Genomic DNA, 67178 nt, shown 5'->3' with positions numbered 1-67178 from the left:
CATTCCCCTTCCTTGTTCAGCACAGTGCCCAGCATCTTAGCTCTCTTGCCAGCGCAGCCTACACTTTGGCCATGTTTGTGTGATGTGCATTTTCCTGAACAGTTGTATCCTGTCTCTGCTGACTGCCTTTTCATGGGCAGGGGATTGCTCTTTCAGAAGTCCTATGCTTTCACCTGCCTGGTGAGTTTCTATCCGTTTTTTCAGGCTTAGCTCTCATATTACCACTTCTTTAGTTCATCAGATATTTACTTGGCACCAGCATTGGGCACTAAATGGAAGGCTGAAATTACCTGATGCTGTCCACAGTTCACTAAGGAAGAAGAGACTTGAAAGTAGTGCAAAAAGATAACACTGACAGGTCCAGCCATGGTGACTCCTACTGCTAGGAGCCATAGCAAAAGTATTATGATTCATGGCACCTTTGGTTTAGGTGACTGCCAGCTAGCCATTGAGATGATATGATTATGTTAAGATTTACATTCATATGGAAATTGGACTCCTGCTGTTCACCTCGGCCTGCTATGGGACTCATGGACTCATGTTACGGAACTCCCGGAGAGTTCCCATTGGTTGGGGAAGGATAGTAGGAGGGAATTTCTGGGGGAGGTGGGGGGGAGGTCCGGTAGACGACACACGTGTGTGGACCAGCTTGCTAGCAGGGCGCACACACACGGGGCACTGGCGGCCTTTTTAAAAATAAAACTTTGTTCCTGCTTGAATGGCTTGTGATTCTGTGCCCAGCCGGGTTGCGGTCAGGAGCTGAGACAGGAGGATTGCAAGTTCAAGGCCAGCCTGGGCAACTTAGTGACTGTCTCAAAATAAAAAATAAAATGGGCTCAGTGGTAGAGTGCATCTGGGTTCAATCCCCAGTACCACACACCAACAAATCACTGATGATGGGTGGCAAGCAGGCCCCTGCAGGGGAGTTTACACAGGGACATTTAGAGCCAGGCATTCCTGGCAGAAGGAAAAGCAAAACCAGAGGGCAGGAATAGGAAGGGGCTTTGAGTGTTGGTGGGAGCAGCGTGGTAGAGGGGCCTGCTTCTTGGGGAAGATCCTGAGTTAAATGTGGAGATGAAATGTGGGGGCACTGAGGTGCAGCTCAGTGGTAGAGTCTGGCATGTGTGAGGCCCTGGTCCAATCTCTAATGAGGCCAAGTTCTTGGAGAAAGCTGGTCTAGAGATGGGCGGGGAACTGTTGACATATGGATGGTAGCCATGTGTCAGCATGAGTAGCCGTATGGTAGCATGGGGTGGACAAACGGGTGCATTGGCAGGTATGCCATGGGAGGAGAGGGCTGAGGATGGAGCCCCTTGGACTGTGGTGTTTAGAGGGATGCAGGAGCCGAGGCTCAGGGGACTCAGGGAGTTGCAAAAGAAAGAGAATGCCTCACTGGACCTATTTGTCAAGGTCTCTGCTCAGAGGATGGAGACCCTAACATTTGTTTCTGTTGTGTTCACCCTGAGGTTCTTTTCCTTCCCTCAGGGTAAGGAGTCTTCCTGCTGAGGTCCATCTGAGTTGGCCCTGATGCTCGTGGGCATGTTGTCTGAGGGAACTGCTGTGGTCAGGGCGGTCTTTGGGGGCCTCCCTCTCCTAAAACATCAGGTCTTAGAGGATGCAGGAAATAGGGAATCACAAGACATGTCTCTCCTCTCTGGGAACACCCAGAGACAGCTGACGGGATCAGAGCAGAGCTGGAGCTGTTGGGCTATGGCCGGTGGTGGGTAGGGCTTCCCTGGGCAGAATGGGCACAGACTGGGCCCTGGCTTCCTTGGCACTGGTGTTGTTTCTTGCAGCTGGACCAGATCTGTATTTCTTTTGACGAAGGCAAAACCACAATGAACTTCATCGAGGCTGCACTGCTGATCCAGGGCTCAGCCTGTGTCTACAGTAAGAAGGTGGGCCCTGCGGGGTTCTTTGGTGGCAAGTGTCCTGTGGTCAGTTTTCTTGCTGGGACAGGGAACAGTGCTCATCCTGTCTGTAACCTGCCCTGATAGCACCATAGGCCTCACCCCTGACTCATTCACATATTTTAATACCAAAGGATGATCTTGGGTTTAAAATGGTACATTGGACCTGAGGGTGTAGCTCAGGGTAGAGTGCTTGCTAAACATGCATGAAGCCCTGGGTTCAGTCTCTAGCAAAAAATAAACAAACTGTCACTACCAGAAAGAGAGGGTTGTGTGCGCTGTGGGTTCTGTCTTCCCTTGTGCACACTTGCAGCAGCACAGAGGTGGCGAGGGTACGCATGCACTCTGCTTCCCCTGCCTCTCACCTGAAAGTGCTTCATCATCAGCATTTCGAAAAACTCCAGCCCTCACCCTAGTGGTAAGAGCGTTCTATGGAGGAGACAGACAAGAAGCTAGGGGAATGATCTGTCAGGTAGCCCACTGTGGCTTGATTTCTGATGGGCTGTCAGAGGCCCACAGGCTTCTAGGATGGAGGAGCTGGCAGGAGCCTGTGGGCAAAAGAGTAGCAGATGCCTGTGCGAGGGGCCTGATTTGTGGGGCCTGCCAACCAGGGCTGTGTGGGGCACCCCTCGGGATGTGGTTGTGCCACTCATTGAGGCCATGCTTGCTGCTTGATGGAAAACAGAGACAGGAGAGAAGCACGCAGCCTTGGCTGTTGGGGTAATGCTGGTAAGACTACTAGTTTGACTTGAGAATTATTTTTGGTGGCAAAATTGGCAGGACTCATGCTGGAGGCTTGGAGATGATGGCCAGGCCTTGGAGTGGGAGGGCCGTGGGCTGTTGTGGGTGGTGCCTCCTTAACTTGTCCTTACTGCTGGCCTCTGGCTGCCAGGTGGAGTACCTCTACTCGCTGGTCTACCAGGCTCTCGATTTCATCTCTGGCAAGAGGTGAGTGGTAGAGGTGGAGCCGGGAGGCAGTGGCCAGCACTTCCACACTGCGGGTGCAGCTCAAGGCCCTGCAGCCCCCAGGACACCCATGAGGTGCTCTTCTCTCCCAGGCGAGCCAAGCAGCTGTCCTCAGCGCAGGAAGATGGGGCCAATGGGACCACCAGCTTGGAGGCCCCCCAGGAGGCAGAGGATGAGGTGAGTGGGATTGGTGACCCCTGCCCTGTGGCGTCTGAGCTGCACTCTATGCACTCTTGCTGTCTCCACAGTTCCTATCGCTGGACGACTTCCCTGACTCCCGTGCTAATGTAGATCTGAAGAACGACCAGGTGCCCAGTGTGAGTGCCTTGCTCTCTGGGTGGGGGGTTATCTGGAATGCTCTGTGTGGGTCCTTGCCTAAGAGCTCAAGGCATTCAGGGCCCACACTTGATGCTGGCCTTCATGCAGGAGCTACTTATTGTGCCTCTCTTGCCCATGGCCCTGGTGGCCCCTGATGAAGTGGAGAAGAACAGCAGCCCTCTGTACAGGTATGGGCCTGAGCCCAGCTTGGGGAGGGGGAGAGGCCTACCCAAGAAGGGCCTCTTTAGTGGGTGTGTTTTTGCCAACACAGCCACCAGGGTGAGGTCCTGGCCAGCCGGAAGGATTTCAGGATGAACACGTGCACCCCTCACCCCAGAGGGGCCTTCATGCTAGAGCCAATGGGCATGTGCCCCATAGAGCCTGTGGGCACGTGCCCCATACCAAGAAACCAGAAGGGTAAGGGCTTGGGTGTTGGGTGCTTGGTAGGAGGGAAGGAGTAGAGGGTCTTTCAGGGACTCCTGTTGGTTCCCCTGTTCCCACCAGTTCTGTTCTTGGGAGCTGCCTCCTCCCAGGCTCCTGCTCCACTGGGTGGCTTGGCTGAAGCTCATCCATTTCTCCCACCTTCACTGTGCCTCAGTGGCCAGCCAGTGAGGGACCAGCTAGTTTCAGTCCTGGGATATGACACCCACTCCTCTCCCCAGCCTGAGGCCTGGGGCGTGCTGGGCTCTGCCTGCTGCTGCCCCTGTAGAGGGGCTCATTGGGCATCAGGTAGGGACCTTATGAGGTGGAACATAGGGGGTGCTGACCTCTGTCTAACTCCTGCCTCCCAGATGCCAGGAGGGCCGAGGAGCAGCCAATGGACGTCTCGGGGTGCCGGAATCCTGTCACTGTGCTTGACTTCTCCCAGCAGCCAGGTGAGAGTAGATCTCCTTGGTGGACTGGCAGGGCTGAGGAAGGGACCAAGGAGGCAGGGATGTGGACAGGACCCCAAATGGGCTGCTCTCAGCTTCCCCAGCTTGCCGTGCCTGTCCCTGGCTCAGCAGCTTGTGAGGGGTGAGGTGTAGGGGGAGCAGGCACAGCCTTGGAGAGCTCGAGAGCCCCCGGCCTCATGGAGCCTCAGCAACTGCCCTTGGACTGCCTTCCTGGCCTTCACTGGACAGACATAGGTGGCAGCACATAAAGAGGAAGGTTTGCCAAGAAGATGAACTGATGGGTGTGGTGGCCATGCCTATAATCCCAGCTACTCAGGAGAGTGAGGCAGGAGGGTTGTAAGTTCAAAACCACCCTGACCCTGGGTTTAATCTCCAGAACCACAAAAAAGAAAAAAAAGAAACGAGCCAAACAAAGACACTAGTGTGACAGAGTGTAAGGCCTGCCCGATCCTCCATGTGCAGGGAGTGACGCTGAGCAGAGGGAGTGTCCTGTTAGGTTTACCTGGGCTTCCACCAAGGGCAGCCCTGTCTGCTCTCTGGGCTCCAGGATCCCCTGGGGCTGACAGATTTCTTGCTGCCTGCCCAGGCACCGCTCCAGAAGGCCTAGCGCCCAGCAGTGGAGGGGAGGAGGAGGAGGAGGAGGTGGCGGAGGCAGCGGCGGTAGTGGTTGACGCAGTAGAACTCCCAGAGGCCAGAGCCCCCAAGGCCACGGTGGAGCCTGAGGAGCCCAGGAGCCCCCACCAGGTAGGGCCCCTGGGGCAGTCCCTCACACAGGGAGCACAGCACAATATGGTGGTTCCCATATTGGTCTTTTGGTCTTTCCCTGCTGTCTGCTTTGCATACATCTGGCCAGTTGGGGACTCTGCCTAGGAGCTTTCCTGTCTTAGACTCACCCCGCAGCTAGCCTTTTCATGGCAGCTTCTGTGTCCTTCTCCTTGAGTGGAGCAGCTGCTGCTCCTCAGGGGTGGGCTGCTAGTCAGTGGTCTGAACCCCATGGAGCTCACAGTACCTGAGGTCAGGCTGGCCAGAGGGAATGGTTCCAGAGGCCTCTGCTGCCTCCCTCCATTCCTGTGGGGTGAATCTGTCCCCTTCGAAAGAAGGATTTCTTTTCTTTTTATCTCTAAATTAAAACAACAACAAAAAAACCCCGAAAAAACAGTGTGCTGTGTGGCTCCAGGAAAGCACTTGCTTAGCATCCCTGGGGCCCTGGGTTTAGTCCCCAGCATCACAAATCAGTCCAGCAACAAAAAGCTCAAACCAGGGGCTGGGATTGTGGCTCAGTGGCAGAGCGCCTTCCTCTCACGGATGAGGCACTGGGTTCAATCTTCAGCACCACATAAAAATAACTGAATAAAATAAAGCTTTTGACAATCTACAACTAAAAAAAAAAAAAAAGCTTAAACCAACCCGACATAGATGGGAGGGAATGTTAACATGGATGTTTGTCATATTCCATATTTAGTTTTATATTTTGAAAAAAGAAAAGTTCTTCTGTGATGGCTAGTTGGGATGTTCTAGAGTTTTTCTTAGGGTTGTTTTTAGTCCTTGAACGATGGGACCCGAAGAGGGTCCCTGCAGAGTTCTTGTCATGGACCCCAGGGCAGAGCTGCTGGGGCATCCAGCATCTTGTATGGACAGGTGCAGGTCAGGGTACCTGTGGGCTCCTTCTTTGCAGAGTGCCGTCCTGACCAGGAGGTACATGTTGCGGGAGCGGGAGCGAGCCCCGGACCCCATGTCCCGGCTAAAGGTGAGGGGCAGGGAGTGAGCTGCAGGACTCCCTGTCACGCCTCTGCTCCTGTGGCCCTTCAATTCCCTTCCTGGCTTTACTCTTGAGGAATTGGCTTGCTTCCAGAAATTGACGTCCCCCCTCCCGCAGGCTGGGCCCCTTTCCCCTGCCTCAGGTGTCATACTGACCCTGGGTTGAGCGGGCAGCCTCTCCCTGGGCTGTCATGCACTTGGTGTTGGGCTTGGGAAGAAGGGTGTGCAGCCCTAACCGCCCCCAGCATCTGCTTGTGCTCTGTGCTCAGGAGACCCCAGACCCTTGGCAGAGCCTAGACCCCTTTGACTCCTTGGACTCCAAGCCCTTTAAGAAAGGTAACTGGGTGGGGGACACCTCCACTCAGGCTCTTTTTCCCCAGCGTGCTGGGGTCTGGGGTAGTAGGGTGGGGGTGGGCTTTGGACCCCAGTCCCATGGCTGCTCTTGAGACAGCCCCAGCCTGACCCCAGGCAGGCCGTACTCTGTGCCCCCTTGTGTGGAAGAGGCTCCAGGACAGAAGCGCAAGAGGAAAGCCACTGCTAAGCTACAGGACTTCCACCAGTGGTACCTGGCCACCTGTGAGTACATGGTGGGCTGGGTGGGACACCTTGCCCCTGGGTGCTGGGGCCAGGTCAGGGCTGCTGGAGAAAGGAGGACCAGCAATCTTTTCCTAATGCTGTTGGCAATCCCTAGCTGATGGGGAGGTCCAGGCCTTGGCCTGGTTCTTGCTGACCAAGTTTCCTCACAGATGCTGACCACGCTGACAGCAGGAGGCCCCGGAGAAAAGGCCCAACTTTTGCAGGTGAGGCAAGGCCCCATGTGCAACCTTACTTTGCCTTCTACCTGACCAGGGTCACCCAAGGCTGGGGGTGGTCTGGAATGAGCCTGGACAGGACAGGGGAGCCCCTCACAAAGCTTTTGTCTGTAGACATGGAGGTTCTGTACTGGAAGCATGTGAAGGAGCAGCTGGAGACCCTCCGGACATTGCAGAGGCGGGAGGCGAGTACCTGTGTGGCTGAGGGGGTCCCTGATGGAAGAGGACAGTACCCTCACAGATGCTCTCTCTGAACAGATAACTGAGCGGTGGCTGCCTAGGGCTGAAGAGGGCCTGTGGCCTGCAGAGGATGACCGCCTGGAGGAGTCCTTGGAAGACCTGGGGGCAACAGGTGGGTGCTTGCTGGCTCTGGGGTGGGGCTCATCAGTAGAACCAGCTGACTTCCTGCCTGTGGTGGTCTCTCCTGTGTCCCAGCAGACGACTTTCTGGAACCTGAAGAGTATGTGGAGCCCGAGGAGGCAAAGCCTGGGGAGGCTGCTGACTTGGGTACGTCTGAGGGAACGGGAGCTGTTGGAGGGGAGGGCACGGCAGCACCACAGCTGCAGCAACTCACCGACGGCCCTTCTCAGAGGCAGAGGCCATGCCAGAGTCCCTGAGCTACGAGGAGCTGGTTCGAAGGAATGTGGTAGGCTTGGGTCAGAGGCAGGGAGTCGGGTGAGGAAGCCTCAGGTCCCTGCACACAAGATGGAAGTCCCTACGGTCCCCCCCAGGAGCTCTTCATCGCCAACTCCCAGAAGTTTGTCCAGGAGACAGAGCTGAGCCAGCGCATCAGGGACTGGGAAGACACCATCCAACCCCTGCTCCTGGAGCAGGTGAGGCAGTTCTTGAGGACTGGAGCTTCCTGCCTGAGCTCTGCCCACGCTTTGTCCTTCTCTGTCACCAACACGCCCCTCCCCCATGCAGGAGCAGCATGTGCCCTTTGATATCCACACGTACGGGGACCAGGTGATCTCACGATTCCCCCAGCTCAACGAGTGGTGTCCCTTTGCAGAGCTGGTGGCAGGCCAACCTGCCTTTGAGGTGTGTCGCTCCATGCTGGCCTCCCTGCAGCTGGTGAGTGCCTCGGGTCTCATGGGTGGGGAAGATGGTCCCCAAACCTTGCTGATGGCTTGCCCCTGCAGGCCAATGACTACACGGTGGAGATCAGCCAACAGCCAGGGCTGGAAGCAGCTGTGGACACCATGTCTCTGAGACTGCTCACTCACCAGCGAGCCCACAAGCGCTTCCAGACCTACACAGCTCCCTCCATGGCCCAGCCCTAAGCAGAAGCTGTGATGGGAGGGTGGGCCAGTTCTCCCTGTGTGCTGAGAGCTTGCTTCTGCCTCCTGGCTGGCCCAGCCTAATAAAAGTTGTGTTGCCATCTCACCTACCCTTAAAACAAAACCCACTGAAATTATCTAGTCTGTGGAGCTGCCTGGCTTCCTGTGGATTGCTGGCACAGATCACACACACACAACTTAGAAGTGTGGTTTAATGATGGGCCTAGGCTGCAGTGGTTCAGAGGACACTGCGAAAGGCAGCCATGTGCCGCTGCACACTGTCTGCAATCTGCTCAGCGGACCTGCCCCTACCATAGTAGTCTGTGAAGAGGCCATCAGGGTTTAGCAAGTAGATAGCAATGGAGTGGTCAACAATGTAGTCCTGGTCCTCATCCTTGGGGCCAGCACTGTAGTACACACGGTAGCTGCGGCTAGCCTGGGCCACCTGCTCAACAGAGCCCGTTAGACCCAGCAGTCTTGGGTGGAAGTCTTGCACATATCGGGCCATAGCTGCCACATCATCCCGCTCAGGGTCCACAGTAATGAAGATGGGCTGCACAGGGGGCAGTCCAGGCTTGGCTTCCAGCTGTTGTACCACCTGTACCAGCTTCTCCAGCTCATCTGGGCAGATGTCTGGGCAGTGTGTGAAGCCAAAGTACATCAGCACCCACTGGCCCCGGAAGTCGGCCTTGCAGCGAGTCAGGCCTTGGTGGTCCAATAGGCTGAAGTCGCCCTGACCCACAGCAGCCTGGCGCAGGGCTTCTGTCCGCTGTTGCTGCCTCCGCTGTTCCTTCTCAGCCCTGGCAGCCAGCCAGGCCCCACCCAGCCCAGCCCCAAATAGGGCAGTGATGAGCAGCCTGGTTCGAAGCCTAGGGCCTTGAGGTGGGCCCTGCCACGAGAAGTGCCGCTGGGGCCTCATGTGCAGAGCTTCATTTCCAGGAGTCATAGGGGGTACTGGTGGCCTAAGCTGACAAAGCCAAAGCCAAGCCTTGGCCTTCGGCCCCCGAGCCAGCAACAGCATGGACCTGATCCTCCTGAAAGAAAGCAAAGATGTTAGGCCCCAGAAAGAGGGCACCAAAAGGTGCCTGGGGCCCCATCCCTGGAGACCTGCCTCCTACTCTGGCTTGCCAGCCTCCTGCACCTGCTCGCTGGAGCTCCAAACTTGTCCACCTTTGAAACCTCAAGCTCCAGCTTAAGTGGCACCAAAGTCCACATATGGCCAGTTTCACAACAGTCCCTCCTGTCCCTTCAGCCTAGTAGCCTCGATCTCGTTACCTCATCCTGCCCTGTACCTGCACCTGCAAAGCCCAGCCCAGCATTCACTTCTGTGAGCCTCTTGTCCTGCTTAACAGGGGCACTGCAAGCAAATATATCTGCAATAAATCTACTTCTTGACGGAAGTAGCCCTCTCCAGCCGGTCACCTCAAGGGCTACTTCAACGGTGGCTCTCCGGTCTCCTCCCAGGCTCAGCAGAAAACCTGCACTGCCGGACTTAACCTCAGCTGGCAGACGACGTATGCGCTCTCCTGGAGGTCCCACACGCACCTCCCTGCTACCCCTACAGTCCTTGCCTGGCGAAGGCTGGGCCCCCACACCCAAACGGGTGGCTGCAGGGATAGAGCACGGAGCTTGCCCTCCAGAAAATCCCCAAGGACATGAGACGGTGCCTGGGGCCGCCTCGGTCCTAGTGTCCCCAGGTTCGGCCCCTCGGGAAGGCGGCCGGAAAGCCTTGGAAAAACAGCGCCGGTACAGCCGGGACCACCACTACTCCGAGGCCCGCACCGCGCCCCGGGCATCAACCCCGGAAGCAGCGCGGTCGCGGCTCGCCACCACGGCGCATGCTTCGAGGTCACGTGCGGCCCGGCCCGCCCCTGCACGTACTTGGCTCGGAGGCTGTCGGGCTTCAAGGCTGCGCGGCGGTGGGTGGCAGGATCAGCTCCGCAAAGGGCGAGGGGGCCGTGAAGGGCGCGCGATCAGACAGCACAAGCGCTGCCTGCAGTGCTCGGCGCTGCGAATCGCTCAGCGCAGGGCCGTCCAGATGCACGCGGAGCCAGGGCGTCCCTGCCAGGCGAGGACGGTCAGGACTTCCGGGGCGGGAGGACGCACCCGGAAGGGGCGGGGAAGACGACGTGGCCTGGAGTCCCGGGTGGTACTCACCTCGGCTCAGGCTTTGACCCACGTCCACCAACAGCTCGGCGCCCACGCCCAGGCGGATTGGCTCCCCTGCACGGCTGCGTCCGGCCCCGAGCTCGTGCAGCACGAGCGCTAGTGGCAGCGCTTGGACGCTCTCCACGGTGCCTGCGGGAAGAGAGTGAAAGCGTCTGGCAGCCTCAGGAGGGACCCGGGTTGGGAGCGAGTTGGGGGCCCGGGTCCCTGGCGCTCACCGTCCGCAGGCGCGTGTAACTCCTCTTGCTCCCTGGCGTGGGGCAGCAACTGACGACGCTGCGCCGGGGTCCCGGAGCACAGTGATCGGGCCAGGTTCGAGTCCACGCCCTGTGCTACAAGCATCTGCTCGAAGCGGCGCCGCGCGGAGCCGTCGTCCAGTGCCGTAGCGATCCGGGCGGTGCCCTGGGCCGAGCTACCCGCATGTCCACTGAGCCACAACAGGACACCCCCTGCCAGTCGGTAGGGCGAGTTTTAGGTGCCGTAGGGCCTGGGCGTCCGGTAGGGCGGCTCTGCAGTCCCCAACCTCAACCGCTTCCCTTACCGAGTCTAGTGACCAGGTCCCGCAGGTCCGGTGGCCCCGTGCCATCCAGGCAGAGCAGCGCTTCCTCCACTTCCAGGGTATGGCCCACGTTGCGACCCAGAGGGTTATCCATGGCCGTCAGGGCTGCTGCCACCCGAAGCCCCAGATCCGCCCCCACGCCAACCTGCAGAGCCTTGGCTCAGTATGGACTCTACTTGGCACCCCGTGGGGCCTCCACCCCAATCTTGCATCATCAAATTCCAGCTCCGGAAGTACCCTGGGTGGCCAGACCCTCAGAATGAGGTCGGAGAGGGCTTGGGGTGGGGACCAGAAGTACTATGCCAATCCGCAGCTGTGGGTGTCAGAAGCATCTTGAGTCTGGCGTGGGGTGGAGGGGCAACCTGGAGATTTTCTAAAGGCGTAAGACTAAGCCTCCGTCAGTAAAGGCTGGTGGCGGGTAAAGGAGGGAGGGGTGGACTGCTGAGTGGGCAGAGGCGAGTGAGGGTGTAAGGAGTTGGGGCCCACGGGGGCAGGGGCTTCTTTGGGTTTACACTGGCCCAGCGTGTGCAGGGGCTCACCAGTGCTCTTGCCAATTCCCGAGCTTTCTCCTGGTCTGGGAAGACTGCAGCGCCACCAAACTTAACGTCTATCACCAGGGCAGAGAGCCCTTCCACCACCTTTTTACTGAGGATGGAGGCTGTTGGGGGAGGCAGAGATATCACTCCAGGTGACACTGACTCTGGGGTGAGGAGAGGCTGGCCCCTAGGATGGGGTGGCAATGCCTAGTGCCTTAAGCATCAGGTCACCCTCATGAATCTGTGGTCAGGTATTCTCACTAGGGTCCTCCTCATAAGAGGACCTTGACTGTGAGGTCAGAGATAGGGGTCATAACCCCGATAGGCAGAGAGCTGTCCCTGGAGTTGAGTCAGGTCACCTGTGATGAGTGGCAGGCTATCCACAGTGGCTGTCACATCTCGTACAGCATACAGGATTCCATCTGCAGGAACCAGCTCCTTGCTTTGACCCACAATACAGCAGCCCACTTGCTCCAACAGCACTTGCATCTAGTCAAGACACCCCCCCCCCCCAGTGGCCTCTGATGAAGGATCCTATTGGCCCTGTTCAGTGACAGTGACCTATGGATGACTCTAGATTCTCAGCAGTGGCTCTGCTCTGTGACCTGACAAAGATGATCAGTGTATAGCTGTAAATTAGTAGTCCATCAGTGATTTTTTTTTTTTTTTTGAAACCAAGGCACTGGACCACTGAGCCACATCCCCAGCCTTTTGTATTTTATTTAGCGAAAGGGTCTCAGTGAGTTGCTAGTGCCTCACTCTTACTGAGGCTGGCTTTGAACTAGCCATCCTCCTCTCTCTCCCCAGCCTCATGCGCCACCATGCCCGGCCCCAACAGTGGTTTTGACCAAGTCCGCAGTGATGATCCTGGTCAAAGTTCCCTCCACCCTGACCCATGCCCAATGACTATCAGTGACCTTTGAATACTCAGTATTCCCATTAATGACTCTGATAAATAACCCTTCCATGATTATGGCTAAGATCTCCATCAATCCAGATAAAAAGTCAGTGGCCTGCCTGTACCTGTTGTGGGCTCTGGATGACATTGAACCCAGGAATAGACTCCAGCTTGTCCAGGGTGCCCCCTGTGTGCCCCAGGCCACGTCCACTGATCATTGGCACCTGGCAGGCAAGGATGTTGGCTGAGTTCACCTGCACGGTCCCCCTCACCACTCACTCAAAAGTGTTTCCTCACCTTCCCTAGATAGACTTTAGCTGGAATTAACCCAGCTGAAAATGGAAAATAACTGTCCTGGCCAGGAGGGGGAGTACAGATGTCAGTGAGGGAGAAGGTGGTAACCATTCCTGGAGATAAGTCTGAGCACAGAGAGAAAGTAGTACCTAGCTCGCTCTTTCAGGACCCTCTCCCTACAGGGAAGCAGGGGCTGTTTTCTGTTGCTGTGGCTTAAGGCGGAACCCAGTTCCATACTGAGGGCTGGCAGGGACAAGCCTGGGTTCTGTCTTCAGACCAGAGTTGAGGTTGGGAAGTGAGGGTGGCCCCATTGCTGACTGAGTCAAGGTTTTGGAGAGGAAGTAGTCTCTAACCTTGCAGCCACACGCGGCCAGGGCAGGTGCCAGGATCAGGCTGACCTTGTCTCCCACTCCCCCTGTGGAATGTTTGTCTACAAGCTGCTGGTGCCAGGCCTCTGGCCACTGCAGCTGTTCCCCAGACCTGGCCATTGCCTGGGTCAACGCAGAGGTCTCCTCCAGATCCATGCCTTGCAGCCGGATGGCCATCAGCATGGCCCCTGGATGTGAACACAAGAGGGGATGTCCCCACAGAATCGTATTTTGAGGTCAGTGATGGGATGCTGTGGCATCCCTGGGGAGAGGCGGTCTATGGGGTTGTGGGGGCCAGAGTTTAAGTGGGAATTGGGGTATTTGGCTCTCCCCACATACCAATCTGTGTCCCCTGTGCACTCCCCTCCACCACAGCACTGATGAAGCCCTTGATGTCCTCCTCACTTAAGCGGCCTCCATCTCGCTTCCTGCGGATCAGCACTGGGAGCTGCTTGGCCCCGGGCATGGAGTCAGGAGGTCCCCCCCGTCCTCCCAGCAAACCATCACCTGGTGCGACTGGGGTTGGTGGGGCTGCAGTTCCTGGGGCTGCCATTGCTCTGGGCCTGCGGGGAGGCCAGAACCATATATCGCCCAGGCCAACGCCCTCCCTCCCCTCCCCTCCATCCACGTCCCTGCGACCCCCTGCCCTTGACCCGACTCGGCTCCTGTATGTGTCTCTGGTGTCCACCCTTGGGTTCCACGACTGCGTCTGGCTTCCACTTTTCGCTCCCACAACGTGACCCTGGCCCATACCTATTCCGTACTGCGGCCCTCGCCCGTCCTGTTCCGGAGTCTGGTCGGGTTCCACCCCACGTCACCCTGGGCCACGGGGTCGAGACTGCAGGTGCCGTGCACACCTGGCCACTGGCCACCAGCAGGGGCAGGTCGGCAATCACCCAGAGCGGCCCAAGGACCGCAGGCACAGCTGGTAGGATCTGGCCAGTAGCCTTGCTCGCAGCCTGCGGCCAGTCCGCGAATTGCCTGACAAATGCCGGGCTTCCGGGACCTCGAGGCTCGGGAGTGGGCCTCGCCCGGTTTCTGTCGGGCTCCGCCCAGTTCCCGGCACTGTGCGGCGGGGACACCCCTCTCCAGCTCTCCAACAGACTTCGACGCTCCCGCCCTGACCCCGCCCGTGCACAAAGAGAGAGGCGGACACGTGGCTGACTCCGGAAGCTTTAAGCGCACTGCGGTGGGCCTGTGCCCCCACCCCGCCCGCGGGTCAGTCGTCCACGTTGGTCACCATTGGGGCCAGGTAGTCCGAATGCCGGATCCCGAAGGTCCAGCCGCGAGGCTTCCGGTGCTGCGGGCCAGAAGACGTCGCTGACCTCGCGGAGCCGGGGGCGTACGGCTTCGCGCGAGGAGCCTTGTTCTCTCTGAACCCTGACCCATACCCTCGACTGGGGATCCTCATCCCTTGCCCCTGACCCTTGACCCTGAACTCCAGACCACCTGGTCCACGTTGTAGGCTGCGGGTCCGGGCTTCAGGGTGCTGTCTTGGGGGAACGAAGTCCGTGCCAGCATCGTGAACTGGGGGGCCCGGGTCTTGTAGACCCCGGGGTTCACCACGTGGTAGGCGCAGGGGCCCGGCGTCTGTGGGAGGCAAAGTGAGTGCTGGGTTCCCCGCGCACCTCTGACCCTCTGGACCTCTCGCTGCGCTGGGCCCGCGGCCCTCCTCGCACCTTGCTGAGGTCTTCAAAGCAGCTGCCCACTCTGGTGCGGCCGTAGATGGAATAAGTTGGGGCCGAGACTTTGCCGATGACGCGCGGGCCCAAGAGCGAGGGCACCGTGTAGGCGCCGGGACCTGAAGGAGCCGCCAGGGGTCAGTCACTGCGGTCTGCTCGCGTGCGGGCGGTCCCGGGGCGGGGCCTTTCAGGTCTCACCTGGACTCTGCGGCTCCGCGTGGACCCCCCAGTTTCGGGAAGCAATGGTATGTCGAGGCGCACTGGGGTACGTCGCATTCCCGGCTCGTTCTGGGAAATACCTCCCTGGGGGACAGACCAAGGTGTGGGCCAGAACTGGGTAGGGGTCTGATGGAGCCGGGTTAGGGTCTTGGAATTGGGGAATCGGAACCACAATTTGTCACAGCCTTGTGGGGCTTGGGGTTCTGGACTTTGAGATCCGGAATATACGATGTTAGGGTCTAGAGGGGGTCTCGGGGTTCAGGTGGGGAGGTTCCCAGGTGCGCCTCCCCGGAGGCGTTGGGGAGAGCAGGGTCCCAGGGGTCCTGACCCGGTCCGGGAGTGCGGAAGGGCGCAGAGTGCCGCAGGCGGCCACAGATGGAGTAGGCGGGGGCGCTGTCCGGGCCGCGCACGGTCATGCGGGAGGGCACCAGGTGGCTGGGCCCGGGGCCGCAGGTTGACTGCTGCGTGGGGAAGCGCGCACCGAAGGTGTAGGCGGGGGCGCGGGGCCGCGAGGGGTCGTGCAGGATGTAGCCTGCGGAACGTCCCAGCATCAACCGGGCCGCCCCCCGCCCTCTCCCAGCACGGTCAACCTCCCCTGCACCGACTCTGCCCCCGTGCTCCGGGTGGGACCACCACCGCAGCCCAGACGCAAACCCGCCCGGACGCCCCTCGCCCTCCCCGGCGCCGGCCCCTGCTACCGGTGTTCGGCGGCAGCTTGTATTTGGGCCCGGGTCCTCTATAGAGCGCCGCGATGGGGCCACGGGGCCGGTGTGGCCGCCAAGGGCCCACCCAGCAGTCCGAGCCCATGACGCGAGCGGGGGCGCCTACAGCCGGCAGCACCTGTGGACAGATGGTGGCGGCCGCGGCCCCTCCACCTCGAATTCGCGGGGAACCCGCGACCCGGCCCCGCGGCGGAGCAGCCCTGGGGGCGGGGCCCACCCCGTATCCCGGGCGCCCGGAAAACAAACAGTGGTGGCCCGGCCCCGTGGCGGGTCCTGGGGCCGCGAGCCACCTTCAGGGGCATCTCCGGCCGCCGACCTGCAGACGGGTTTCTGTAGGGGGGGTGCGCGCGCAGGCCCGGCTCAGACCCCGACCTCGGGAAGGGAATTCCCAATTCCTGGGCGGGCGGGGGCGGAAGATTTTAGGGCTTTGGGAAGGTTCTGGGGAGGGGTCCTGGGGAGAGGAACCAGTTCTAGGAGCGAAGGCCTCGAGATGCACTGACCTGCTGTGCTGGCTCCCGGCTTGGGAAGGCAAAGCGAGAGAGCTGGACACCCTAACTCCCACCCCCGCCCAACTGCCAGGCCCCATTGTGTCCCCACCTCGCTTCCTGGCAACCAGACTGCCTACCCCCTCCGCCCCCAGCACCCCTGCTCCACCAGGCCCTGGCAGGACTCCTCAGGCCTCTGCTGGGGTCTGCGGCGCTGGCGGGTGGGGGTGGGGGTCCTTGACTCAGCCCAGAAGCTGGCCTCACCCTTTTCCAAGTTTTAGTAGCCATTCCAGAATGAGGCAAATGTGCAGACCAAAAGCAGGTGTGGGAGCGCGGGGTTGTGGCTCAGTGGTACAGCGCTCGCCTCTCGCCGGTGGAGGCCCTGGGTTCCATCCTCAGGACCACATAGGAATGAGTAAATAAAATAAAGATGTCAACTACAACTAAAAATGTACTAAGAAAAAAGCAAGTGTGTGAATAAAGAAAATTCACATCGGAAGCTCAGTTTATGTGTAGAGAACTTTGCCCCTATTTAAGTCTGTGGAATAATCATGTATTGGACCTGAAAATAATCGTACAAATTGAAAGAAAGTACAATAGGACACATGACTTGATCGCAATCCAATCCAATTCTCTCTCAGCAAACAATCAAATGTAAAAAAATATATAAAAAAGGTGGGGGGACACAAGTGTAAGCAATTGAAATTAATAGGTCCCCATTTTAAAACCTCTGGATCAAAAAGATACTAGGTCAGAAGTAACAAAGTATATGCCTGTAATCCCAGCGACTCAGGAGGCTGAGCCCGGGGCCGGCAAGTTCCAGGCCAGCCTCGCCAATCAGGTGAGACTCTATTGTAAAATTTTAAAGAAGGGCTGGGGATGTAGCTCAGTGTTAAAGCACCCCTGGGTTAAATTAACAAACTATATAAATAACCCCGACTTTCTTCATACCCTATTCCTCTTGGATACAGCTAAAGCTGCATTTACCTTTATTTTATTTATTTATTTTTATGTGGTGATCCTTATGGCTGAGGATCAAACCCAGAGCTTCATATGTGCTAGGGAAGTGCTCTACCACTGAGCCACAACCCTAGCCCATAGCCAAAGCTGTATTTAGAGGAAAAATTATAGCTTTCAGATAACCTCATCATGAATGAAAAATTTAAAGAAATTTTGAACTTATTTTACAAACAAAAAAGATGAGTTAACTAAAGGAGTGAAACAGGAATGAACACAATATATAGTAGAAAGGATCAATACACAGAATAGATATTTGTGAAAAGAAGACAGGTGAGTCGATAGACACGACGGTGGGCCTGGGACTAGCTCTTGATGGGGCCCACCCAGGACAGGGTAAAGCCATGGGTGCCTCCATATATTTTGGAAGGAGGTTTCTTTAGTTGTGCGTCTGGATTAAGGTAAATTCTGTCTGGCCACTGATCCCAGTGCCCCAGTTGACATCAGGTTGACTTGTAGAGGAGGACCAACTAGGGTCAAAAACTTCACTACTGGACATGAAGGAGGGCTTGAGCCAGTTGTAGGAGAGAGCATAATGTGGTCCTTCGTTTTCAGGGCAAATATCAGACAGTGATGAGCTTGGAGATGGTACTGTTTCCTTTGTGGTTTTCTGCTAAGAGACAACTCTCTCTCTCTCTCTCTCTCTCTCTCTCTCTCTCTCTCTCTCTCTCTCCCTCTCTGTTTTCTGCTTGAGCCTCACTTTCCTTCCACTTACAATAAAGTTTTCTTGCATGACTTCTGGTGTCTGACTAAAGTTTTTTTCATCTGACACAAGAACTCAGGTTTGGAGCTTCAGCTGCTCACGTTCCTGTGACAAAAGGGAGAAAGTAAAAGCATACAAAATTAAGAAGAAAACAAGATTCCAACATAGAAAAGAGTGAAATAATTTGATTTTTCATAGAGCAACTCTGTGACAATGAGTTTAAAAACCTAGAAGAAATGGTGATTTTTCAAAAATAAAAATTACATAATGAACCTAGGAAGTGAGCAATTTAACAGACAATGTTCTCTATGTATCAATTAGAAATCACACGTGGCAATGAGTAACCACCTCCCTGTAAATAAAAAAGAAAAATTCCCAATCGAGGGGTCAAATTCCTGTGAGCGTTTCCCCCATTAAGGTGAGAGAAGTCCAGGAGTCAATAGCGAGGCCCCGTGAAGTCTGTAGGGGCAAGGTTCTGTGTCTCCATTCTCAGTCCTCAGGTTGGGAGGTGTATGCTCTACCTCCAGCCTAGAAGAGGACCAGAGAAGGACAAAGGTGCAGGTCTAGCTGAGGGTGGCCCCCTCTGGGGGACTTTGCAGGAAACTGTTAATTTTATACTTCTTTGCCTAGAACTATGTCATAGACTTCATATGCTGTAAACTGGGAAATATTGTTTAACTACGATCATTGCTTACTCAGCAAAATTGGGGGCCAGAAAGGGGGATTAAAATTTTGCTATTAAAAAATCTCCCAGTGGGGGACTGGGGATGTGGCTCAAGCGGTAACGCGCTCACCTGGCATGGGTGCACTGGGTTTGATCCTCAGCACCACATAAAATAAAATAAAGATGTCGTGTCCACTGAAAACTGAAAAATAAATATTAAAAAATTCTCTCTCTCTCTCGCTCTCAAAAAAAAAAAAATCTCCTGGGGGCTGGAGGTGTATCTCAGTGGTAGAGTGTGTACTTAGGGTGCCCAAGGGTCTGGGTTCAATCCCTAGCACTAAAACCAAAGCAAAGTCAACAAAACCTCACCAGGCCCAAAGAGCTCTGCATGTGATTCCTGACCTGCTCTTAGGACAGATAACTTCCCACTAGAAATGAAGCTGTGGAAATGGTGAGGCCTCAGGGTGCTGGGTGCTGGGCCTGCGGAGGACCCCTCCCCAGTAGGCCCAGGGTCTTCTCTCTGACTCTACCTTGGTAGTGAGTGCCCTTTCTAGTAAATCAGTGAACTTGAATAAAGTGTTTCCTGTGTTCCATGAGCCATTCTAGCAAATGACTGAATCCAAGGAGAGTCTTCCATGGAGACCCCAATTCAGAGATGGTCCACCAGGAGTCCTGAAGGTCTGGGTTTGTGCCCTGCCTTTGAAGTGGGGCCTCTTGTGGGACAGAGCCCTTAGCTTGTGGTGTCTACACTGAGTCCAGGCAGGTGGTGCCAGAACTGGATCGTTGCATCCCCAGCTGGTGCGTGCGGAATTAGAAAACACTAATGTTCTGTGTCAAAAGTGTTCCAAAAAAAACCCACAAGCCAGATGTTTTCTCTGATCTGTGGATGCTAATTCAGAGTGGGGGTGGGGCTAGGGAAGAATAGAGGTACTTTAGATTAGGGGGAGAAAGGATAGTAGAATGAATCAGACATTATTACCCTGTGTGCATATATGACTCTTCAACTGGTGTGATTCTACATCGTGTATAACCAGAAGAATGAGAAATTATACTCCCTTATATATGATGTATCAAAGGGCATTCTACTGTCATTATAACTAATTAAAATGAATAAAATTTAAAAAAGAAAGTGTTGAGTGAGTAGACAAATGAGAGTCCTTTCGGGGCGGTGGTAGAGTCAGCTTGGGCAACTTGAATCAGGTGTCAACTGCTTCTCTGCAAACCAAAGCTAACATCCTCCTGCATGGCAACACTATCAACCTGAGGAACCTACTATTACCATGTGATCTAACACTGCCTTGAAGGTTCTAGCACATGCAATAAGAAGAGAAAAGTAGGGGCTGAGGGTACAGCCCAGCATGCACATAGCCCTGGGTTTGATCCCCAGCACCTTCACTGGTACAGACGCCTGGCCGCTCTACAGCAGCAGTCCCAGCGGTCCCTCAGGTTATCATGGAGCTGGAGAGCTCCCACAGCCTAATGACACAGCAGCTGTCACCTTACTGTGTTGGTGTGCCACGGTGGGGCCCGCTGCTGGTCCTGCAGCACTCACGGTTCTGCACAGTGCACGGTGCTCGGGGGTGATAACATCGACCGTTGCTGGCTCACATCCTTATCACCGTATGCTTTTTATCAGCGTTTTGGTTTGTGTGCCCACCATAAAAAATGCCGTGAAACCCTGCCGCGCTGCACTCATGAATTTCTTGGTCACAGCAGCCTGGATGCAGGTTTTCTCTTGTGCTTGATGGACCTGACACTGTTTGTTCATCAGGGCTTTGGTTGTTCAATGGGCTGCATATGCATACACAGGTGTGTGAGTGTGCACAGGTGTGAGTGTGCACAGGTGTGCAGCAGGCCATGCCAGCCGGGCTCCTGTGAGTGCCAGACACTGGCTCAGGGATAAAGTCACCTAATGAGGGCTGGGGCTGTAACTCAGTGGCAGAAAGCTTGCCTAGCTTGTGAGGCACTGGGTTTGATCCTTAGCACTACATAAAAATAAACAGATATAATAAAGGCATTTCATCCACCCACAACTACAAAGAAAACGAAGTTGTCTAATGACACATTTCTCAGAATGCCACCTCATCATTAATTGATGCAAGATTGATTGTAAAATAAGAGAGAACACTACTGTTATTTAAAAATTTAATACACACTAGTAAATAAAGACGATAATTAACAAGGGAATTTGGTGTTTTCTTTTTGCCATCCTAAAATTTCTGTTTCATTACAGTCTACTATTTTCTTCTCCTTTTCTTTAAAAATAACAAATATGAAAAATTGTGCTCTATATATGTAATAAGAATCGTAATGCATTCTGCTGTCATATATTAAATAAATAAATAAATATGATTGAAAGGCCAGGCATGGTGATGTATACCTGTAATTCTGGCTTTTTTTTTCTTTTTTCCCCAGTACCAGGGCCTGAAGCCAGGGGTGCTTTACCACCGAGCCTCATCCTCAGGCCCTCTAATTTTTTATTTTGAGACAAGTTCTAAGTTACTTAGGATTTCACTAAATTGCTGGAGCTGGCTTTGAACTTGTGATTCTCTTGCCTCAGCCTCCTGAGCTGCTTGATCCTAGCAATTGAGGAAGCTAAGGCAGGAGATTCACAAATCCCAGACCAACCTGGGCAATTTAGATCTTGTCCCAGAATAAGAAAGAAAAAGTGCTGGGGTGTAGCTGCATGGTGAAGCACTGCTGCACTCAATACTCAAACAAAAACAAAAAACCCTCCGATAAGACCATGTCCTTGGTGCCAAAATCAAAAACCCATTTGATTATAGATTTCAAACATATTTTAAATTTGAATTTATACCTGATTAAAAAGGTTTATTTTCAAAATCAGAGCCCCAGTATTCTCTCAGGAAGCCCGTTTCCCCCTGCTGACCGTGCTGCTGGGACCAAGCAGCAGGGAAATCAGGGAGTGCTTCTCCTCAAGAATTCAAATCTCAGATTTCAGAGTTCATTGTTTCATTGGTTTCTGGTTTTTTGCAGTCCTATGGTTAAAAAATGAATAAATAAGTGAAGGCAGCCCGCCCACAGCACAGGACACCCAGTCTTCTCCGTGGGCTCTTCTGCTCCAGAACAAGCAGTCATCTGTGATCATCTTATTTTGACACGGTCTGTTTAGTCCATATTCTTTTTCTTGGTCCTGGAATTGAATCCAGGGGTGCTCTACCACTGAGCCACATCAGAACTGAGACCTGCGTTTTGAGACCCCAGGCTGGTGGGACCCTGGGAGTGCTCACTGGTCTTAACACACACATCAAAGATCACGGACGGGTTATGCACAGGCAAAACGGGACGACACAGATTGCTGTAGAGTTGGTAAAATTCCTTTTAAATTTGTGATCCAGCATGACACCAAACCCAGATTCCTGCCTTCTTTTTTAACACTGGAAGGAAGGGGAAAGATGTGGCATAATCCCTAGAAGCTTCTTTGCAGCTCAACATTCTCCACACCTGCAGGGCACCTCGGGGCTCTCCAGGCCCTTAAGCTTCACACCTGCCCCAGGTGTGGTAAGACAGAGAGGCCGGGACTGGCAGCAGAAGAGCCTTGTGGAGAGGGCACTTGCCCTGTGGAGAGTGTCCCCAGTGCTTTCCTGGGTCTGTCCTCCCAGCTGTCACGGACTCCTCTCTGTGCCTGAGGCCTTCTCTGGTCTTGCCGTTACCTTGGAAACCCAAGAGACTTCCCCATTTTCTCTCAGACAACTTCTGACCGGCCCCTCCCCTCCCTCCCTTCCTCCGCTGGTCAGCCTACTGTGCCCAGCTCCTGGCTCTTTCCTGGCTCCGCTTTAAGCCCCACAGGCAGTGCCACTTTCTGCATCTGTTTTCCTGAAGAGTGCTCTTTACCTACTTCAGTAGTTCACCTTGTCGTCACTAGTTAACAGTTCTTTACATTAGTCCCCGGCCATTCACATCTGAAGTTTTGATCTTCCGGTCAGAACCATCTCTGAGTTATGAACAGAGATGTCCTAGAGATCCACTTGCTGCCAGACGTGATGGCACCCACCCCTAATGCAGTGACTCTGAGGGCTGATGCAGCAGGACTGCTAGTTCAAGGTCAGCCTCAGCAAATCAGTGAGACCCCGTCTCAAGATACAAAATACAAAGGACTGTGATGTGATGTAGCTCAGTGGTAGAATTCCCTGGGTTTGATCTCCAGTGCTGAGAGAGAGGGAGAGAGGGCTAGATGGAGGGAGGGAGAGAGGGAGAGAGAAGCAGCCTTGACTGGGGTGGTCGCTAGGTCTGTGAGAGGTCGGTGCAGAAAACAGAAACCACTCCAAGGGTTTAAAGCAGATGTGGGTGTAGCACAGGGTCCATTACGAAACTGCTGGGTGCTCATGGACTGCTGTGAAGAAGTGACCTGGCAGCTGTGACTGGCAGGAGCCTGAGATCAAAGCTGCCACCTGCTGCCCTCATCTCCACACCCTGGTGTGCAGCAGGCAGCACAGCAGGAGAGTCAGTGTCATCTCTGTCTTCCTGGCTCACCCACAGAACCACCACCTCCCCAGACCGGGCTGCAAGGGAATCTGCATAAACAGAGTGAAAGACAAACAGAGTGGAAGCTAAATGCCAGGACCCCATCCAGGACGGGTGGGAAATCAAGAGTCCTGCCTCCAGCAGATCCGTCTTCCAGCAAATCTGGCTGGAGATCCACCCACGAGAAGATTAAAGGGGCTCACATTCCAGGAGGCGTCTCCACTGGACATGCACACAGGGCCGGAGAGAGCAGAGAGCCCCAGCAAGGGTCAGGCTCCCCGCGTCCAGCCCACCTCCACCTCCTCCTCTTGTAAGTGGGGTTCAGCCCCAGGTTGGCTGTTCCTGTGGCTGCTTTCCTGTTACAATGGCAGGGCCCTCGTGCCACAGAGACCAGGGGACCCAGAGGCAAATAGATACCATCTGACTCTTACAGAACGGGGCTGCCCCTGACTCAGAGCCCGTGTGGATGAAGAAGAAAAGAAGCAAGACTCCTGCATGCCAAGGAGTCCCGGTTAGGGAACTGGCCGTAACCAGCGCTCTGATAAGTCGGTAATAAAAAGGTCTCCAGCTCTGCCCTCAGCTCTGGCCCCTTTCTCAGCCACCTTTCCTGGGTCTTCAGGTTGTGAGATGTTTGATGACTGCAGCTTCTCAGGCTTCTACATGGTCATGGGTGACTATGGGCATCAGATCAATGTGGGCATCAGATCAATACGGGCATCAGATTTCCCATTTTAGGTCAGGAGCCATTTTATCTAGAGGCTCCGAAGTTTGGATTCTGAAGCAAAGCTGCTTGGCTTCCCAGAAGAACTTGTGCCTGGGGCGGGGGCTGTAACTCAGAGGTAGAGCGCTGGCCTCGCTTGCGTGAGGCACTGGGTTCGATCCTCAGCACCACATAAAAATGAAATAAAGATATTGTGTCCACTTAAAACTAAAAAATAGATATTTTTTAAAAAAGAACATGTGCCTGCTAAACGATCAACCCTACCCCAGCTTATGACGAAACTCCTAAGCAGCTTATGAAATTCCTCTTACAGACGAAGCTGCTCAGGGAGCCGATGCTATGCTGCTCTCCCTGCAGGGAGAGCCTGGTCGGTTTGTTGTGCTACTGACAATAAATCTCTTGTAGGAGATGCTGGTGTGTGGCATGGTCTGTGGACTTTGCGTGGACTCTGCGAGTGTCCTTCCATTTGACATCTGCAGTGAGGTCTTATCGGCTGCATGAAGACTTCCTCTTCCACCCAGGTTGCTATGAAATTCCAGCACAAGTATCTCGCAAGGTTGTAACAAATGCCATTTGGAAGAATCCTTGCTGAGATCCCTGTCTAGATTCCTGGTGTGGATCCCCCCCCAGACTTAGGGTTTTATTGGTGAAGAACGATAGTGGGAATGGGGAGGGGATTTTTGCCTATGTGAGGTCAGAAGGGCCTCCATGCAGATTTTTCAGGGAGGGAGAGCTGAGGTACTGTGAAAGAGCTGCCTTTGAATTCTGATTGTCGGTGAATGAGAAAATCATGAAATTACAAAAAAGGAGGGAGAAAAATAGATAAAAAATTAAAAAGAAAGGACAAAAAGCAAAGAAAACTTCTTCTGAATCCCCGAAGAGATAAACTCTCAAACCCCATTCACACAATGTATGACGAAACTGAGAATTAGTATACTCATCCTATAAATCTTAAAGATGGGAGAATTTGTGCCCAGGAAATAGAAATGATGTAGCAATCAGTGTTATGCTCGAATTTGGGACCCCCAAAGACCACCAGAGACCCAAGATTGATGTAAGCAGCAAAGAGGTGTTTATTGCGAACTAGCTGGGTCCTCCGCGCGCACACACAGCAACTGGTGATGCCGAGAGGCCCCGAGCCCAGGGTTTGCAGCAGTTTTATACATTCTTTGGAGAAGGCAGGACTTCACATACATCATAGCATCTCTTAGCAAATCACCACACACCGTGGGAAAGTCATAAAACAACTCTGAAACATGATCAGCACATTCACTGGAGGGAACAAGTTGAGTAGGGGTGATTGGTTAGTACAAGAGGGGGACTCACTTGAACTGATTGGTTTAAGCCTCGAGGGGAGTATGTGCTGAACTACGTGGTTTCCCAACATGTTATCAACCACCATAAACTGCTGGAGGGTCATCTGGCATCCCAGGTATTTCCATGTCTCATGCTGATTGGTGGCTGCTAGGGGGTGGCTATGGGTCCCCACCTAGCCTGACTGAGTCAGGGACACCTGGCGCAGCAGATCTCTCCTGTTACTTGTAGATAAACAACTCAGCAGGGTGGGAATGTGCCTGGGAGTGCTCTGTGGTCTTTCCAAGGACAAAGGTGATGTCCCTTCCTTGGACAGGCTTTGCTCTGAGGTAGAGGCTAGTTTTTCATCAGAAAGTTTATTAAGGCCACAGTTCACAGTCTTCAAAGATGTACAGTAGATAAAAGGATCTACAAGATGAAATTCAGATGTCATAAAACAGATAAGAAATCTCAGGAAAATCAAATACAGATAATAGAACAGTGAACGAATTTGAGTTCAAAAATATGAAAACTATCATCTTTAAAATAGCTCCAGTGGGGGCAGACCCGAAGCCTTCCTTCCCCCACGATGAAGCACTTGTATTTCCTGCCCGTATCTTCCGCCTCTCTGCCAAAATGCAGTTGATGGTGACTGACTCCCTTGCCCTGATAAATTGTCCCTGTTGTCATTTGGTGGATCTCTGTTTATTTCCACATTGGTTTATCACTTTACAGTATTTTCCCTCGGAACATCGTCTCTCCAAGGCAGTGACCAGGCTTGTGTTTTCTCTGCTTCTTTCTCAACTCGACAGACTTGTCTTTCAACTTAACACCAAGGAACCCATTTTCTGTTCTTGTAAAGTTCTGTTTATTAACCTTTCATTTAACATCAAAATTGTGTGTATGCTCTGGTAGCTAAATCTTTAACTCATTCTTGAATTTTTTTTTCAAAATCACTGTTTATCTCCATAGTTTTTAAAAGTAGTATTTTAAAGATGATAGTTTTCATGGTGGCTGGGTTGTGGCTCAGCGGTAAAGTGCTGGCCTCTCACGTGTGAGGCACTGGGTTTGATCCTCAGCACCACATAAAAATAAATAAATTAAATAAAGGTATTATATCCATATACAACTAAAAAATATTTTTTAAAAAGTAAATAAACAAGGGCCTGGGGATGTGGCTCAAGCGGTAGCGTGCTCGCCTGGCATGCGGGCGGCCCAGGTTCGATCCTCAGCACCACATACAAAGATGTTGTGTCTGCCGAAAACTGAAAAAAAAAATATTAAAAAATTCTCTCTCTCTTTAAAAAAAAGTAAATAAGCAAAATAAAGACACTGCATCTATGTACAACTAAAAAAAATATTTTTTAAAAAATGACAGTTTTTCGGGGCTGGGATTGTGGCTCAGCGGTAGAGCGCTCACCTAGCACGGGCGGGACCCAGGTTCGATCCTCAGCACCACATAAAAATAAAGACATGGTGTTGTGTCCATCTACACCTAAAAAACAAAAACTTTAAAAAATGGCAGTGTTCATATTTTTGACCTGGTGCAATTTCTTATGTCATCAGGGCCATCTTATCTCCACTCACAGGCTTCTTGGGAATGGTGAGCCATTACTCACAGGAATTGTATTCCAACCCCATGATCGGGATGAGGCCAGGGTCAGGGGCCATCTGCCAAGCTTGGGAGGGACTGGGCTTAGGCTGGCCTGGCCGGGCTCACAACAGGCTCTACACGTCTCAGCTGGGAAGAAGGGGAAGGAGCCGCAGCCGGTGAGGATTAGGAAGACCAGGGAGCAGCGGAGCTGAGTTTCACAGGTGCCTGTTTAGCTATTTCATATCATTGCTGACGGGACTCCGGACGGAGTTTGTGTTCCACAGAGTTGAAGAATGAACCCTGGGTCACCACGAAGTTGAGCCAGTGAGCAGGGATTTTATTAAAAAGAAGGCGAAAGAAAGATGCAGAATTCCTGGCGCAGGGAGCCTGGGTGAGGCAAGGGTGCCGTCAGTCCTACAGCACCCCTCCCTTCAGAGGCACCTAAAAAAACGTCGATAAGGTCCCCTGGACTGGCTTCTGACGTTTCAGTTGCTCCACCACCTGATTATGGATGATGCAGTCGCCCTGGGCAAGATGGAGATTGACACCCTTCCTGAGAACCAGGAACTGTCTTATAACATGTGAGGCCTGTTGGAATGGCGATCCTTGGGCTGGCCCTCTGGTCCACCGGCCCTGTCCTTTCCTGCTTTCCACTGCCTGGCCTTTTCTACCTCAGTGTGACTGAGAAATTGAATCGGGTGACTTCATGAGGCTGATGAAGTGAAACGGCTGCTGAAGAAGTCCACACAGACAGGTGAAGGGCTGATGGAAATGGTGAGGCTGCCAGGCCCAGCGTGCACATCTGATCCCAGCAAGCGACTCAGGAGGCCGAGACCAGAGGAAGCCAAGTTGGAGGTCAACCTGGGCCAGTTAGTGAGACCCTGTCTCAAAATTAAAAATAAAATAAAAAGGTCTGGGAATGTAGCTCGTGGTAAAGCACTCCTGGGCACAATCCTCAGTAGCCTTCTCCCCTCCAAGAGCATAGAAGATGAAATAAATGCCACCCACCTACACAGATCCCCGAAACATCCCAACTACTACTTGAAACTGTCTCAGGTGTCACATTAAAGTCATGATACGGACTCTGAACCTCTGGTACCTAAGCCACAGGAGAGAACAGTCAAGGTTGGAACCTGAACTGCTGACCTGGAAGACCAAATGCAAAGAACCTCTCACAACACAGGAAAAAGCCGGAGGAGCGTAAATCACCAGGAAAGCAGAACGGGGAGGGAAGGCTGCCCCCGGTGTTCCGGAGAGCAGGGGGTGAACGGTGGGGCAGACTGAAATCCCTGCTCCGCACACCTTACCTGTCAGAGGGCTCACCGCCTCCGGGAGGCCTGAGAGGACAGAGACAAGAAGTCCCAGGTCTGTGAAGAAACCCCAGGGCCCACAGGAGGAAAAGCAGGCTGGCTTCAGACCTGTGCTGAGTCGCGGAAGCTGGAAAGCAGGGAACTCGGGGAAGACGCAGCCCAGGAGCCTGTGCAAGTGGAAGCCTGAAGCTGGGCCCCCAGGAGAGCACCCAGCACCCAGCCAGAGCGCGGTACCCAGGACAGACTGAGAGCCAACAGCCAATAAAACCGCAGGCTTCGTGGTGGGGAAGAGCAGGCTTTGGAGGGCTGAGCTGTCGTGGAAGCCCAACTCCTTCCAAACTCCTCCTGGTGCTGAGGAGAAAGGGAGGGGAGTGAAGTGTTTCGGAGGAGGGTTTCAAATCAAAAAGCAAGAAAATGCCAAGTCCTCCTGAAAGTCGGGACTCGGGGTAAGAAGAGGCGTAAGTTAGAAGCAGTGAGTTCTCAGGAACAGAGGAACCAGTCCTTACAGGAAACGTGAAGGCCACAGGAGCTGAGGTGGGCCTGGGGCAGGAGCACAAAGAGTCTCTGCACTACCCCGTCTTTCTGAGGCTGGGTGTGGCTCAGGCTAGAGAGGTGCCCAGCACTCACAGGGCCCTGAGTCCCAGCCCCAGCAAGGAGAGGGACGTAGACTTCCGTGGGATGTGTTTTTCAGTCTTTGAAATCTATGTAAGGAAAACATTTTTTTCCCTATGTGATACATTTTTCTACTGATATATTTAAAGGGTTGTATGTTAATCATGCAAACTCTGCAAAAGAGGTGACTCCCCCAATTTCTCATTTTCTTTTCTTTATTTTTTCCAGTACTGGGGATTGAACCCAGGTATACTCTACCACTGAGCTCTATCCCAGTCTTTTTCTTTTCTTTCTTTCTTTCTTTTTTTTTTTTTTTTTTTTTTTTTTTGAGACAGGGTCTTACTTAGTTGCTGAAGCTGGCCTTGAACTTTGTATATTCCTGCCTCAGTCATTGGGATTACCTGCATGCACCACTGGGCTTGGCTCATTTCTTATTTTCAATGATTTAGCTATAGCTTTTGAAATTCAAAATCATTTATTTTTTGTCTTCTATTTATTTTCTGCTTTTAATTATTATCCTTTCTTTTTCCTAAACTCTAGCTAAAAAACAAAAGAAAAGAAAACCTTTGCTAGTGTGTCAGACATCCTTCTGCCCATATGGGATCCTCCCAGCCTCAGGGACCCCGTGTGGCCTCTGCCTCACCCCTGCTCAGGTTTCCAGGGGAGAACTCGGATTGGATGGTTCCTTCGCTCTCCTTTTCCTGGGTGGACTGGGTTGAGAAACCACCAGTGTTAGGAGACCCATCCTGTGGCACTGGCCCTCTTCCTCCTCACTCTTTCTCCCCCAGGCATTTCTAGGAGTCCGAATACCGCCATGCACAGGTGTCTCTGCCTGCTTCACATTTTTAGGAATCCAGGCTTCATCAAACTATTTACCAGTCATTAACTATCAGAGCGTTAAAAGCCATATGAATGGTTTTTCTCTAAATGTGGTTTTAGTTATAGGTGGTAGTTTTTGATACTGATCATTTTTATTGTCATTGATTAGTTAAAGACATTTTTTGTAGTTGTACATAGACAATCAGCCTGTATTTTATTTGTTTATTTTTATGTGATGCGAAGGATGGAACTCAGTGCTCCAGGCTAGTAAGGGCTCTGCCACTGAGCCACAACCCCAGGCCCTTGTCCTGAATTTAACAAGAGCTGAGCTATTGACAGTGGAAGTGCTGTGAACGTCTGTGCTCAGGTTTTTGTGTGGACGCAGGTTTCCACGTCTCTCTGGTCAGTGCCCAGGGGAATTGCGGCCGCAGGTGTGGAGGTGCGTTTGCACTTGGAAAGAGAGCCCGGCGCTTTTCACTCTCCAGCTCCACGCTGCAGATTCAGCCCCTGGAGGGTAAAGAGAGTCAATTCATTTTTGGTATAGAGCAGAAAATGCCAGCCAGTGAGGGAAGGCACAGTGGGTGTCGCAGAGTAACTTCAGGCCTGCCTGGAGTTTGTGTTTCACAGAGAATAAGTTTAATGACGTTTTATAACAGCCACTGAAACGTCTGCCCCCGTGGAGACACGCGAACCCTCCTGCGGGGCTCCACGCTGAGTACCGCCGCCAGGGGGCGCGCTGGCCGCGGCGGCGCCTCGTGGTGGCTCCCGGCGAAGTGGCCCGGTGCTTAGCGCCGGGACGCTTTATGTCACCTTGGCCCAAGAAGAGATTTGGGATTTTTTTTTTGTGGTTTATTTTGTTTTTATTCTCCACATATTTTGAAGCAAAAATGCATGGGACATGTGGTATTTTTTACCAGCCAGTATCCTTGGAGACATCCTCCTCCTCTAAGTAAAACACAATCCATTTTCTCAATGGTCACTTCTCAGCTGACCTTTTCATTTTTTAGATTTTGACGGTGATGTCAACAGTCAAGTGACTCCTACTGGAAGTCCCAGCCCAGGGGCTTGTGCACACTTCCCTCGGCTCCCGGTGCCTAGCTGAGAAGAAGCCCCTCGGGCTGAGCCCACTGCGATGGACCCCAGGCCTGGGCAGCGGCCGGGACCCTCCGCACCTGAGCTTTCTCTACCGCGCTCGGGAGGGCGCATCCCGAGCCTGGGAACGCTCAGCGTTTCTCTTTGGTGGGCGGAACTCGGGCCCCTCTTGGAGGGAACTGCAGTCGTTCAACCCAGCGATTGGTCTGGTCACCTGACTGCGGAGACGGTACGGGGGCCTTCAGAATATCCACGTCCAGCCAGAGAATAAGGACAGTTTAGGGATGGTACGATCATATTCATCATTTTAACCTTCTCCAGGGCACAGGGGGTGGCATAAAATCATTCACTGTGCCATTCATTTCTCGCCACTCCATCCCCCAAACCTCTGATCATCTCTAACATCAACTCTGCACCCACAGGTAATGCCTCCCCTGTCCCCTCCCTTCAGCCCAGGTGATCTCCTCCCCCCACTATGGGCTCACCTGTCCCAGGAGCATGGGTTCTCTTGTGCCTGGGGTTTCTCACTCAGCAGGGCGCTCTGGAGGTCCCAGGGAGTCAGGCAGGCATCAGACCCCTTTCTTTGGGGGAGGCCTCTTGTGTGTGTACCAGTTTGTCACAGTGCTGTGGATATGTGTTCCAGGTGCTGTTCAGGTCTCTGCTTTTGCTTCTCTCACACAGACACCTACAGACAAACTGCAGGGTCGGGTCTGCATGCATTTTGTGTCTGGCTTTTTCAGGAACCACCCAACTGTTTTCTACAGCAGCTGAACCATTTTGCATTCCCACCAGCAATGTACCAGAGTTCTATTTCTTGACAAAACTTTTATTTTCCATCTTCTTAACATCCACTCCCAAGTGGATGTGAAGTTGTTCTTCATTATGTTCTTTTTTTTTTTTTTTTTTTTTTTTAGTATTGGGGATTGAACTCAGGGGCACTTGACCACTAAACCACATCCTCAGCCCTATTTTGTATTTTATTTAGAGGCAGGGTCTCACTGAGTTGCTTAGTGCCTCGCTTTTTGCTGGATTTGAACAAGGTCCCCCTGTCTCAGCCTCCTGAGCCACTGGGATTCAGGCGGGTGCCATGGCTCCCAGCTTTGATTTTGATCTGCATTTCACTAATGACTAATGATGCTGAGCCCCTTCCTTTGCAAGCTGGACATCTGCAGGTCTTCTCTGAAGAAATGTCTACTCAAGTCCTTTACCCATTTAGAATTTTTTTTCTTCATTTGTAAGAGGTCTTTGTGTAGTCTGGATATTAGACCCTTACCAGAGACATGGCTTGAAGAAATCTCCCATTCTATAGGTCATATCTTCATGATTTCTTTTGATGCACAAGAGTCTTAAATTTTATTGAGGCATAAGTGAATTTTTTTTTTTTACTTTATTCATGTCACATCTAAAACAAATTGCCAAATTCCAGCTCATGATGACTGAACCTCTGTTTTAAGAGTTTTAAAGTCCAGGTCTGATGTGTGGGTTGCTTGTTGTGTCTTACGACTAAACACTCAGAGTCACTCCAGGTAAACTGGGCTACACGAAATAATCACACAGAGACAGAGAAATACCTTTTCCCTTGGGTTTCATGAGGCTCCTCTCACCTTAGGGGTCCATGGAAAGAGAGAGAGGAACACATGCTGAACCTTTTTATGGGGGAGAATCCATTCAAATGAGGCAAGGGGTCAGGTTTCAGGGGGTGGAGTCTAGCTTCTGATGTCTGCTGTCAGCCGACTGACTGACATCTAGGAAGGCCACGCCCATCTCGTGAGCTGTGTGGGGGTCAGAGGCAGAGCCAGCAAAAAATCCAGGGCCAAGCCCGCCAAAACAGAGGGGCAACGTGGGTTCAATTCACTCTGTGGGCTCAAAGGCGGTAGTTCTCACACACACAGCCCAAGGCTACATCGCCACATCTCCATATTCTCATCGCTCCAGGCTAAGGGGTGCTTGGTTCCTACCTGGCAGCTCCAGACAGTTGCTGATCCATTTTGAGTTAAATTTTGTGTGTAGTGTGAGGTAGGGGTCCAGCCTCATTCTTTAGACCTGTGGATATCCAGTTGTCCCATCTACTGAACAGGCTATTCTTTTACTATTGGACAGCCTTTGCACCCTTGTCAAAAGTCAATTGGCCATGGTTTCATGAGTTTATTTCCATTTATTTCTTTTTTTTTTTAACTCAAAGGCAAAAAATTATTCTCTGATATATAAAACAAACAAAAAATCTTTAATATATAGTGACATGGTTTTGTTGCTTTTCTTTTAAGAAACAAATTGCAGAAGTATAGACCCGGGTAGAAAAATACACTCTCACAGCTCCTCCAAGCAGCCGGCGATCCCTGCAGTTACCAACAACAGGCACAAAGCTTACACACTGAGTAAGCCTTGTTCTCTTTAAAACATGGATTCACATTTGCATAACAATTTAATGCATGGTTAGAAATACAACTTCCCTTCTTGGTAGTGGGCCCAGTTATTCCACGGACACTAATACCAGCAGAGACCCAGTGAAAACCTCATCTTGGTGATCCTCCTGGGCATTCCCGTGGCTCCACGGCTTGTCTCACTGGCCAGCACCTCCCCTGTGGCAGCTCCATGCGTCCTGGGGGCTGGATCCCCGCCCAGTGGTGTCTCACTCTGTCCTAGACTCTGGAGATGTGCCTGGCCCCTTGTACAAAATGAGAAACTCAGACACACGGAGGAAGCTACTCGGAAAAGGCTACTCTGCCCAAGAAATAGTTTCAAAGGGAAAATAAGTTTCTTTTCACTTAATTAATGCAGCTGGGCTGCTCCAAATCCCTCTGACCTTAACAGATCAAGACGGTTCTGCTGATGGCCAGCAGGTGGTGCTGGATCATGCAGAAAGCAGCAGTGGAATTCATGCTTAGAAAACCTGGAAAATACTCTTTGTTTGCAGGAAACTCATTTGGCCAAAGTTTGTTCTCAAAGCATAAATGTAATGTTTTCTCCCTGACATCGGACTTAAGCTGAAGACATACTTCATATAAAATTTAATTGACTCAAACATGAATAAACTTCTAAAAGTTTAAAGGAAAGTGACAATGAATTTAATATTTGTTAAAACCATTATGTTCATATGACTCAAAAGCAAGAGAACCCCTGCCTCTGACCATGATGTTAGGAATGGAGGTCAGTATGTGCTCATCAACTGACAGGAAGAGCTGGCTGCTGTGGGGGCAGAGATAACTCTGTCCCGGTGCCTGAGGCCCCTTGTCCACCACCTCTGCAGGAAACACTCGGAAACCTCCCCGAAGGACAAGTTGGGAGCATGCAGCTCGCAGTCACCTCTGGCAGTGCCTGCCTCACCTTCACTCTGCTTCCTGAGACGGTGGTGCCTACTGCTGTAGGGACCCACATGCCTGTGGGGGTCTGGACTGGTGTGCATGCTGCTGCTGGACCTGGCCCCTCGGTCCTCTTGGGGAAGTCTTGTGCAGGTCAGCAGAAACTGTGCAGCATTAAGGGCATCTTCACGTGAGCTGAGTTAAAAAACATGAACTTCAAAAGCTTACTTTAAAAAAAATGAAGTACTTTTGAAATTTAAAAACTAATTATTTCTGTACTCAGATCTTTCAGAGGAGCTGGAACCTGCATGGGGGACTGGCCTGGGGTGTGCCTGTGTCTGTTAAGTTGTGGGGCAAAATTCTATAAAATAGTGCCGAGTTACACAGAGAAGAGGGCTACGCCTGTGACCAAGGAGGAAGGGACACAAGCTGTCCTCATTTTAAGTTGGCATACATTTTTAGCATTTTCCTGCTAGGAATTTCACGTCTGAAATCACAGTGCCTCCCAGGGCCACTGGCTCCCACAGTCCCTGCATGGGACAGGCAGCACTCGCCTCACCCAGCCTCTGGGCCTGTAGTGTGACAGCTGGCCCGAGCTCCTCCACCGCGCCTTGCGGCAGGACCAGGCTGTGGCGAGGGTCCGCCTTCAGGGAGCAGAGAAGTCTGTGGATGCTGCCGTGGCTCTCCCGCCCCGGGCTGTGCAGCGCCAGGTCCCGCTGCAGCCTGTGGGCCCGAGACAGGCTGCCTGAAGGTGTGCCCTGCGTCTTGGAGACACTCTGAGGCTCTAAGGTGCCCTCAATGACGATGTCAGCTTCCTGTTGCTCTCCATCTCCTCGGGGTGGAAGTTCTGCAGCACGTGGGCCACTGGCAGGCGGTGGTGGCTGGCAGTGCTGTCCGTGGACTGGCCAGAGCTGCCGGACGTTCGGCTGCTGCGGACGACATCGTTCCTCTGGTTGGCGGGCTTGACAGTGACGATGAGGTGGTGGCTGTTGGCATCCTCAGGTCTGTGACCTGGTCCCGCGTCTTCCCCGCCACCTCAATCCCGTTTACCTCCAGGACTTGGTCATTCACTGCCCGCAGTCCCGTGCTCTCTGCAAGGCCCCCGAGGCCAGGCGGGAAATGAAGAAGCCTGGAACCTTCTCCAGCCCCCGGGGTGACCAGGACTGGTGCCGTCGCGGATGTAGAGGCCCAGAGGCTGTTCGCAGCCCTGTCTGTACTGCGTCTCGGGGAGGAGGTCCACGTCGATGAAGGAGGACACGGGCCGAAAGTCAGGGGCAGGCTGCTGTCGAGGTGGGCCGACGGCGGAGACCCTCCTCCCCCAGGTCACCAGACCTTCTTCTTCCTGGATAGGGTGCCAGCCCCAAAGCTGTGGTGGTCGGCCTCTTCTCGCTTCTGGACCAAGACCCTGGGCTTGGCGCTGGAGCCGGCCTGGCAGAAGTTGTCCTCGTGGTCGATGGGAAGAGGTCGCCCTGCGCCACCTCGGTGTGGGAGAGGTGGTGGGTGTGCACCACCAGCTGGAGAGATCTTCAGACTTGCCAGGCTTGGGGCGGTTCCAGGAGAGCCTCCGGAATTCAGCCCCAAACTTGCTCTTGACCTGCACCGCGCTGCATCGTAGAAGCGCAGGGCCTGAGGCTTGTGAAAACTCGGGGTCACGGTTTCGGCCCCATCAGTCTCGTTTCGCCCTCAAAGCTCAGGGGCCGCAGAAAGACTCTTGGGGGCGACGCCCCCAGCCGTTGGCCTGGCTCCGGCCCCGGGTGGCCTGGTGTGCCGCGGCCGGAGCTCCATTTATTTCTTGATGATATTTGCACGTGTCTATCCTTATGCTAGCGCTTATTGGTGTCCCCCCCCCCCCCCAGTGCTGGGGATCAAATCATGCCAGTGAGTGCTCTCCCAGTAAGCTATATCCCCTGCTCCACCACACTGTATTTTTTATATTGCAATACTGGGTGTTATGGTTTGGTGTGAGGTGTCCCCCAAAAGCTCATGTGTGGGACAATACAAGAAAGTTTACAGGTGAAGGTTTCTTGGGTGATGAGAGGTAGGATGTGCTGGAGGAGGTGGGTCTTTGGAGCAGGCCTTTGGGGTATATATATATTTTTTCTTGGTGAGAGAAGACTCTCTCTCTTTCTCTGCTTCCTGGTGTGATATCCTGAGCGGCTTTCCTCTGTCATACCTTTCTACCTTAATGTTAGGCCTCACCTTGGGCTATGAGGAATGCAGCTGGCTGTCAGTGGACTAAGACCTCTGAAACCATGAGCCCCCAAATAAACTTTTCCTCCTTAAAATTGTTCTTGCCAGGTCTTTTGGTCACAACATCAAAAAAGCTGACTAAAATACTGGGGACTGAACCCAGGGCACTCTACCATTGAGCTACATCCCTAGTCATTTTTATTCTGAGAAAAGGTCTGGCTAAATTGCTGAGGCTGTCCTCGAAATTGTGATCTTCCTGACTCAGCCTCCCAAGTAGCTGGGTTCAAAGGCATGTGCCACTGAGCCTCGCCCCTTTACTGTTATACTGACACAATGGGAATTGAACCTAGAATCTCATGCATGCTAAGCAAGCACTGTATCACTGTGCTTTATCTCCAATCCCCATACTGTTTTAAATGGAAACTTTGTAATAATTTTTGAAATTGTGAAGTGCAAACCCTTCAACTTTGTTCTTTTTCCAGACTTCTTTGGATATTCTGAGTCTCTTGAAATTCCATGTGATTTGAGGATTGGCTTTTCCATTACTGCAGAAAAGACCATCAGAATTTTGTGGGGTTTTTTTTGATATTTTTTGTTGTATTACAATTGTACATAATAGTGAGATTCATTGTTATGCACTCATACATGCACATAACATAACAACACAGTTTGGCCAATATCCTTCCCCATTATTTCCCCTTTCCCTACCTTAGGCCATCAGAATTTGACAGTATTGGCCTTGTGTCTATAGATCACTATGAGTAGTGAGCCTTCCAATCCAGGGACTTTTATTATTTCTTTTCTGTCTTTTTAAAGAATTTGGTTATTACAATTTTTCCATTTTAAAATTTCTGTTTATTTTCAAGTCTGCTATGTTGAGCTTGGCTTTTATTTCAAGTAAGTAGAGCTAGTTGATTATCTTTGTTTGATAGCTGCACTGTCCCAAATCTTTGCAGGACTTTTCTGTTGTCTATTATCTTTGCTAGTTCCTTGTTATTGTGTCGTTTTTCCTCGTGTGTCTGCAACCTGGACATGCTGGGTTTCTGTTCTCACCACTAAAAGGCTCAGGGGTCACTCCAGTTTAACTGGGCTAACTGGGCTGCGCAAAATAACCACACAAGAGACACAAATACCTTTATCTTTGGGGTCGCTGTGACAGCTCCTCTGACCTTAAGGGTCCGCAGGAAGAGAGAGAGCAAGAGCACACGCACTGACCCCTTTTATTGAGGGAAGCTATTCAAATGAGGCAGGGGGTCAGGTTTCAGGGGCTGAGTCTATCTTCATGATGTCTACTGTCAGCAGGTTGACTGACACCTGGGTAGGCCACACCCCAGGGCACGGTAAGAGAAGGGGACACACACAAGGCACTTCCATGGAGGATTCTGTCCTAAACAGGGAAAGGGGTTAGATTACAAGGGAACAGGTGAGCGTAGCTTCACCCGTGGGGCTGTAGCAAGACACACCCATGCACGAGACACCGACCCTCGCACCCAAGAAGGATGGGGAAAGCTCTGCCACATTTCTGTGACTGAGTGCCTCAGCACCAGCCGGGGAGTGTGACTCAGTCATGTGTCAGGGTGGCCTCCCAAATGGATATTTATTTATTTTTTATTTTTTTTTTAAGAGAGAGAGAGAGAGAGAGAGAATTTTTTAATATTTATTTTTTAGTTCTCGGCCAACACAACATCTTTGTTTGTATTGTGGTGCTGAGGATCGAACCTGGGCCGCACGCATGCCAGGCGAGCGCGCTACCGTTTGAGCCATATCCCCAGCCCCCCACATGGATATTTAGTGTGAACATTATTTGTAGAAATTATTTGACGTCTAGAATGGTGGGTTTTTTTTTGGGGGGGGGGGTTAACCCAGGGATGGTTAACCAGTGAGCCACATCCTCAGCCCTTTTTATTTTTTGAGACAGGGTCTTACTAAGTAGCTGAGGCTGGCCTCCAACTTGCTATCCTCCTGCCTCTGTCTCTGGAGTCACTGGGGTCACAGGCATGGCCACCATGCCTGAGGATGGTACCTTTCTTAAGGATTTCAGTTAGAGGGTTGAGGATGTGGCTCAAGTGGTAGCGCGCTCGCCTGGCATGCGGGTGGCCTGGGTTGGAATCTCAGCACCACATAGAAAGAAGATTTTGTGTTCGCCAAATACTAAAAGATAAATATTAAAATTCTCTCTCTCTCTCACTCTAAAAAAAAAAAAATGGATTTCAGTTGGAAGACTGATGATAGGAACAGTTTGAACCACTCTAATCCAAGTTCAAAGACTGAAGTTCCTGGATCATCTGTCATACAAACCTAGGCCTCAAACCCGTGTGGGGGCTGATTTGTGTTTCATTCACTCTTACCCAGAGGGCATGGTCGTTTAGGGCTACAACTCCTAGAGGAGGATGGCTGGCCAGACCCCCAGGTATGTGGGCTCCGGCCTTGGTCTGTAGGAATTATGTGTTTGGGATTGGGGTCTACAGACTTCATGATTGTGACAAGCTTGGTGACTAAGAAGTTTCTGTGCCAAGACACAGAATGCCTGGCTGCTAGGTAGTACCTGGTGACCGGGAAACTCCTGTGCAAAAGCACCGGCTGCCTGGCTGCCGTAGCATTGTCCTCCACAGGTCTACCCTGCTTCCCAGACCTGGGTGCCCAGTCTCCTCCCTCTGAAGTAATAAGACAACTATGCAGGCACTACCTGGTCTCCTGGGGATGCCCCTGTAGAATGGAGGACCTTATCTCAGGTAGGACTCAGGGTTAAAGAAGGACTAATTAGAATACAGTCATGGTAATGAGAGGTGTGTGTTCCTTAATAAACTCCCAGGCAGGGAGGAGCCACACTGCACCCCGGCACTTCTCTCCTCTCTGCTCCTCCTGCCTGTCTGCTTGCACTCTGTGTGACTCTGTCTGTCCACAGGTGTTCCTTTATATTGGTCCTCTTTGCCCTGTGAGGCCGCAGACCATAGCACAGTGTCCAAGCTGTTTATTATGTCTCTGGTAAAGCAACGTCGAGGGACAGGCTTCCTTCCTGGGTTCTCAGACCTTGTCCTGGATTGCAGCTCTGTGGAACTCTTTGAAGCTTTTATGGTCATGTATATATTTTTAAATAGTTTAGTTCAGCCTCTTGTTTTTTTTTTAGTGTTAACTATTACCCCTGGAATTCATACACACTGTAGAATCAGCTCTCAAGTCTTGGTGTCTGTCTCTGTTTCTGAATCTCCCTCCTTCCCACATATTCCTTACCTGATGGACTTTTTAAAAATATTTTTTTAGCTTTAGGTGGACACAATATCTTTATTTTTATATGGTGCTGAGGATTGAACCAGTGCCTCACACGTGCCAGGCAAGCGCGCTACTACTTGAGCCATATCCCCAGCCCAGCTGATGGAATTTTGATTGAAATTATATTGACTCTGTAGGCAAATTTTGGGACAGTTGATATCTTTATGACATTGAGTTTTCCAATCCATTGGACTAGAGATGTAGCTCAATGGCAAAGAACTTGCCTAGCATGGACAAAGTCCTTCATTCCATTCTCAACCCCCAACCCCATCAAATAGTTTTAATTTTTATTAAATTTTACGCAAGTGCTCTACCACCAAGCTACACCCCCAGTCCAGCTTTTAAAAATTAATTTTAAACTTGCAATGATCTGAATTTAGCAACTGACCTCAAGAATATAATTATAACTGGGTCTGGTGATGCATGCCTGCGATCCCAGTGGCTCAGGAGGCTGAGGGAGGAGTATCTCAAGTTCAAAGCCAGCCTCAGCTACTTAGCAAGCCCCTAAGCAACTTAGAAAGACCCCCGTCTCAAAGTTAAAGATTAAAAAGGGCTGGGTATGTAGCTCAATGGTTAAGTACCATGGGTTCAATTCCCAGTAACTCCCTCTTCCAAAGTATATATTCTCCCTCTTGTACAAAGAGGCGACACTTATTATGTTTTATCTCTTCTTTCTGTCTTTCCATACTTTGTTCTTATTTATTTAAAATTTTTATTTTTATACCCCTTTTATTCCAAGACTCACCATGAATATTTGTATTAAACTTCACAGCCACATCACCAATAATTAAATACGTTTTTCAATACCACATTTTAGAGTTGCATGCATGTTTTCTCCTTCATTCCCATACTGTTGAACACTTAACATGTTTAAATTTTTCTATTACAATTCATATTTTGTTATTTCTCCTAAAAATAACATTTTATTTCATTACTGGAGATCAAACCCAGGGTTCTTGCTAAGTGCACTCTCCACCACTGAGCTACAGAGCTACACCGCAGCCCCTGGCCCAGGGAGGAGCCCTCCTGCCCAGGGCACAGGCAGCAAGGCTGCCCCCTGCACATGTGTGCTCTGGGGAGGCTGAGGGCAGACTATCCTCCAGGGCAGAGCTGCCTCTGCAAACACCTGCCAGGGGGCTCACAGGAAGCTGCTGCTGGTCAGATCTTCCATTGCAACCCTTTATGGTATGTGTGGTATTTATGCTGTCATAGCACACAATGGCCAATTGTGTGTGTTTCACGATTTGTGTAGGTGCTTTGAGGTTCTGTTATATTCCCAGCTGTGCCACATTTTCTCTCTGGGAAGCCAAGAGGACCAAACAGTCACTCTACCCACATGAAGTCTCTACATTCAAAGTCTTGCTCTCGGTCTGGTCTGTTTTTGGCAAAGGATGATGCTTCCTTTCCAAAGGGAAAGAGCAGGTCCTAGTCACCTGTGTCTGCGGCACCTGCTGTGGTCCTCACACCTTGTGGGTTGGTTGGGGTGATCCCTGGGCTTGTTCCTCCCTACCATGTGTCCTCCATCACTTGCTCTGATAGTGGCCTGGGGCTCTGACTGACAAGTCTTCAGAAGCTAGGTGGAGCTGACTGAAGGGGCATTGTATGGCCTGGAGGGAGGTTCGGGGGTGTCATCTCCACCCTCTGAAAGTCTTGGACCCCAACTAAACCAAGATCCAGAGCCTGGGGCTAGGACAGAGGATCAGGGAAGAAAATCCTCCCTAGCTTGAAGTTCACCTTAAGGCACAGGGCCCACCCCACCCTCTCACTGTCATCCAATAGTCCTGGGGGAACTCGAAGAGGTGGGGGGCAGGCCAGGAGAGACACCTGAGGCTCAGCACAACCCAGGCTGGGTGCCAGGGACACGCTTGGCATCTCCTTGCTGCCTGACTCAGGGAGAAGTCGCTGGGTCCACTATGTCCCCAGAAGAAGGAAAAAGCCACATGGGGGGGTATGCCACTGTCCCAGGGACTTCAGACTGTTTCACGCCTGGGCTCCCATTGGCACCTGTGCCAAGACTCATTCCCGAGGTGGAGGAGAAGGGCTCCTCCCTAGGGAACCAAGATTGGGTTCCCTGTCTGCAGACCAGCGAGTGAGGCCTCAGCCTGGATGAGGAGGCAGAGAGGGGTGGGGTCTGGAGATTTCAGACCAGGCATGGAAGGTTGGGGACTGAGAGGAGACTCAGGTGTGGGGCTGGCAGAGGCCCAGGGCCAGAAGGGCTTCTGGGAGATCTGGGTGGTGGCCGATGGATGTAACTTGAGCAGGGCAGGCAGGCTCGGGGCTCTCTTAGGACCTGGAACCACATCTGAGCAGTCTGGAGGAGTAAAGTGGGGCTCACGAGGCCCTAGGTCTGGGTGGGTGGGAATAAGCCTGGCTGCAAAGGGGGAAACATAATTTTTGGATTTTCGTTTTTTTTTTCTTGACTTCAAAACTCTACCCCATCTCTCTCTGGTGACCTCAGGGCCAGGAAAGTCCAGGGGCTGCTGAAGAAGGTAGTGTGGGAGCCTCCGTCCTAACACCCAGAGACAAACCTAGACTCACACTGATATGACAGTCTGACTGTGGGACCCATGTCCCAGGGTCCCCTCCCTAGTCTGAGACTCCTCCCTGTTGTCACAGTGGACCCGGCCTCTCCAGTTTCTGGTAACTCCATCAGGGCTGCTGCATCATGTTACTAAGGCCAGAGATAACATCTCCCCATGGGTTACCTTCCCTGCCAGGCCCCTGCCGCTGGACCCAGGCTCAGAGGAGGGACCAGGGTGTGGGATGAACTGGGGGTGTGAGGATCTGTCTGGCAGAAGCAGGTTGGCTGGGCTGCTAGCAGAGTGTCTGAGAGCACTGCCATTTGATCCTGGGATGCCAAGAAAAGGAGAAGGGGGCCGGAGCTGGTAGGCCGCGTGGCAAGGCTGTTGAAGGTCTCCTGATGTCTCCAACTGAACCTACTGACAAACCTCCAGGCAGGAAGAGACTCCCAAGGTACTAGAGAATAGGTCCACCTTAACAGGGCAGCCCTGGGCGGGGCTCTCAGGATGCCACTGGCCCAGAGGGCAGCCCAGGACCATGAGCAGGGCATGCACAGCAGCCAACCAGCACTGGATTCCTCATACCCCGTCTGCACCCAGTACCATGATCCAGGGTGCCCAGGCAGGTGGGCCCCTCTGGGGCTGGGATGGGGACGGTGATGATGACTGGGACGGCGCTGCGCTTGGTCTGCTGGCTCTGGCGGTGGTGGCTGCCACAGCACTGGCTTTGCATTGGTTTGGCTCCAGACAGGATCAGGAAGTGGCAGGACCAAAGTCCACAGTCGGGGGGACCCAGTCTACTCCAGAAGGCAGGTTGGTTCTGCATCCAGAGTCCCAGGTCAGTGGTGGCAGCAAGGGAGACAGAGAAGGGCAGAAGAAGCCTCACCCTCCCAGACGCAGTCAGGGGAGCCTGGCTATGTCTGCGGCCCAGGACCAGGAGCCCCTCGTTGGCAGAGTTTTGGCTGTCACAGCTGGACCTCCACTCAGTACTCTTGGAAATGCCACCAGTGGAGGGACCTTGGGAGAGCGGTGTGGTAACCCCACCCCAGAAGCCCAGCGAGGTGAAGGAAGGGAGCCCCCCAGGCCAGACACGGCTCTCCTGGGTAGGAGCAAAGCAGGGGCGACACCTGCTCCCCTCCTGATCCGCTTCACCCTTCGGAGTTCTGGTGGCGAAGCTGAACTGCAGGCGGGGGCAGGTGGTGCCGGTGCTAACGGGCCAGCTCGCCCGGCCCCTATCCACAGAGAGCAACAGGACACCAAGCGCTGGGACCTGCCTGGCTCTCTGGGGACAGTCCGCCGCAGCCGGCGACGTCAGGCCGACGCTGTCTCCTCGGGAGACCCAACCTGCCATCCCCCAAAGCCCGACCCCCTCCGCCTGGGCGCCGCGGTGAGTGTGTGGGATGCTATCGACGCGGCGTCCGCCGCTGCAGTGGACGCCCGCTCCCGCAGCCCGGGCGCCGGCTCCCGGTGGTCGGCCTCAGCCCAGGGTCCGGCCCAGCCGGCACTGCCCCAGGCCCAGCCCGCGCTAACGGTTCCAGGGACAAACCGCTCGGAGCGCGGGCGCGAGAAGTGCAGCCCCCAGGCAGCCCCAGCCCAGCCTCTGGGCGCCCAGGGCGAGGCTGGCCAGGCCACCGAGACCAGCGCCCTCGCCCCCCGGGAGGCTGCGGGCGCCCCGGCCCCGACGGAGGGCCGGCCCTGGGTCAGGAAAGCGGTCATCGCCACCAGTGACTTCAGCCGCGCCCTGGACTCGGCGGGCGAGGGGCCGGAGGAGGTGCCGGTGGAGTCCTGCGGCGCGCGTGCGGCCGGGGCTGCGGGCCCAGCAGAGGGCGGCCCGGGGCTCGACTCCGGGCTGGGCAGAACGGGAGAGGGGAGGGAGTCCCAGCCTCGTCAGGGCTGGGAGCAGGCGGCTGGTGGCCCGGTTGCTGACCGGGAGCCCCAGCCGACCCGGCACCGAGGAAGGCCAACCGTAGAGGGCCACAGTGGCGTCCCCTCCACTGGCCGTCCAGCCACGCCCCCGCCTCGGGGCGGGGACCCGGGTCGCCCTTCCCCGAAGGCAAAGAGGTCTGGCGTGGGCCTCCTCCCCGCAGCCCCCAGCCCCTCTCCTACAAACTCTCTGCCCCACGGAGTCAGCCAGGATCCTTCCGAGGGTGAAAAAGTCAGCGCGGCGCCAGCCTCCTCATCAGACCAAGTTTCCACTTCAGCTCCCACAGTAATCCTAGCCCCTTCTCCATCCAGAGCCCCACTCCCAGTGACAAACCCATCACCAGCCGCAGCCGCAGCCTCAGCTCCGCCCACAGCCTTAGCCCCAGCCTCAATCCCAGCCTCGGCGGCAGCCTCAACCCCAGGCCCATCCCCATCACCAACCTTACTCCCAGCCCCTGCCTTAGCTAGTGGGTCAAGCCCTGCGGCTGGAGAGTCCAAAGTGGGTCTCTCCAGGAGCTACCGAGAAGGGCAGATTACAAGTAGCTGGGGAAACCTTATTGCCATGGTTCTTAGAAGCCACCCCTTTCCCAGGCCAGAGAAGCCCAAAGGCTGCGCCCTAAGGGCGGTCCCTGTGAGCCCTTTCACCCATTCTGAACACAGACCAGGGGCTTCCCAATCTGAAGGGGAAATCCCCAACCTCCAGAATAGGCACCCATCTTCCTTGGGGATTGTCACACAGGCGGGAGGACTGGCCAAGACTCCATGTCAGGCGCAGCCAGTGGGCTTTGAAACCCATGGGAAGTCCCCCCCTGGCCCACCTCTAGGCCCCAAAGAAAACAGAACCAAGGAGAAAAGTCTAGACTCACTGCCCTCAGCTGAAGTTCCTGGGGGACACACAGAGCCCTCTGTGCAGATGCCGTCTGGCTCTGCACCACCCTCTGCTATGAGGTGGGATGCTCAGCATGTCCCCAGACCACGGAAACACAGCATGTGTGAAATAGCCCTGAGCTCTGAGCATCTGGTCAGCCAGGTGGCCCCAGAGCAGCACCAGGGTCCAGTGCTCAGGGAGGAGGCCAGCTCTGCAGGCCGCAGGGGAGTCCTCACAGAGAAGCAGAAAGAGGCCCAAAAACTCATGGTTTTTCTGCAGAGGCCTGGGAGTTGGGGGAGGGTCAAGGGATCCCAGAAGCCCCACTTGTGGGCCTTGGAGGCAGCCACAGCTGTTCAACGTCCCCAGCGGCTAGACCTGGGCAGCTGCCTGGAGGTGCTGGCCTTTGCCCAGCAGCATGGGGAGCCTGGCCTAGCCCAGGAGACCTATGCCTTGATGAGCAGCAACCTGCTGCACGTGCTGGGCGACCCGCACCTCTACCGGCAGCTGAGTGGGGCTGATCGGGAGCGCATCCTCAGCCTGCGGACGCGCCAGGGCCAGGCCATGCTGGGGGTCCTAGTACTGCCCAGACTCTACCAGGTGTGCCGTCCCGGGTTCAAGAAGAGCTCTCGTGGTGAGGAATCTCCTGAAGCTCAGACTGCACCCCTGCCTCATCGAACATTCCTCCACGTGTTCCACCCTCAAGAGAACATTTGGCGGCCCCTGACCCAGGTGCCGGAGGAAGCCCCCCTCCGGGGCTGTGGTCTCTGCACCATGCACAACTACCTGTTCCTTGCAGGCGGCATCCGTGGCTCTGGTGCCCAGGCTGTCTGCTCCAAAGAGGTCTTTTGCTACAACCCTCTGACCAACATCTGGAGCCAGGTTCGGCCCATGCAGCAAGCCAGAGCCCAGCTCAAGCTGGTGGCCCTGGACGGGCTGCTGTATGCTATTGGAGGCGAGTGCCTGTACAGCATGGAGCGCTACGACCCACGCACAGATGCCTGGACCTTACGTGCTCCCCTCCCTGAAGGCACCTTCCCTGTGGCCCATGAGGCTGTGGCCTGCCATGGGGACATCTATGTCACAGGAGGTCACCTCTTCTACCGCCTGCTTAGATACAGTCCTGAGAAGGACTCATGGGATGAGTGCCCCTACAGTGCCAGCCACCGGCGCTCCAGTGACATGGTGGCACTAGGGGGCTTCCTGTACCGCTTCGACCTGCTGCGGGGTGTGGGCGCTGCAGTGATGCGCTACAACACGGTGACGGGTTCCTGGAGCCGTGCTGCCTCCCTGCCACTGCCGGAGGCCATCCCACTCCGTTGTACTGTGTTGGGCAACACCATTTACTGTCTCAACCACCAGGTCACAGCCACCTTTGCAGTCTCTGAGGGGACTGCCCAGTTTCAGGCCCAGGAGCTGCAGCCCTTTCCCCTGGGGAATAAGGGGATCCTCTGTCCATTCATCCTGACTCTGCCCACTGCGGCCCGGCTGCAGACCTCACTCTGATGCCAGTGGAGAACTGCACTCCAGGGACACCTTTCATCTGGGGTAGTCTGGGGGGGTGTGGGGCGTGGAGATGGGGTTGGGGTCAGGACCTTCTGCTACAGTTTCTGGGACACTTTTCCTTCTGTTTGACTCCTGCTGTAAAGGTTGTCACTTACTCTGGAGTGAGAGCCCTTCCACCTCCCTTCTTACCCTCCCCACGCCATGCTGGAACCTGCCCCAGGTCCTTACCTGCTTTGGATGCCTCAGCTTGCTCCCAGGCTCCCATCTTCCTGGGAAACTCCTGGGCCCAGAGCTAAGGAAGGAGAGGGATGAAAGCTTATTTGTGCTCCCTGTATTCTGTCAGGTGGAAGTGGAGGCAAAGAGGTCCCCAGGAGATGCCCTTGCCTCTGGAACTTCTGCCTTTGAGGAGCCTTTTGACTCTTTCCCCCTGAGTCTGATTGGGTGTGGAGCCCTGCACACGGCCCTGCCTAGACCTGACAGGACTACTTGGCTCCTCTGCAACTTGCAGGTCTCTCTGCCCTGCCAGGCTCCCATCCCCTTCCCCCAGATTTCCCTCTATATGAACCCCTTTTAACCTCCCATTTTTACCTTCTCTGTAAAAGAGGCATAATGGACACCTGTCTCTCAGGAGAGCCGTGAGAATGTGATCGTCAGTGGGCTACCTGGCACAGCACCTGGGGTACACAGCATGAGAAATGAATGCTTTTTCTCCCTACCCACTTCAAAATCCACATTAGGCAGGTAAATAAATCCGACTGAGTGCTGCTGCCTATCCCAGCACTGACTTGGCTTGCCCGTCTGGCTCTTTTTTCTTATGCTCAACACAACTGCACCAAATACACGTCCCACCCACTGAAAGCATCTGCATCCTACCCTTGTCTTGCTTAGTTCACAAAATATGGCAGACAGCTGAGTGGATCACAGCACAGCACAGAAAGGGTCCTCAGGTTGTGCTTAAAAATAAGTTTATTGAAAAACAAGTGCTGTGCACACAGCTATGTATCTGGGTCACTGGCCCGTCTCTGTGGCTCCAGTGCATGATGGATGGCAGCGTGGATGGGCAGCGGGGCCTACTGCTTGCGCTTGGTCTCACTGAGCAGCTCCTGCCAGTTCTTCTCCATCTCCTCCTTGCAGTTGAGGAAGGCATCTTCTAGCCGGCGCATGGACTCCGCCAGAGTGGGGTTGGTACGCATTACCACCATGTCATAGGCCATCCAGGTCGCCTGCACTGCAACAACCAGACAGGCCCAGTCAGGCCACAGGTGGCGCTGCAGCTCTGGGGCACCTCACTTGTGCTGCCAGGGAGCAGGACCCTGCTGGGACCCTCCATACTCCGAGGAGAGAAAGTTGTTAGCTGCAAGCCACCACAGGGCTCATAAAACCCCCTATGAAAACTCCCTGCAAACAGCAATAATGATGCTCCCTAATTTCCAGTTTTAACTTCTGGATCCATCAGCCCCTGACAGTAAAAGCTGGAGGCCAGTGGGATGTGAACTGGGAGAAAATGGAGCAAGCCCCAAGTCCTTGCTTACACACAGTTCACAGCTGGTGGCTTCGGGTGACCTCCACAGGAGTCTGCCTGGCTCACTTGCTCAGGTAGCCAGCCATTCCCAGTCCTACCAGTCCTCACTCTCATGTTTCTCCATGCTCAGTGGCCTGGGACACCTGTCCACCTGCAGCTCTACACCTCTGTGTTTTTCATTAAGGCTCAGGCCAGGGCTTCTCCTGGGGAGGCTCTGCTGCCTCCCCTCTGAGACGCTTTGCATGTTCACACTGGTCTTTCCCTCTGAGAGCAGCTTGAGGGCAGAGTGCCCTGGGCTTCCAGGTGAACATATGCTTCTTGTGCAGACTGTGGAAGTAGGCAAAACCCCCTCTTGTCACCATACGCCATCACTGTGGCTCTACATTCTAGAACTTCACAGAACAAAGGTCACCCTTTCTGTGTGACAGCGCAGCACAGTAGGTCTCTCTCCTTAACACTCCTCTTTGTCAAGCTAAAAAATACTGGTACTCTGGGAAGCAATGTCTTCAAGGAAATTAACCAAAGATGATACGAGAAGCATGATTAGTAATAAAAGCACAAGTGTACCTCACACAAGCAAGGTCAGCCACATGGCAGACTTGAAGTTCAGAGTAACACCTGTTTGATTAGGGAAAATTGTGAGAAAAGGTGTGTGTAGGGCTGAGGTTGTGGATCAGAGGTAGAGCGCTTGCCTAGCATGCGTGAGGAGGGTTTGATCCTCAGCACCATATAAAGTAAAATAAAGACATTGTGTTTACCCATAACTAAAAGATAAATATTAAAAAGAAAAGAAAGTGTGCGGTGTCCCAACAGAGTTCATGACTCTAGCTAGTATAGGGATTCTTGGACTTAAAGAAGCCTGAGTGACCCTCGGGTCACTTCTTACAATGTAGGCGACTGCCCCCACCCCCTCCCCATGGTGATTCCTGTCTAGCTGCTTGGGAATGCTACCTAGGGGCATCTCACTTGTGCTGCCAGGGAGCGGGACCCTGCTGGGACACCCCATGCTCCAAGGAGAGAAAATTGTTAGCCTGTAAGCTACCACAGGGCTGGTGGCTGAATGCTGACATGGTGACACAGGGACCAGGTTTGTGGAACAGAACTTGCTTCCCAACTCTTCACTGGCTGGCCCTGTGGCCTTGAATAAGGAGTTAGACTTGGCAAACTTAGTTTCTACTTCGCAAAGCAGAGCCTACTTCCTGATCTCATGGCTTGCTGTGAAGATTAAGGGGGTAATATACATAAGCTGCCTAGCACATGTGTCATATAGACATATAGACCGAGCGTCTGTGTCCCCTCCACATTCACATGTTGAAATCTAACCCTAAGATGAAGATATTAGGAGGCAGGGCCTTTAGGAGATGAGTGCCGATGGGTATGGAGTCCATGTGAATGGGACTGGTATCCTTATAAAACAGACACAGTGAAAAGGTGACTGCAAAGTAGGAAAAGGCTTCTCATCAGCACTAGATTGACTTCCTAGCCTCCAGGACTCTGAGAAATAAATGTTTGTTGTGTCTTTTAAACCACTCTATGTCGATTTGTTCTAGGGTCACAAAACAATGAAAACAAAAATCGTGCTGGGCACAGTGGCACATGCCTGTAATTTCAGAAGTTCAGGCGGCTGAGGCAGAAGGATCTCAAGGTCAAGGCCAGCCCCAGCAACTTAGCAAGGCCCTAAGCAACTTATTGAGACCTCATGTCAAAATAAAAAATAAAAGGACTGGGGATGTAGTTCAGCGAAAATAGCCTGTGGGTTCAACCCCTAGTACAAAGCAAAGCAAAACAAAAACAAAAACAAACATAAACAAACAAACAAAAAACAGCCAATCAGCCAAATAAAAATAAATAAGGCAATAGGCCAGGTATGGTGGCGCACATCTGTAGTTGCAGCAACTCAGGAGGCTGAGGCAGGAAGACTGTAAATTTAAGGTCAGCTTGGGCAGCTTAGCAAGACCCTATCTCAAAATAAAAATAGAAAGGGCTTGGATGTAGGTCAGTGGTATGCCTGGGTTCAATTCTCAGTATCACAGAAAAAAAAAAAAAAGACAAATGGGTCCCAAGAAGTGGGTTGTTGCTATAGCAAGTGCATGAAAGTGTGGAAGTAGCTCTGGAATTGGGCAGTTAGTAGAGGCTGCAAGAGCTTTGAAGTGCAGGCTAGAAATTGATATGGTATTACTGTGTATGGAGCTTTTATTTGCTTATATTTTAAGATATTTTTTTAGTTGTACATGGACATAATACCTTTATTTTATTTGTTTTATTTATTTATTTTTGTATGTGGTGCCTGGGATCGAACCCAGTGCTTTATGCATGCCAGGCAAGTGCTCTACCACTGAGCCACATCCTCAGCTCCACTTTTATTTATTTATTTGTTTTTTAAAAAATTTTGTAGTTGTAGATGCACAGAAGGCCTTTATTTTATTTGTTTATTTATATGTGGTGCTGAGGATCCAACTCAGTGCCTCAAGCACGCTAGGCAAGCACTCTGCCACTGAGCTACAGCCCCAACCCTGTGTATGGAGCTTTAAAAGTAATTTGGTAAGTCTCAGAATAAAAGAAGAATTTAGAGAATACATAAATGATCAAGAATAGACTGTGGAAATACAAAAGGCCAAACCATTCTAATGAGGTACCAGATGGAAATAAGGAATAAGTTATCAGAAACCAGAGAAAAAGTGATGCTTGTCATGACGTGGCAAAGAACTTGGCCGAACTGTGTTTGTGTTCTAGTGTTTTGCAGAAGATAGAACTTGTAAGCAACAAGATTGGATATTTATACAAGGAGAGTTGCTTCAAGAAAGAAGAAACTTTTACAAAATAAATAATTGAGGTACTCAGGGTAAAGAAGATAGATAAGAAATTAAAATTGGTGTAGGCGGGTAACAGCTCACAGACATGATCTTCCATAGGAGCTAGAATTTTAACTGAGTTTCCTAAGCCAAAGTAGAGAAAGAAACATGTTCAATTGACTCAGTATTCACAAAAGAGAAACAATCCATCCTTTAAAACACTACTACCCTAAAGGACAATTTTCCAGTGAGTCTTTGCGAAAAGAAAGGTCCTGGCTGTGTTGCCCAGGCTGGCCTCAAACTCCTGGGCTCATCCCAGCCGCCTGCCTCAGTCTCCTGGGTACTGGGATGACAGGTGTGCACCTCCCTCCCAGCTCAGCATCCTCATTTAGATACAAGGTGATCCTTCCTTACTATGTTAGGATCACGGGTAAAAGACAGCTGCTACCAGGGTGGCAAAGCACAGCTCAGAGAGCAGTTCAGCAAGACACCAAAACACCACATAGGGTACACAGCCCTCTAGGCCCATGGAAAGTTTTGGAATACACACAGCAGGAAGACTCACCATCATCAGAAAATTCTCCAGAAATACACATTTCTTGAATTTTTCATTCATTCACTTGGTGTTTACAGAACACTTGTGTGATGGCACTTGCAAAGGCAGCCCTGGTGGCATGCAGGGTATGAGGTTCACACGGCTCTCCTGCATGGGAGAGACGGCCATCACCTGGGGTGACTTCAGGTGGTTAAAGGTACAGCTGGGAAACAAGCCATGTGCTGCAACAGGGAGGAGGTGGGAGGCCACTGGATATACCAGGTATATCAAATAAAAGTGCAACGTGCTGGTTCTAGGCCCTCTTTTGTGTTTTGTTGCTTCGTCTGTCTATTTCTATCCCAATATGACAACATTTTAAATACATAGCTTTATAGCTTACTTATATAGCTTTTAACCTATTATGTAGCTATATATACAACATGATATACTTACATAAGTTTAAATAGATTCATAATAAATCTTGTTAATTATAGGGTAAGTCCTCTGTCCCTATCTGAATTCCTCAGAAATATCTTACTATATTCTTGACTCTCAGGGCTCTCATAAACGTTTTAGAATCAACCTGTCACATTTCATGAAAATCCAGATAGGATTTTTTTAAAAAAATATTTTTTAGCTATAAATGGACATCTTTATTTATTTTTTTATGTGGTGCTGAGAATTGAACCCAGGGCCTCACACATGCTAGGCAAGCGCTCTACCACTGAGCCACAACCCCAGCCCCCCAGAGAGGATTTTGATTAAACTACTTTGTACTCTTAGATGGAATTTGGAAAGAATGGACACATTTATTACATTAAGCTTTTCTATTCACAGAATTAACTATGGCTCCATTTATTTTGATTTTTTATTTAAAAAACTCCTAGCAACACACACACACAAACACACACACAAAATATGTCCTCATGCTTTGCCTCTGATATGTAAAAATGTAATTGATTTTTGCATATCGATCTTATATCCAACCACATCACTAAACTATTATTTCCAACCATTTGTGCTTTAGAGGTAGCAGCCAGCTTCCAAGTGGGCTCCCAGTGGGCATTACCTTTTGGTAGGCACAGCTTTGTATAGTTTTCTCTTATACCAGAGTTGATCTGTGGAACAATAGGGTACAGGTGACATTATGCCATCTGAGATTTTCTCTGAGCAAAGGTATGACCCGTCGTATGGAGTGGCCACATAGGAAGCCTCCTGACAACAGCCACCTAAGCTTGGAAGCAGATTTTCCAGCACCCAGTCCAGGGTTCAGAGACTGAAGCCAGAGCTGGTATCTTGACTGTGATCTCATATGACACAGCCAGAAACCACCCAGCTATGCCACACCCAGACTTCTGACATTCAGAAACTGTGTCATCATAAATGGTTTTAATTTTCATTTTCTAAGTTTGGGTTAATTTGCACTAAATAACAAATAACTGATTTTGGTATTGGGAATTTGGTGTTTCCCTAACAAGAACCTACAATTGGGAGTGGCTTTGGAAATGGGTGATAAGTGGAAACAAGGAGAGCTGTAAGGATTTTGGGGAGAGTGCTAGTAAAAGTTTAAAGTGCCTTGAATGCACTGTTCATAGAATTTTGGACTTTCATGAGACTAACAATAAGGGCTTTAAGAGAAGTGAGAAAAGTTATTGGAAGCTGAAGGAGAGGAGATCCTTGTTATGTAGAGGCAGAAAATTCAGCAATACTGTCACAAGAAATAATTTGAAAGGTCAAAAATGTACCTAATGAATTATTTAGTAGGATTTACCCATTTTTTAATATTTATTTTTTAATTGTAGGTGGACACACAATATCTTTATTTCAATTTGATGTGGTGCTGAGGATCGAACCCAGTGCCTCACGCATGCTAGGCGAGCGCTCTACCACTGAGCCACAACCCCAGCCCCAAGGATTTATCTATTTTTTTTTTTTTTTGGTGCTGAGAATTGAATCGAAGGCCTCCCACAGAAGCCAAGAACACACCCCACCACTGAGTAACACCCTAGCCCCAACTGACATGTTTAACATTTTACTCATTTTTCCATATTTTTGTGAATTTCAAATCGTCCTTTGGGATCACGTTCCTTTTACTTGGTATGACTTTTAGATGTTCTTTAGAGCAAGTCTGTTTGTGATAAATAGTTTCAGTTTTGTTCATCTGCAGATGTCTTTGTCTTCTCTTCTGAAAGAGAGTTTTTCAGGGGGCTGGGGTTGTAGCTCAGCGGTAGAGGGCTTCCCTTGCACTTGTGAGGTACTGGGTTCAATCCTCAGCACCACATAAAAAATAAATAAATAAAATAAATAAAAAGATATTGTGTCCATCTTTAAAAAATATCTTTCTGAAAAAAGATAGTTTTTTGGGATGCATAATTCTGGGTTAAAAGTGTTTTTATGATATTTAGTTTTTTCCCACCAATTCCTAGTCTTCATGATTGTTGTTGGGAAATCATTCCAATTGTCCTTCCTTCGATGATCTCTTTCTCTTTCTTTGGCTTCCTACAAAATTTTTCTCTTTGTCTTTGATGTTCTGAAGTTTCACTCTCTAGGTATGGATTTAATTTTCTTTTGCTTGGGATATATTTTGTTTCTTGGATCTCTGATTCAATTTTTCATCAGTTCTGGAAAATTCAGTCATTATAATATTAAATATTGTCATTATTCCATTTTAACTTTTTTCTGAGATCCCCATTAGAACCATGCTAAACCTTCTTAATCTTTTTTTCATTTTATTTATTTATTTTTGCAGGGTTAGGGATCTAGCCCAGGGCCTTATGCATGATAAACATGTGTTCTACTATTGAGCTATGCCCTAGCCCCTTCTTTTTTATTTTTTATGGTACTAGGGATTGAACCCAGAGGTGCTTAACCACTGAGCCACATCCCCAGCTATTTCTATTTTTTTTTTGAGACAGAGACTTGCTAAATTGTTAAGGCTGGCTTTGAACTTACGATCCTTCTGCCTCGGCCTTCTGAGTCACTGGGATGATAGGCATGCACACTGCACCTAGCCCTTTTTTATTTTTGATGCATTCTTTTCCTGTTTACTAATTCTCTTTTCAAGTCTTCAACTGTTATTTTTTTAAAAAAAATTTATTTTTTGGGTGTAGATGGACACAACACAATGCCTTTATTATTATTTTTTATGTGGTACTGAGGATAGAACCCGAGTCCCGGCCCGTGCTAGGCGAGCGCTGTACCGCTAAGCCACAATCCCAGCCCCTTCAACTGTTATTGATGACATTTTATTTCACAATATTTATTGTGAAATATTATTTATTTCATTATATTTTTAATTTAATTATATTATTATATTTTCATTATATTATTTATTTCATTATATTTTTCACTTTAGAATCGCTGTTTGTTTTTACCAATTTTGGCTGTTCATTCTTAAATTTATTTTATGCTCATCTGTTATTTCAAATATTCATTACTTCTTAAACCATTTTATGTATAGCTACTTATGTTCTGTGTCTGACTTCATCTTCGGCATCTAAAGGTACTGATTCTAGTTTCTTTCACTCACAGTGGCTTATCATTGCACGTCTGTGGTTTTATCTTGTATGTGAGGTCATTGCTGAGGTAGCCCCCATCCAGGAAATTAACACTCTCAGGGGTTTTGGTACTGAGCAAGAGTCATACATTCAGCTTCTCTACCTCTCTGATGTTTCAAGATTCAGTATCTGTTATAGGGTGGATTGTTTCCTCCCTAATCTCATCTGTTGAAATCCTGATTCCTGATACTTCAGAATGTGACTGTATTTAAGATTGTAACTTTAAGAGGTAGTTAAGTTAAAATGAGGTATTTGGAATGGGCCCTAGTTCAGTATGAGTGGCATCCTGATAAGGAGAGGAAGAACAGAGGGTTCATCATGTAAGGACACAAGAAGGAGATGAAACATCTACAAGCCAAGGAGAAACTAACCTTACCCACACTGCTAGCCTCCAGTACTGTGAGAAAACACCTTTCTATTGTTTAAGCTGTCCAGACTGTAGTCGTTTGTAGGGCAGACCTAGCAAACACACAGAGGATCCCACTACAGAGCAAGATCTCCTCCTGCTGCTCCTACTGTTCTCGTGGCTTTGCTCTGGGACTTTGCCTTCAGCATTAGGGTATTTGTTCCCAGCCTGTCACCACTGAAGCTCCAGTTTCTGCATGACCTGCTGAGCTACCTAGTTGAGCCAGGCTCATCTTACTAGGTTGATGGTACCATGTGCAATTTTGGCCTTGCATGAAGGATTTCAGCAAAAGCGAGTGAGTGGGGGCTGAAATCTAAATTATGGTCCTCTCTTCAATATGAGAAGATTGCTCTCTGGCCAGAGGGGGTGCCTTTTTCTAATTCATTACAAAGGAGAATTTTTCCAATCATTTAACCCAGAAAAAGCAGCACTTTTTTTCTATTTATATGGAGGTGCAGTATGATCCAGCAGAGGCCTTATTAACTATATTTAAGTTTATTTAGGGGTCTTACCTTTTGTGTGACCAGTGATGCCTTAAGCATGTGTTCTATCTAGGTTTTGTTGGTGAGGGATGGAAGGATCCTGCCGGGACCCCACCCCCAGCTCCCTGAGCAGCTGGGATTACAGGTGTGGCCAGCCCTAGGCTACAGCTCCTTCACTGTCACATTAGGAATGCAAGGCTATTTGCTCCTCAGCACAAGCCTTTTGTCCTCACCAAAACAGCACTCTCCAAATCACCAAATGACCTCAGTATTTCCAGACAAAGGGCTGTGTTGATCATCACCTCTTCCTGAAACTGTCTCCTGCCTGGGATGGCATGATGCTACTCTTCCAGTCCTCTGTGCCCACGACTGTCTTTCTCTTCCCTTACAGTAAAACACCTTTGTCTGCTTCTCCCATTGAGGGCATTTCTCAGGGCTGTGTCCTTGGGCCACCACTCTTCACTATGAACCTACTGCATGGTCAGTATCACATGCACATTGTGAAAAGGAAAGTAGTCAGACCCTTTGAGGGTTATTAGACTCAACTTACACTAATTCCTGGAGATCCAGAGCATTACTGTGGTCCACCAGTCAGAGGTGATCAATGGAGTGTCAGCTCTGGTTTGTCTCACAGTGGACCACAGGCCTCTGAACCCAGCCTGTGTTTATTTTCACAGTTTCAGTATGCAGAATTGAAACAGCATATTCAGTAACCGGGAGAATCCCTACATTGGCTCACTGACTCATGAGGGCTGTCATGCTGCAAAAGGTGAAATGGAAGCCAAGCAGGACTGCCTCCAGCTACGAGAGCAGTAAACCAAAGCAACTGCATTTCTGCAAACTGCAGGCTTCGACCATCATTAAAACCCTGAGAGGTGCGGGGACATTCCTACCACATCCCTATTCCACTCGCCTATTTGGCCTGTGCAGAAAATGGATCTTAGAGAATGACAGCAGATTATCAAACTCAATCAGAAGGTGACTCCAGATATGGTTTGTTGCTGGAAAAAATGAACAAATGAACACATTCCTTGTACCTGGTATGCAGCTGTTGATCTGGCAAATGTTTTCTCTGTACATGTGAGCAAAGCCAATCAGAAGCAGTTTGCTTTTAGATGATCAGGCCAATAACTCCTCTTCACTACCCTTATCAGGTCTACCAACTCCCCAGTGGCTAGGGTTTGGATCTGTGTGAAAGGCTCTGTCACCAGCCTATGGCAATACTCGGAGGTGGTGAAACCCTGAGAAGGTGATGCCCAATGGAAGGAAGTAGGTCACTGAAGTAAGAGGTGCCCTTGGAGGAGGGGATACTGGAACCTCAGCCCCTTCCTTTCTCTTTCTATTTGCATCTAGTTATAATGAAGTAAGCAGCTTTGTCCTACCACTAGCTCCCTACCGTGATATTCTGCCCCCTACATGCCCCAAAACAATGGGGACAACAGTCCAGGAACTGAAACCTCAGAAACTATGAGCCAAAATAACCTTTCTTCCTTTAAAGTAGATTTTATCAGGTATTTTGTCATGGTGGTGAGAAGCTGACTCACACACCAGCTGGTACATAACATTGATGATATTTTGCTGATTGAACTGGTGAGTCAAAGAAGCCAGATACAAGAGCATGTACCATGCAGTTCCATCTAGATGAAACTCGGGGCATGCATGGTAGTTGTTAAATGGTGTTAGGGATGGAGGTTGGAGATGAGCTGGGCAAGGTAAAAAGAAACTTCTGGAGTTGGCAAAAATGTTCTGCACTTGGATGCTGGTGTTGTTTACCATGCCACATTTGGCAAAGTTCAGTGCACTCTATACTTAAAGTGTATTTATTATATTGTATGTAAATTATACCTTAATGAAGATGACTTCAGGAACAGTAAAAAGCAAGAACATTATATATTAATATTTATGAATGTGGTAAAGGATATGCCAGAGATAAATCTACATCCCCAAGTGATTTAAAAGAATAAAATAAATGAACACAGCATTCAACTCAAAGTTTTAATAAAACAGCAATAAAAAATTAGGAAAAGCAGAGGAATTCCCCCCTCCCAAGAAATCCAGATAAGTCAGAATATGGAAAAATAGCAGCACACTGAGACGCTTTCCTGGCCCATGTACCCTTTTCTGAGAATTATCATCACCCATAGATCCTAGGACGAATTTAACCTGAACATCAGTCTCATTTCCCATGTGGCCTAGCCCACCCTGGCCAGGGGTGATGTACACCATAGCATAATTTGCAGCATTGAAAAGTAATAGATTGTACACATCTTGGAAGGAGCTGACACATGTAGTTCTGGATGAAAAAAATAAGAAATAGCATGAGACATATAACAATACTATTTACATAAATTAAAAACATATGTACATAAAACAGCAATATACATTTTACAAGAACATACACACAGAAAGGCATACATTAAGCACATTAGAATTGTTTCCTGTGGGTGGAGAGAGGGAAAAGAATGAACTATACGGATTAAAGGGGACAAATAAAAAATTAAGCTGGAGGGCTTGTATGATCATGATATACCATGAACCGAGGGCCATGAAAAAAAAATCAGTCCTCTATATTTGAGATAGAAATAAATGAAAAACTGACCAGGCAACAGTGTAATTTGAGAATAGGGGAGTAGTCTTGAGGAAACCACACAAAATAAAATGGAAAATAACAAATAAATAAAACTGATTACAGAAATGATGATAAAAGATACAGCAAAATGGAGATGCACAACATGGACAACTGGAGTTCTTAAAGAAGGAAACCAAAGAAACAGAACAACTAGTATGCAGCGAAACAATAAATGAAAATTTGTTCATGAGCATTCTCAAGTCCACTGTTCCAAGGGCTTGCCAGGTCCCAGGAAAAGTGTCACAGGATAACACCAGTCTTATCTTGCTGGAATCACAGATCTTCAAAGATAAAGAAAAAATCTTAAAGGCAGAAGAAGCAAGTTGCTCAAGAGGAAACGGAGGCCTCCCACCACTGCACAGTGCCACCAAGTTCTCCTTCAAGCCACAGAGAAAGTGATCAATACTCCACTAAACTGCCAGCCAGGTATAAGCACAGACAGATATTCTCAGGCATTTATGAAATCAAAGAATATAGTTACTAGGTTTAAATACTCCATCTGTTTGAATACAAAAATGTATGTCACAATGACTGTAGGGGTTATGATTACAGAACTTAAATGTTATAAATCTTCTCTGTGTGTGTGTGTGTGTGTGTGTGTGTGTGTTTGTATATGTGTGTGTATGTGTGTGTGTGTGTGTTTGTATATGTGTGTGTATGTGTGTGTGTGTGTTTGTATATGTGTGTGTATGTGTGTGTGTGTGTGTTTGTATATGTGTGTGTATGTGTGTGTGTGTTTGTATATGTGTGTGTGTATGTGTGTGTGTGTTTGTATGTGTGTGTATGTGTGTGTGTGTGTATGTGTATGTGTGTGTGTGTGTGTATGTGTGTGTGTGTGTTTGTATGTGTGTGTGTATGTGTGTGTGTGTGTTTGTATATGTGTGTGTGTGTGTGTGTTTGTATATGTGTGTGTATGTGTGTGTGTGTGTATGTGTGTGTGTGTGTGTGTTTGTATATGTGTGTGTGTGTGTGTTTGTATATGTGTGTGTGTGTGTTTGTATATGTGTGTGTATGTGTGTGTGTGTATGTGTGTGTGTGTGTTTGTATATGTGTGTATGTGTGTGTGTGTGTTTGTATATGTGTGTGTATGTATGTGTGTGTGTTTGTATATGTGTGTGTGTGTGTGTTTGTATATGTGTGTGTGTGTGTGTGTGTTTGTATATGTGTGTGTATGTGTGTGTGTGTGTTTGTATATGTGTGTGTATGTGTGTGTGTGTGTGTGTTTGTATGTGTGTGTGTGTGTGTGTTTGTATATGTGTGTGTGTGTGTGTTTGTATATGTGTGTGTATGTGTGTGTGTGTGTGTATGTGTGTGTATGTGTGTGTGTGTGTTTGTATATGTGTGTGTATGTGTGTGTGTGTGTGTTTGTATGTGTGTGTGTGTGTGTGTTTGTATATGTGTGTGTGTGTGTGTGTGTTTGTATATGTGTGTGTGTGTGTGTGTTTGTATATGTGTGTGTGTATATGTGTGTGTGTGTGTGTTTGTATATGTGTGTGTGTATGTGTGTGTGTGTGTGTGTGTTTGTATATGTGTGTGTGTGTGGTACTGGGGATGGAACCCAGGAGGGTCCTACCCCTGAGCCACATTCCCAGCCCTTTTTATTTTTCATTTTGAAACAGGGTCTTACTATGTTTTCTGGAGCTGGCCTTGAATTTGGGATCCTCTTGCCTCAACCTGAGTATCGAGGATTACAGGTGCACCACCTTGGTCAGCTGATGTTATAAATCTTGATAACAACAAATAGTAGATGAGTTACAAAGAGTAGTATAGCTAACAGCTAACTATGACTTGGTTTCCTCATCTATAAAACAGGGATGAGAGTCTTGTATGACATTGTTGTGGAGACTCAATTATCCAATATGTAGTATTTAGTAGTAAGTTCTGAGTGTTTCTGATGACAGGTATTAGATACTGAATAAGGTGAAAGGATATAACTAAAGAAATAACACTAGTTTAATGTTTCCCACAAACCAACTTACCTCCCTCCCTCCCTTTCTTTCTTTCTTTTTTCTTCTATACTTTGCTGTTTTATTATTTCTAAATCTCAGGCTTATGTACAGGAGGTAAGAGCACTGATAAAATTAAAAAACAGACCTAAAATGGCCTGGCTGGTGTGTCCAGAAGACCACATGGGGCAGTGGCCCTCGCCCTACCCCCTACCCTCCGGGACCTAGGGGTCTCTTGGCACTTTGTGTCTCCTAGTGACCAGCTGTCAGCAGCTCCAGCCTGGCACTGTGGGGCACATCTCTGGCCACCAGGCACCCTTGCAGCCTGCTACCCTTTCCTTATCAGGTGGATTTCATAGCTGCCCCGGCAGAGCTCAGGGCACAGTCTACCATCCTGTCTCCAGAGGGCTAGAGTGACCAGAGGTCCCACAAACTTTCTTAATTTTATTTCTCCCTTTGCTTCAGGGCCATCATGACTTTGTTTTGATTTTAAAATTTACTTTTAATTTTAAAATGGAACATGCAACATTTCCTTTAAAAGTTATTATTTGATTAGCAATTATAAACCTAATAACCATTTATTCTGAAATGCTAATGCTCACACCAGAAAATTTCCACTGTATATAGTATCATTTTGGTATGTTAAAAAAATGTTGCTAAGAGATGATTTGGAAGAAAATATCCAGATTGACATAATCTTAACAAAGCAATTTCTAAAGAAAAAACTGAAAAGTTATACAAAAAAACTCTCCAATGGTTGAGTCATTGAGGTCTTTGAAATATTAAAAAGCCAATTGCTTCCAAATACTATAATAGTAAACATTTAATTTCAGAATGTGGAAAAATATGACTCTAGAGATTGTGCAGGCCCAAGTATCTTTGAACAGTTACTTAGATTCTGTAAGCCCTAGTTTCCTCATTTATAAAATAAGGATAATAATACTATCTATGCCCCAGATTTTTACTCTAATAAATAAATAAGACAATATGTGTAAGGCATATGGCGGAGTCCAACACCAACACATGGTGTACGATCAACATAAGTTGTTGTCATTATCACTGATAACACTGGAATAGCACTCACACCTAAGAATCCACAGCCTTCCTCCATGCTGGCATTAATGTAGCAAAAAAAAAAAATGTAAAAAGACCTTACATATAAAGGGAATAAAGACCAGAAGTAAATGTATTGAAAAAAATCTTTTGCAGAAAAATTTTGCAAAACTCTTTTAAGACATCTTAATGCATATTAATACATAATTTAGAGAGACATACTCTACCTAAATGAGAACACGTAATGTTAAAAAGATATCGTTCTTTACTGGACCCAATGGAACATACCTGTAATCCCAGCAGCTTGGGAGGCTAAGGCAGGAGGATTGCAAGTTTCAGGCCAGCCTCGGCAACTTAGTAAGGCCCTTAGCAACTTAACAAGAATAAAAGGACCGGGGGAGCTGGGGCTGTGACTTAGCGGTAGAGTGCTCACCTAGCATGTGCGGGGTGCTGGGTTCAATCCTCAGCACCACATAAAAATAAAGGTACTATGTTCAGCTACAACTAAAACAAAATATTTTTAAAAAGGGACTGGAAACTAGCACATGGTAAAGCACCCCTGAGTTCAATTCCCAGTACCCTCCCTAAAAAAATCATTCTTCCCAAATTAATGTATAGGTTTAACACAATTCCAAATAAAGTATTAAATAAATGAATCTATATTGTTCCTCTGGAAGAATAAATGAGAGAAAAGTTAAAAATCATAAAATAAGAAAAAGAATGTTGAGGGGAGCTTCAAGATTAATAATGAAAATAGTTTGATACTATACTTTTTTAAAAATTGTAGATAGATACAATATCTTTAATTATTTTTATGTGGTGCTGAGGATCAAACCCAGGGCCTGGCAAGTGCTAGGTGAGTGATCTACCGCTGAGCCCCAGCCCCAGACCTGGTACTATACTTTTTAAAACATAATGTTATGAATGGAATAGCTGTCTCTGCCCTGCTATGTGTAAGACCCTCAGGAGTCATAAATCACCTGCAAATTGATAGGAGAGGATGGGGTGGACTTGCGGGGGTAAATAGCTAACCCCACCTTGCTACCCTCTACTCTCATGGAGCAAAAATGCCAGCGAAACTTGTGCCAGGAATGCTGTCCTAGCCATGTCCTGACTTAAGTTTGAGAGTAGAGAAAGAGGAATTTAAGCCTTGGAGTTAAGATTTTGCCTTTGATATTGCTTGAAATTTTTACATTTGTTAGGGATTTCCCCCTTGGTATGATCAAAGATCCAAAGAACAACAAGACAAAGGTCTTTGCGGGGGCATCAGAGGTCACGGGTTACATGCTGAGCCTCACTTCAGATCTAACCTAAAGGGTCAGGATGAGAGATGACATAATCCTGGTCCCAAATCATCTTACTTCTGCCAATAAAAACTGTCCTAACTTCTCCCAGGGACAATATGAAGAAATTATTCTGTTGCTTATATTTCAGTTACAAAAATATTTTGATGTTAGGATTTGAGTCCCTGGGTTCGAGAACATCTATTGCTTAAAAAATTACCAAAGGTATGATTTTTTTTTTTTGTGTGGTACTTGGAATTGAACCCAGGGTTGGTCTGTCACTGAGCTACATCCCCAGTCCTTTTATCTTTAAATTTTGAGACAGGGTCTCATTAGGTTGCCTAGGCTGACCTCAAATTTGCAATCTTCCTGTCTCAGTCTCCAGAGTAGCTGGCATTACTGGTGTGAGCCACCATACCCAGCACAAAAGGTAAACTATACAATTCAAATATCATTTAATCTGCTACTGCTTATGTGTTGCTAACATACTTTCAGCAGCTGACACATTGCTAGAGAAACTGTTAAAAAGACTACATTACCCCCAAATTTGATAACAGGTAGAACATTTATATATAAATAGAATTATAAAAGAGGAAAATAGGGGCCTGGGTTATGGCTCAGTGGTAGAACGCTTACCTAGCATGGGTGAGGCATGGATTCGATCCCTGGCACCACATAAAAATAAAAGGTATTGTGTCCATCTACAACTAAAAAATATTTTAACAAAATAGGAAAATATATGAAACTAAAACTAAGAAATAATTCAATAAAGGGAAATAATTGCCTTAACATGAGTCCAGGGAATGTAACTAGTCATCCTAATGTTTGGGTCTGCTCCCCACCCACATCTAAGGAAGGACCATCTCTATTCGACTGTGTGTTCCTAGAATGGCACATGGTAGATACCCAGTGAGTGCTGTTAAATAAAGAGAACATTTCACTAGATTGAAAAAGTTACATAGTTTATAGTGGAAAATGAATTACAGAACTTTTGAAATAGGTAGTTTAAAATATATTTAAAACTTTCCAATATCTAGGCAGAAAAGTGGAAACATTTTTAAGTAGAAATTTTTTAGAGTTTGCTATAATGAATACTTTTTAAAAAAAAAATAAATGAATAATATCTTGGGCTGGGGTCGAGGCAGAGGTAGAGCACTTGCCTAGCATGCGTGAGGCACTGGGTTCGATCCTCAGTACCACATTAAAAAAAATAAAGGTATTGTGTTAATCTACAACTAAAAACTAAATGTTTAAAAAAATGAATAATGTCTTTTAAAGTAGTTTGCTTTCATTGGGCATACTGGCACACACATGTAATCCCAGCTACTTGGGAAGCTGAGGCAGGAAGATCACAGTTCAAGCTCAGCCTAAGCAACTTAGCAAAACTGTCTCAAAAATAAAAATCTGAAAAAGGGTTAGGGAGAGCCTAGGGCTGGGGCTTAGTGGCAGAGCACTTGCCTAGCACATGTAAGACACTGAGTTCAATTCTCAGCACCAAATATAAACAGATAAATAAATAAATAAAAATAAAGGTCCATTGACAACTAAAAAGATATTTTTTAAAAAAGGGCTGGGGGCTGGGGTTGTGGCTCAGAGGTACAGTGCTCACCTACCATGCATGAGGCACTGGGTTCATTCCTCAGCACCACATAAAAAATAAAATAATATAAAGATATTGTGTCCACCTATAACTAAAAATAAATATTTAAAAAAGGGCTGGGGATATGACTTAGTGGCAGAGCTCTTGCCTAGCATGTGTGAGGTACTGGATTCAATACCTGGTACTACAAACAAAAAACTTTTTTTAAAAAATTTGAGTTAAAGTATGCATGCTTTTTGTTTTGCTTTGTTTTTGTGGTGGTGAGAATCAAAATCAGGGCTTTGTACATGCTTAGGCAAGTGCTCTACCAATGAGCTACATGTCCAACACTAAGGTATTCATGATTTCTAGAGTTTGTTTTACATTATTATTTTTTCTAGCAAAGCTTAGGCTCACAAATTATAAGAATTACATATATTCTGAGTTAATAAAGAACAAATAAAGTTAATAAAGAACAAAGCTTAGGCTCACAAATTATAAGAATTACATATATTCTGAGTTAATAAAGAACAAATAAAATTATTAAAAAATTATAATTACCAAAATTATAATGATGTTACTACCACTGCTGAGTAGAAACAGATTAAATAAGACAACAAACTAACATTTCTTCCCCCAAATTTAGAAATTTGCTCAGTCCTATTGCTCTTTCAGTCCACTGAATGTATCTCCCATTCTTATCACTGTTATGCTGAACGCTTTCTATTTAAATGATTTACAGAGCACTGGTCTGCTCACAGATATCATAGTCACCTGTTTATCTTCTGATGTGAGTTGTCATTACATGTGAGTTGTATCTGGTAATGTACCAACTGCAAGTCACTATTTCTGTCCTCAAGAAGATAATAATAGTCCAATTGCAGAAATACAATGCAAAACCCACAGAAAATAATTCAAGGTCATCCAATATTAGGGTCAAATTTTGTGGTACAGCTACTGCTATGAAAGTGGTCAAGGAAAGCCTTGTTAGGAGAAGGAACACTGGATATGAGCTCAGAAGTTTGGGGAATGGGACTGGGGATGTGGCTCAAGCGGTAGCTCACTCGCCTGGCATGCGTGCAGCCTGGGTTCGATCCTCAGCACCATATACAAATAAAGATGTTGTGTCCGCCAAAAAAAAAAAATGTTGCAGGCTAAACTAACATTAGGCTTAACATTTTTCCAATACCTGATTGGCACAAATTTAAAAAAAAAAGAAGTTTGGGGAATATTCAAGCTTTTGAAAAGAAGGCACGCTGTTTGGGAAAGCATCCTACCTGAGATTTTTTCCATCTCTTCCAATAGCTTTTCCAAGTCCTTATTCAGGTCTGACAGCATTCGCAGCATATTGTCGTAATTTCTTTCCCCAGGGTCAGAATCAGCCATCTAGGTGGTGCACAGCAAGAAGCTGCCATGAGATGGACTGGCATTTCACTTCTACTCCACATTCCACAGCCAGTGATTCTTTAAAGAACTCTTCCCTGGCTCTTAGATTCGGACAGTACCACTTACTCCACAGGCATTAGCATCAGTTGCCAGGGAGACTGGGCAACTCATTCACATTTTCAACTATAGTTTTGTACTTTGTAAAAGGGCACTGCTAATAGTACCTGTACCTTATGGATAAGGTTTTTGTAAGGATTAAATGTTATAAATTATGTACCCTTCTGCAAGTACCTACAATAATAAACACTTAATAAATCATACTTATTGTTATTTAAAATATTGAAAGCCAACAAATTTACTCCAGATCTTCTTCTGATCTTTACTAATCACATCAATTCATTCCATTAATAATTGATGCTTATCTATTTAACTACAAGACTCTGGGCTAGGAAAGAAGGGAGAAAAATAATTAATAAAGCCATAGAAACTGCCAGGGAATTTATACTCTGGGAGATTATGAGGGAAGAAACTAGGTGACTGTTAATCAGGCAGGGGATGGCCCCAACATAACGTTGTTCTCAGGGTGCTTGTGGATGTGTGGGGTACAGTTCTTGGCGCTTGCTATAGTAAGAGGCCTCCATTTCGTAGCCTATGGCTCCCAGGCCTCTCCCATCATGGCAGGTCTCAACTGGTGTTGGGCTTGTGCTGATCCACCCTTCTTATTAAAGGTGAAAATTCTGAGGAGGGGCAGGGCACCCTCTAGCTCACGTGAGGTAGATCTGAGAACCAAAGGTGTAGGGGCAGGGTGTGTGGCCTTTTGGGATCTGTGAATGTGCTGCTTCTGTGGGCACGGAGCCATTCTCACTGGCAACTCCACCCTTTCTGCTGGCTTTAAATTCTTATTACTTTTGTAAGTAGAGATAGTTTGCTAGAGCAAGTGTGGGAGGTGTGGGAGGCAGGGCCAGGGCCTGAGAGTGGGCGATGGAAGAAAGAAATGTCTGGAACACCTTCCTTGACTTTTACTGTGTCCATGGTCTGTTCTGTGGTCAGTTTCTCCCTTCCCTTTCCCAGCTAGGCCTCTCACATATGCCTGCCCCGTAGTTCCTACTCCTCAACAACTGTCCTCTGGCATCTCTCTGCCCTGCGCAGAAACTGCTCTTACCAAAATCAAAGGGGACCACTGCAGAAGGTTGAAAGGAGGCAAGAATAGGAAAACTAGTTAGGAGAGCACTGTGGTGCTCTCAGGTATCTGGGATAGCCCTGAAAATAAGAAATGTGAGGGTATTTGAGGGGCTCTTAAATCAAGTGCAGGGAGTGAGGGTCTGGGGAGTGTGACAGGACAGAATGGGTGTTTGAGGAAAAGGGAGACACGTAGAGTTACTGAAGTAAGAAAAACCGGGACCCACCCCTCGTGTGCAGATTTGAGGACTGCATGTTGTTCAGAGGTGTCAGGTATGAGGTGGTATGTGGAGGGCAGGTGTCCCACCTGAATGTGGTGATGGGGAGATGCAAGATGAGTGGAATGAGGACCATGGGTGTGTAGAGTGCAGGACCTGTAATGTACGGTGCCAAGAGACAGTGGGGGCAGTGGGTGAGGACGTGAGGACAGGGTTGGGGGGACGTGGGGTGAGGAGTTGAGGTCAGGGGTGAGGGGTGAGGAGTGAGGAGTGAGGAGCTGAGGTGAGGGGTGTGAGGTGAGGAGCTGAGGTGAGGGGTGTGAGGTGAGGAGCTGAGGTGAGGGGTGTGAGGTGAGGAGCTGAGGTGAGGGGTGTGAGGTGAGGAGCTGAGGTGAGGGGTGTGAGGTGAGGAGCTGAGGTGAGGGGTGTGAGGTGAGGAGCTGAGGTGAGGGGTGTGAGGTGAGGAGCTGAGGTGAAGGGTGTGAGGTGAGGAGCTGAGGTGAGGAGTGTGGGTGAGGAGCTGAGGTGAGGGGTGTGGGTGAGGAGCTGAGGTGAGGGGTGAGGAGTGAGGAGCTGAGGTGAGGGGTGAGGGGTGAGGAGCTGAGGTGAGGGGTGAGGAGCTGAGGTGAGGGGTGTGAGGTGAGGAGCTGAGGTGAGGGGTGTGAGGTGAGGAGCTGAGGTGAGGAGTGTGGGTGAGGAGCTGAGGTGAGGGGTGTGAGATGAGGAGCTGAGGTGAGGGGTGAGGAGCTGAGGTGAGGGGTGACGGGTGAGGAGCTGAGGTGAAGGGTGTGGGGTTAGGAGCTGAGGTGAGGAGTGTGGGTGAGGAGCTGAGGTGAGGGGTGTTAGGTGAGAAGATGAGGTGA

At 49.7% G+C, this 67178-nt stretch overlaps 6 protein-coding genes and 1 pseudogene across 15 annotated transcripts in view; 2 read left to right on the top strand and 5 right to left on the bottom strand.

Annotated features, from left to right (window-relative positions):
- Ncaph2 (non-SMC condensin II complex subunit H2) overlaps positions 1-8043 on the top strand; it is an 11462-nt gene extending 3419 nt beyond the window's left edge. The window contains exons 2-20 of one of the 6 annotated variants that reach the window (XM_026413563.2): positions 1797-1898; positions 2803-2858; positions 2969-3053; positions 3125-3193; positions 3303-3382; positions 3466-3611; positions 3986-4069; positions 4674-4831; positions 5763-5834; positions 6115-6181; positions 6314-6421; positions 6592-6645; positions 6772-6842; positions 6916-7009; positions 7096-7164; positions 7254-7303; positions 7389-7490; positions 7582-7731; positions 7800-8043. In XM_026413563.2, the coding sequence (XP_026269348.2) occupies positions 1797-1898; positions 2803-2858; positions 2969-3053; positions 3125-3193; positions 3303-3382; positions 3466-3611; positions 3986-4069; positions 4674-4831; positions 5763-5834; positions 6115-6181; positions 6314-6421; positions 6592-6645; positions 6772-6842; positions 6916-7009; positions 7096-7164; positions 7254-7303; positions 7389-7490; positions 7582-7731; positions 7800-7940 (1758 nt within the window). In that variant the 3' untranslated portion in view covers positions 7941-8043. Of the gene's footprint in view, positions 1-1796; positions 1899-2802; positions 2859-2968; positions 3054-3124; positions 3194-3302; positions 3383-3465; positions 3612-3985; positions 4070-4673; positions 4832-5762; positions 5835-6114; positions 6182-6313; positions 6422-6591; positions 6646-6771; positions 6843-6915; positions 7010-7092; positions 7165-7247; positions 7304-7388; positions 7491-7581; positions 7732-7799 lie in introns of all 6 variants that reach the window. The other 5 variants (XM_026413561.2, XM_026413562.2, XM_026413560.2 and 2 more) reach the window with 5 other exon arrangements.
- Positions 8044-8131: 88 nt separating this feature from the next.
- Positions 8132-9760, bottom strand: Sco2 (synthesis of cytochrome C oxidase 2). The gene is made up of 2 exons (XM_026413568.2): positions 9509-9760; positions 8132-8971 (listed from the first exon to the last, which is right to left on the bottom strand). The coding sequence occupies exons 1-2, from the start codon at positions 9592-9594 to the stop codon at positions 8176-8178; spliced, it is 882 nt and encodes a 293-aa protein (XP_026269353.2). The 5' UTR covers positions 9595-9760; the 3' UTR covers positions 8132-8175.
- An 80-nt stretch (positions 9761-9840) lies between these two features.
- Tymp (thymidine phosphorylase) lies at positions 9841-13734 on the bottom strand. Of its 2 annotated transcripts, XM_026413567.2 has the most exons (10): positions 13512-13734; positions 13098-13321; positions 12744-12946; positions 12222-12320; positions 11558-11687; positions 11202-11320; positions 10645-10807; positions 10322-10552; positions 10095-10235; positions 9841-9998 (listed from the first exon to the last, which is right to left on the bottom strand). In XM_026413567.2, the coding sequence occupies exons 2-10, from the start codon at positions 13309-13311 to the stop codon at positions 9841-9843; spliced, it is 1458 nt and encodes a 485-aa protein (XP_026269352.2). In that variant the 5' UTR covers positions 13312-13321; positions 13512-13734. The 2 variants fall into 2 exon arrangements, with proteins under 2 accessions (XP_026269352.2, XP_026269351.2); XM_026413566.2 differs by having other exon boundaries at positions 13098-13734.
- A 243-nt stretch (positions 13735-13977) lies between these two features.
- Positions 13978-15466, bottom strand: Cimap1b (ciliary microtubule associated protein 1B). 4 transcript variants are annotated; one of them, XM_077799270.1, is made up of 6 exons: positions 15326-15466; positions 14988-15276; positions 14639-14743; positions 14438-14559; positions 14208-14348; positions 13978-14058 (listed from the first exon to the last, which is right to left on the bottom strand). In XM_077799270.1, the coding sequence occupies exons 1-6, from the start codon at positions 15464-15466 to the stop codon at positions 13978-13980; spliced, it is 879 nt and encodes a 292-aa protein (XP_077655396.1). The 4 variants fall into 4 exon arrangements, with proteins under 4 accessions (XP_077655396.1, XP_077655397.1, XP_026269386.1 ...); XM_077799271.1 differs by having other exon boundaries at positions 14184-14348; positions 14988-15191; positions 15358-15466; XM_026413601.2 differs by having other exon boundaries at positions 14988-15191; positions 15358-15466.
- Positions 15467-32483: 17017 nt separating this feature from the next.
- Positions 32484-42187, bottom strand: LOC144254842 (partitioning defective 6 homolog gamma pseudogene; annotated as a pseudogene).
- Positions 42188-43873: 1686 nt separating this feature from the next.
- Klhdc7b (kelch domain containing 7B) lies at positions 43874-45748 on the top strand. The gene has a single exon (XM_026413597.2). The coding sequence runs from the start codon at positions 43940-43942 to the stop codon at positions 45746-45748; it is 1809 nt and encodes a 602-aa protein (XP_026269382.2). The 5' UTR covers positions 43874-43939.
- Positions 45749-46818: 1070 nt separating this feature from the next.
- Syce3 (synaptonemal complex central element protein 3) lies at positions 46819-64918 on the bottom strand. The gene is made up of 2 exons (XM_026413602.2): positions 64810-64918; positions 46819-46976 (listed from the first exon to the last, which is right to left on the bottom strand). Exons 1-2 carry the CDS (start codon positions 64916-64918, stop codon positions 46819-46821), a joined length of 267 nt encoding a protein of 88 aa, XP_026269387.1.
- Between the last annotated feature and the right edge of the window lie 2260 nt (positions 64919-67178).

Source organism: Urocitellus parryii, chromosome 5 (genome assembly GCF_045843805.1).
Source record: "Urocitellus parryii isolate mUroPar1 chromosome 5, mUroPar1.hap1, whole genome shotgun sequence".
NCBI classification, from domain to species: Eukaryota; Metazoa; Chordata; class Mammalia; order Rodentia; family Sciuridae; genus Urocitellus; species Urocitellus parryii.
Note: the sequence above shows the minus strand (reverse complement) of the source record. Positions and strands in the feature narration are given on the sequence as shown.

What these genes read in the sequence shown, in the direction of transcription:
- Klhdc7b (XM_026413597.2), top strand. Translation starts at nt 43,940, where the DNA reads ATGGTTCTTAGAAGCCACCCCTTTCCCAGGCCAGAGAAGCCCAAAGGC.
- Cimap1b (XM_077799270.1), bottom strand. Translation starts at nt 15,466, where the DNA reads ATGGGCTCGGACTGCTGGGTGGGCCCTTGGCGGCCACACCGGCCCCGT. An exon ending in GCTTTGAAGACCTCAGCAAG is followed by an intron (nt 14,349 to 14,437) that starts GTGCGAGGAGGG and finishes TGCCTCCCACAG; the next exon opens with ACGCCGGGCCCCTGCGCCTA. An exon ending in CAGCCTACAACGTGGACCAG is followed by an intron (nt 14,059 to 14,207) that starts GTGGTCTGGAGT and finishes TCTGGCCCGCAG; the next exon opens with CACCGGAAGCCTCGCGGCTG.
- Sco2 (XM_026413568.2), bottom strand. Translation starts at nt 9,594, where the DNA reads ATGTCCTTGGGGATTTTCTGGAGGGCAAGCTCCGTGCTCTATCCCTGC. An exon ending in GGGGGCCCAGCCTTCGCCAG is followed by an intron (nt 8,972 to 9,508) that starts GCAAGGACTGTA and finishes GCTTTCTTTCAG; the next exon opens with GAGGATCAGGTCCATGCTGT.
- Syce3 (XM_026413602.2), bottom strand. Translation starts at nt 64,918, where the DNA reads ATGGCTGATTCTGACCCTGGGGAAAGAAATTACGACAATATGCTGCGA. An exon ending in AGAGATGGAAAAAATCTCAG is followed by an intron (nt 46,977 to 64,809) that starts GTAGGATGCTTT and finishes TGGTTGTTGCAG; the next exon opens with TGCAGGCGACCTGGATGGCC.
- Tymp (XM_026413566.2), bottom strand. Translation starts at nt 13,509, where the DNA reads ATGGGCCAGGGTCACGTTGTGGGAGCGAAAAGTGGAAGCCAGACGCAG. An exon ending in GGGAATTGGCAAGAGCACTG is followed by an intron (nt 10,808 to 11,201) that starts GTGAGCCCCTGC and finishes AAGGCTCTGCAG; the next exon opens with GTTGGCGTGGGGGCGGATCT. An exon ending in GGGTCAAAGCCTGAGCCGAG is followed by an intron (nt 9,999 to 10,094) that starts GTGAGTACCACC and finishes CTCGCCTGGCAG; the next exon opens with GGACGCCCTGGCTCCGCGTG.